The sequence below is a fragment of the Nanorana parkeri genome, unplaced genomic scaffold, assembly GCF_000935625.1.
Source record: "Nanorana parkeri isolate BGI_ZX_2015 unplaced genomic scaffold, ASM93562v1 scaffold78, whole genome shotgun sequence".
Lineage (NCBI taxonomy): Eukaryota > Metazoa > Chordata > Amphibia > Anura > Dicroglossidae > Nanorana > Nanorana parkeri.
The window spans coordinates 896244-965303 of record NW_017306346.1 but is presented as its reverse complement, the minus strand read 5'-3'; the positions used below and the strand labels follow the sequence as shown (position 1 = coordinate 965303).

The window sequence follows — 69060 nt, the reverse complement described above, 5'->3', positions numbered from 1 at the left end:
ACACTAAACCCCCCCCCCCCCCGAAAAATTTTATTTTGCTGAGTCCGATTCCAATCTGATTCTGTGCAGGAATTTGTAAATAGAAATGTAATGGAATAAAATAAGTGCCTTTCAAGATGTGCTGCCACATTTCCTGCATTTGTATTTTACACCTTGTATGTAACAGTTTTTTTAGAAATACATCACATGTAGACTGCTCCCACAACAGCAACTTGCTGCATTTGCATCTTTATGCCAAATGCAGCCCGAGGACAACCATCAACACACAGCCTGCAATTACTTCTTATTATAAATGTAAGCTACAAAGCGTACAATTGTAAATGCTAGCTGTATGCAGGTACTGAGGCATGTCTAGAATGTTCAGCTGTCTTTTATAATGCATATGCAGAGAAATAGCTATGCATAAGGACCCATATATAGTGTCATCCAATTAATTGACCATGTTAGGCATAAACATTAATTCTTTCTTGAACACTGAATACATCAGGAATATGATGTGGCTAAAAAATAACATAGCAGTGTGAAAACTGATATAGGAAATGGATGAAATTTCACGGGCTGTGGTAGGTCTTGACACTTTGCATATGATGAGCATTGCACATTACACTACTTTATTAAATATACATGTTCAGTATTGGTTATGTGCCCAGTGTTTTGTGACACTAGATGGTGCTGTTTGCATTTAAAAACCTAGTTCTTCACTTTGCCCTAGTTTATTGCCTCTAAATTCTTACCGTAGTAATTTATTTATAATAAAATAATGAACAATAATATTGAAACACACATATACATTATTTCGGAATACGATTTAAGTAAAATTGTAGACTGAAATCTATCTGTGGTTCTTTCCTAATTCTAAAAGCAAACATTTGAATATAACAATGTTGGCCTTTAAGCAAATGGAATGACAAAGAAACAGACATATCACAATTGCAGATATATTCTGATGTTGTTACTACTGATTACATGATTTTTTTTCAGTCAGTTATTAACTGCCCCATGAATGTATTATCTGCAAGTCACAACCATCACTTCTGAGATACAAGAGGGAGGAACACAGTGATAGGTCAGTTAAACCCATCTCTGTAGTTATATAAGAGCAGTATACAATATATGCAATTCATAGTAAGATCAAAACAACTAGGTCTTACAACATTCTTAATTGAAAAAAAAAAGATCAGGGTCAACAGCTAAAAACAGTGCTAAAACAAATATAGAATTCCATCAATTATATTTGAGCAAGCTTCCATAGCATTTGTGAACAGGCTCCACAACAGGCAAAAAAAGAAGCTACCACATCAACCTGTAGTACCATAAAGCACCCACAGGTACCTACACACCACGTCAATTCTCATATTCAGCCCCTGAATATGGTGTTTCCTAAATCCTTGGGTGCACTAGTGTGCAAATATCAAGGTAGCCTGGTCCCACACCTTCCCACCTTTTAAATCTGTCTACTGGTCCACTACTGTAATAGATGGCCTCACTAGCCTATCTTGGTCAATAATTGTATACTCGTGCTCCCTGGGAGCCCTGAGTCTGATTTGGAAAACTAACTTGATATGTAGGTGCCTGGAGGTTCCTGACACATGGCACTGCTGGCAGGTGAGCTACGTCGTCATTTTTGGATCACTTTAAAGGAGAACTATGAGGTGAGTGCTTTTCACTCACCTCATAGTTCTAGCCGACCTGTGACAATGAGACTGTCACAGGTCGGCTCAGTAGATCGGGAAGTGAGTGAACACATACCGGTGTTCGCTCACTTCTCGATCCTGTCACGGCTCTCTGCCAGCGCTGACTGGCAGAACGGACGGGGGAGGGGCGGGTACAGCTGGCTCTGCCTCTAGTTAGGCAGAGCCAGCTGTCACTCACGCAGCTGGGCGGATCTCGACATCGATGTTGGGATCCGCTCCGGCTGCGCCGTCTCAGTATACCGCGAGCTGTACATACAAAATCCCACTTCACAAACATATTCAACACACAACAATTATTAGGCTTCTGATACTGAACTGCAATCCCCCACTAAACAATCACTGGCCTAACATCTTAAAGTTCTCTCACATCTCATGTCCCTCATACTTAGCTGAATTTGCACAATCCCTCTCATCTGGATGTCTAAATTTCCATCTGGGTGATATTCCTTTACATCCTTACTGGTTATCAATGGGCACAGAAATAGTAATTAAACTCTGACACAGCATTTAAACCCTATACATCATAATATACGATATATTATGTAAATATAAATGAATATATAAATGTAAAATATATTATTAATATAAAAATCACATTAAAAGTATTAAAAAATTGAGCTAGAGTAAGTACTACATTTGACTTGGTATCAGTCTCTTGTAATTTCCTGCACAGCAGAACTGGGAGGGGGAGGGTCAGTACTCTGAGCCAATAAAGCTCTTCTGCATGAGCATTTGCTCATAGAGAACATGCAAATGAAAGGAGAGGAGGGAGATAATCTCATCAATCTGCTGCCTTGTCACAGGCTTGGGGCAGGTAGGTGATCAAGATGTATTGTTAAAGCGCAAAGGAGACATATAAGGTCACCCACCTGGCTTTGGAAAAACAATATAGTCTAAACTCTGGCTTGACAATATTTCACAACCTTTAGTATGTAAAACAATTCCCATACATATATTTCAGTTGTGTATTTTAGCTACTTGCATCTAGTTCTGCTTTTAAAAGGTTTCATTTGACACTAAGCTCACGTAAATTCAATTTGTAGACCAACTACACACAAAAAAGTTTTGTATAATTTTGGATAAAGTAGAGAATAGTTAGAATCTCAGTTACAGAGGTTACATTCTGTATACCCTATATTAAAAATAAAAATGCCTTTTGTTTTTTTGCAAGTCTTTAAGCGGAACTAAACTCTACAGTGAAGATTTGCTATGTTTTAGGAAAATGTTTGAAATATTAATTGTGCCTAATCAACACCCTGAAAAATGTAAAAAGAAATTCTGCAATTTCTCCTGGAAAAAAAAAAAACAGTGCACATCCTGGGCACTCCTTTGCCTACAGCCACATAATTGTACTGTATATCTACAGTGTTACATATCAGGCACTGCTGCCTCTGACTGCTAGTCTCAGGAGATCTGGAGTGGAATTCAGTGATGTCACTAGTGTGGTGTTCACTCTTTTTGCTGGGGGCTCTGATATGAGGAAACAAAAACCCTGCCTCTACCATGATGGCTGCTTCCACATTGAAACAGTGCAGAACAAGGCATGGAAAGTCAGTAATGGGGAAAAGATCACAGGCAGTACTGGTGACTTGACTGTTACCCTCTGCCTGTCTTTTTTGGGAACAGCTTCCAGAGTTAATTGCCTCTTTAGTAATTCATGAACATCAAAATCTGTTTATAATCTTTATGGATTAAGTTTCACAACAAGGATAGTGTAGGGAATGGTTGGCTTTTATTGCTATCTATGTCCTCCCTGGAGAGATATTGAAAGTCTAGATATACACTATATTGCCAAAAGTATTGGGACGCCCCTCCAAATCATTGAATTCAGGTGTTCCGTGAAATTTCCTTGCTACTAAATATTCCATGGTCAACTGTTAGTGGTATTATAACAAAGTGGAAGCAACTGGGAACAACAGCAACTCAGCCACCAAGTGATAGGCCACGTAAAATGACAGAGCGGGGTCAGCGCATGCTGAAGCGCACAGTGTGCAGAAGTCGCCAACTGTCAATAGCCACAGACCTCTGAACTTCGTGTGGCCTTCAGATTGGCACAACAACAGTGCTTAGAGAGCTTCATGGAATGGGTTTCCATGGCCGAGCAGCTGCATCCAAGCCTTACATCACCAAGTGCAATGCAAAGTGTCGGATGTAAAGCACACCGCCACTGGACTCTGGAGAAGTGGAGACGTGTTCTCTGGAGTAAGCTTCTATGTCTAGCAATCCGATGGGCGTGCCTGGGTTTGGTGATTGCCAGGAGAACAGTACTTGTCTGACTGCATTGTGCCAAGTATAAAGTTTGGTGGAGGGGAGATTATGGTGTGGGGTTGTTTTTCAGGGGTTGGGCTTGGCCCCTTAGTTCCATGCTGCCAACTTTGTGGGAACAGTTTGGGGATGGCCCCTTCCTGTTCCAACATGACTACGCACCAGTGCACAAAGCAAGGTCCATAAAGACATGGATGAGCGAGTTTGGGAGGGAGGAACTTGACTGGCCTGCACAGAGTCCTGACCTCAACCCGATAGAACACCTTTGGGATGAATTACAGGGGAGACTGGGAGCCACTGGATGATTGTGGGAATGCCAAAACTCCCAAGCTGAAAATGGATTGGTAAGCAAGCTTCTCTTTGTTAAATATATTGCAGTGTTAACTCGCTAATCCCCTCTCCTCCTTAGCTCTATCACCAAAAGTCCACAACATTTTGTGGCACCTGCAGGAGAGGCACCTGTGCTTATATGTTAATCGCTAATGTTTTTTTGCTAATATAGGACCGTTTTCATTATCAAGTAGAACACAAACAATGGGTTCCAATCTGCCCCCTTCAGTCACCAGAATAAATCTTGATAAATGATTGATTGCATCAACTTTGATGTTTTAATCAGGTTGGTCCATTTTTTTTATCAAGGCAGAGATTTATGAACTTTTGGAAATATACATGGTGTTTGTGTGTGAACATCCAACATACTTCTCACATCATAGTTCTATTAAACTCATATAAAAATGTGGTTCAAAACATGAAAGATATATTTCATAAATGGATATGTTTTCCAGGTTTAAAATCACATTTTATATGTGAGTATAATAATACTTTATTTATCTTGCTATCCTTGGATATGCAAGGTTTATGTGTAGTGCACCCATATGTGTTGTCATTGGTAAGTATTTGAGCGCAGCTCATATGATGATGCCTTTGCAATCTAATTGGTCGTTGTGAATTATAGGCAGCTTCATTCGGTGGAGGCTCCACACTGAAAATAAGAGGAAAATAAGAGAAACATTTGAGAAATGGTTGAAGGAAACAGAGCAACACATTCAATAAGTGGAATCACAGTATTGGCATTAGAACAAATAACAAATGTAACATAACAGTTCATGTTCCCTTATCATCTGCACTAAGCTTCTAAATTGTAGCTCCGAAATCCTCTGGAAGCTGAGCATGCTGTGGTGGATCAGAGGTGTCTTTACATGGTATGAGAGCAGCATGTGAACAGCATGTAACAGGACATCCTCCCAGGGCCGGTGCAAGGATTTTTGCCAACTCAGGCGAAGGTGCATTTTGCCGCCCATAAGCCCCCCCCCCTCACAGCTGCTAAAGATTTTGTCTGCTCCAGTTTTGATAAATTACCCTCACTGTACAGCCACACACACGCACGCACGCACACACGCAAACATACACACACACACCACTCCAAGATCCCCATACAGCATACATTATATCTGTGCTCCATTAAGCTTTAGCCTCCCTGGCGGTATGATTATGTCAGGAATTTTGGGCCAAAAGCGGTACCATTTTTTTGCATGGAAATTTGGTGTTATGTATTGTAGGCCTGCAATTCTTAGTAATTACTTACTTAAACCTGACCAAGCAAGACTTTAGTAGACATCCCAGAAGTGAGTTTGAAACACAAAATCATGAATTATAATCTAATAAATAATATAATTTTATTCAATAATGTAATCAAAATAATGAAATTTGTCAAACAAAGAAAATTCAATAAACATCCTGAGTGTGATAAATTTTGAAACATGGGACTGCACAAAGTCCGACGTCACAATCAGGACAATGGAACCTGGTTTCTTTTCGGACTTTCTTTCCATTGCCATCTCTCTTTGAGCAGCAAACTACGCACATCCTGGTAGGTGCTGCCTTTTTTGCGGTTGGCGGAATATAAAGTGACTCCATAAAGTGACGACCAGTCAGGCGTTCTGGATTGACAACGTCAACAGCACGACGTCCAGGTCTGTTCACAGCTACTGATGGCGTCTGGGGGTTGAGAAAAATCCGCTCAGCCACCTTCCAGATAAAGTCAGAATGAACAAGAGGCTTGTCAATCTTTGCTCTGTGCAGGATATATGCATTCCAAAGGCATTTTCCAGAAGATGCCTGAAGATCTTTTTATAATATTTTTTTTGTTGTTTGCGCATAGCCGGATAAAATGTCATTGCCTGATCGCCTCTGTCAACACCTCCCATTGTGTTATTATAGTCTATCACGACTTGCTGCTTCAGCACATCTTTCCTGGCAGCTCCCGAGTCCCTTAACAGGTCGCCGTCGCCTCTAGGATGACGTCGCCGTTGCTCCGCCTCCTGCAGCCCTCGCTCCTTCAACATGCAGCTGAGCGGCCAGGGGAACCAGGGGCGGGGGCACTTATGTCACTCACTGACGTAGCCAAGGACGAGACAGACTGAGATTGTCACTGAGACTGCACAGGTCAGCGCCGCTGCGGCCGGCGGGGACTCGTCCTTCAGCAAGGGGAGTAAGAGGGAGGTTTGCCCAATACCCCTGGATTGATCCCTGTTGTAGCTTGGGCTGTTTGGTGAAAGAACATTCTTGAGGAAACAGCAAGCCAGGAGTGCTGAGGTGATACGGAAGTGATATGTTTGCTGAGATGTACGTGGTATTTGTAAGATGGCAATACTGCCTATGTTCTGCTGCTTTTATGTGTAGGATACCCCACTGACAGAATTTTTACTTACACATGTTTGACTTGCCCCCACACATGGTAACACTCATTATATGCATTGGTGCACTCTGGTTCCTTCATTGTGAATAACACACCAGTGCACCTTAAGAAACACATGTGCACTGCAACAAACCACAGCACAGCACAAAGCACAGTGTCCTGTGCATTGCGCATTAACATAAGAGATGTAACACAGCTATGGCAACCCGTTAATAGTTTATATAGCTGCGTAAATTATAAGGTGCTATATGAAAACTAGCTTTGTATATAATTGGAAGAAGTTTTAGAGCAATGTGAATCTCCTTTAATTCCTGTCTTATGAAACCTTGACTGTGCTTTTTCCACACTTGCACATTTCCATTGGGCATACTGTTATCCTTTCTTTGACACATAGAAAATATTGCCCAAAGGTTAAAATGTGTTGGGCTTTGCAATTTTACAATAGCTCGTACAGTGTACGTGGCCAGTCATATAGGCACAAAGTGACAAGACGTACACTGTACGTCTCCCGTCACGAAGGGGTTAAGACACTTAAAGAGGGACTGGACGCTGGAAGCTATGCCGAAAAAAGGCAGGCAGAAGGCAGCCTGTCCCCTCCCCTATTTTTGGGTCACGCCTTAATGACCAAGGAAACATGTGGGTCCCGAGGTTACACAGGTTGAGAACCACTGCTTTAGCCATTGACCTTGGCATGAGCTCAGGAGGCTTTTACATTACCTTCTTTCTATCGTCCAATCTCAGTTGACTTCACACTTCTGTCCCTGACAACCATCATTAACTTAATCTACATTGATATCCACCCAGACTTTTTGTATATGCTCCTGGAATACATGGGACATTTCTAACGCTTTGCTTGATAAAATTATCTGAAATGTATAAGGCGAAGCAAACTTGGACAGCACTAAAGATGGCGGTCTCTGGACAGTGAAGGCCTTGATATTTAGTACTTCTCTCAACACTTTTCCCAGATGCCAGGAATATAAAAAATAATAAAAGCTCTGAATAACACTGACCTGTAATTTTCAGTGTCTCTTTTTATCCAGAAGTTATTTATCTCATTGTCTTCACAGAAGACTCCTCTTCATCCAGCAACAAGTCTCTTTTATTGTCACTCAAGGCAGGCTTTCAGTCATAGAATAGAACCTCGGCTATATTCCACTGTGGGGCAAAAAGTATTTAAGCACTCCATACATTTATCCCTATACAGGGTCATTCTTATAATGAGGCAGCCTGGGGCTGTTGCCTCAGGCAGCATCGCTTTGGGCCGCGTAGGGAAGAGGGTGGGTGGCAGGCAGAGAGGCATGGCTGCTCTGCTGCACAATGTTTACAGTGTGCCTGCAGTCCCCAGCTCTTAGAAACACAATACGCTCTTGCAGCAGCTCGGCGGGACACGCATCCCCCCACACACTGCCTCAGGCAGCAAAAAGGCTAGGGACACCCCTGTCCTTAAAAATATATTGAAGAAAAAGATGGCAGGTGCAAGAGGGAGCGCCTAGGTGATTGCCAGGAAAATCTTGAAATGAACGCTATCCACATGTATTGCAACAGTAGTACCGTAGTCACAACCATGACATCTCAGAGTGTGTGACAGCAACTGATTAAAGAAGTCTGGGCATAAATTGTATTAACCCTTGCAGTGGGGCTATCCCTGCACTGCAAAGGTTAACTGCTCATTTTCAACTAGGTTCCCCAAAAAAAGTTATACTCACCCGATCCTGGAAGCTGGCCGGCTGTCACAGTGCTCCCTACTGCCTCTCTCCTCCTCCGCTGCAATGATGGTCTTTCCCTCTTGGGGGGGGGGGGGGGAGGCAGGGGGAAGGGGCGGGGCTTTTTTTAAGGGACTGGTCTAAGATCCAGCTAAGTATAACTTTTTTTTATCCTAGATGAACCCTTGCAGTGCAGGGGTAGTCCCACTGCAAGGGTTAATAACATTTGTGCCCAGAGACTTTTTTTTTAAAGAATGTTTGTTTTTCTTCCACCTTACTGTACCAAAGAAAGCCGCATTCATGAAGTGCTTCTTGGCTAGGAAAGGATTTTCATTCAAAACCCAATATATTGAATGAAGGGCTTTTTTTGTATGTGAGGCACCTCTAAAGGATATCTTTAGAGAACAAAAGAACAAAAAACAATATATTGCAGCTTATCAGTTTAACAGAAAAGAAAACATTCGTTTTCTTTTTTCAGGCAAGAACATTTTTACCAAGTGCTCCAAATATCTGATAATCTTGCCAGAAATGCAGTGTCCATGTCCCTTTCTGTGAGCTGAGACAAGCATCTCCCTTACAAGCTATCCTCTATAAACCACCATTTCCCCTGCCACCCATGTAATGGGGATGAAGAGAGGAAAACCTCTCTATAGTCCAGATCAGGAGAGCAGCCTGGGTGACAACAAGGGCTCCTGATCTTGATAAAGTGGAGGATTGAGCATAGCCACCAAAGCACAAGTAGTTTATTATTCACAGATTTACCCGGTAAAATAAAGGAAAACAAAGAGAAATAAAACAGAAAAGACTGGTAAGCTGCAATATGTTCAAATTTATTTTTGGGTTTAGATACACGTTAGATACAAAAATGCCATGTGGCTCTGATTTGTAGTTTGCCTTACTGCGTCCTGTAAAGTTTAGCATTTTCCTTGCTCCCAGTTCTGCCTATATTTGCACCTGATTTTTTTTTTTTTACCTCTCCACTTCAGGTGTGCTTTTAGATACATTTTAAGAATGCTTAGAAGGTCCCTTCTCAATCTACCTAACTGAGATAATACAGGTCATTGGACCAGAAATGCTGCAGGCACTATTATTTATAATGCATGCTCATGAAGTGCATTTGGTTGGAATAACTCCAGTTTAACATGGGCATCACTTGTCTGTGCTGAAAATGCACAAAAAGAAGTCTGGTGGGAATAAGCCGTTAAGTCCTCATCTCAGTTTGTAGGTATACGGTACTTATTTTAAATCAGTTGATTTGCATCAGAAAAATGTGAACATCATTGCTGCTACCATATGTACTCTGGATTCTCTGATGTAATCTTTAGCTATTCTATTTGATTGTCCCTTTTTATGAGGCTATAATGGCTTTTACAGAGGTAGAGGTAAAATTAAAAAATTATCATATTTTTTGGGTTTCAAAAGGCTTAGAATTGTTAGAATTTTTTTTACAAGTTTAAAAAAAATGTTTTATAATACCCTGTGGGTGATCATTAATATTTATGGCACATTTTAATTAAAAATGTCTGTTCTAATATAGCAAACAGTTTTCACAACAGAGCATTCTCTCATTAAAAATAGTTACAACATATCTGGGTAAAAAAGCAAACGACGAGACAGTATGAAAATTGTGACATATTTCAGATTACAAGAGTTTATGATTTGTGCAACTGTTATATATATATATATATATCTATATATCTATATAGATATATATCTATATAGATATATATCTCATACTCGCCCAAATGCTCCGATACCTAGCACGAGTACTTCCTGTATCAGGAAGATTTCCTGATTGGCCAGGAAACGGCTCCATGCTCTCTCGTCACTTGTGATGAGAGATCATGGAGCTGACTTCCCGGCCAATCAGGAAGCCGGGAAGCGTGCAATGACGCAGCACGCCCGGCATTCTGATTGGCCGGGAAACCGGTGCCATGCTCCCTCGTCATCTAATGCATCGTAATATTAAGAAAGTGACCTTAAAGCATTCGTTTGTATGGCTTTAGAAAAAATGTGACCTGTCCCTTTAAGAAAAAGTATCGGTAATTGGTATCGGCGAGCACTTGATCAAAAGTATCGGTACTCGTATTCTGTCTTAAAAAAGTGGTATCGGTTCATCCCTAATTTTAATAAATATAATTGCATTTATAGCAGCGGTACAGTATTTTACAATGTTAGCATTGGTTAATGCTTAGAGTTTAGGTGATACCGTTTGGCGAAATTAAATGATTATGGTTTATCTGTGAGTGATTACAGAGGTCTGCAGCAGCCCTCACTATCACATCCAGATAGCCAGGCATCGATGCTGCTCACAGAAATTCTTTCCTTCGCCGGAGCTCAGAACTGTCAGAGCTCCGGCCGAAGGAAGCCGGAACTGACAGGAGCTGCTCTGCGGTCTGCATCTGACACAGACACAGATGCAGACCGTGGAGCTTCTCCCGCAAGTCAGGTACGCGGTCTGCGAACGTGTGCCTGACATGTCAGCTGGCTGTGGGCCCAAATTTCCACTCGCCCTCACCTTATTTTTACTCGCAAAATGCGAGCAGGCGAGGGGAAATTTTAAGCCCTGCTGTAGCCTATGGAAGGGATCTAAGGCATCCTGAAATAACTTAAAGTGACACAAAAAAGTTAAATCTCAGAAATTCATATTAACTATAATTGTATCTTATTTGTGTATCACTCTGTAGATCTTCACATCATCTCTGGATTGGTGCTGACACTGTCCTTCCTTCTGGAGGGTGGCTACTTTTCTCCCCATGGTCCCTGTGTGTGTTGTAAAGTAGTCACCACTCCAAGCTCATTCCCGTGATGGACTACAATTTCATATTCAGTTTACTAATTTGTATCGAGATTGTAGTCCATCACAGGGGTGAGCTTGGATCTACAGCTAAGTGATTCACGAATAAAATACATTTTTATTAATAGTTAACGTTCTTGAATGAATTTTTAAGATTTAATTGCTGAGTTTTGTGTCACTTTAACTTAGCCAACAAAGGGTATCACTTAAACTCCAATGTGTCTAAATTTGTTTTACAAATACTTTAACACAAATGGATTTTCTGCTGAAAATGAAAATCTTTGAGGTCTCTCCTCTAAGGAGTAGTAAGGAGTAGCTCTAAATATTTTGAATAGCTGCAGCTTGTATTCTCCTGACACCCAGGTTGCTGGAAAAAAAGTATGTTGTTGGTTACTGTTTACCATCGCTTTAACTACCAGTGACTATTATCAGAAGGCATTTATCTCGATAACAGTTGATCGTATGACTAGTGGCCTGAGTGAGTGGAGGAGACTTTCAATTTCCTTGTATTGTAAAGGAAATCAAGACCCACAGTTACCTAAAGGGGAAACTTTTACATATTTGCTTAGATGAAACAACCTCTTACAATTTAATGTGATAAAACAAAACAAAACAAATTAAAGCTGTGTAACACATAGGTCAGTTGTAGTGCCTCTTCCACCTGTCCTCTGTTGGTCCCTGTGGCAACATCTTCCTGGATAATGTTGTCAAGAGACTGACCTCACCCTTCTGTGGAAACATACAATCAACGGTTGGTTCTGGCAAACTCACTTGGTTATGAAAGTCTTCTATCACCTACACGTATAACTGCTCTTGTGTTACCAACTAATGTCTTGTGGCAGCGTGACATTAGTTTCTCTAAAGAGGACACCTAATGAGTCTCACAAAATGTATAGCAGCTCTGTTAAAGGGCAAGTGAGGTGCTGTTATCAAATATGATTGGCAGGCCAAATGGCCCTAGCATGGTGAAAGAATAAACATTCAAAGGAAAAGAAGCAAAGACCAAAATGTATTAGTGCAGTTCCAGGGAACAAGTAAAAGCAATCAGTCAGCTACTAATGCTATTCAGCAAACAATGCAGGGGAGGAGTCTACATGATGGCGCCATCACGCAAGTCTTTGGAAGCTTCCGGGCAGAGAAGTGAATGGTAGCATACGAACAGTAATGAGCTATCACTGACCGGAGAGTACTGTACGCAAACTGGGGATTTTATATTCAGCACTGCCTACTGAGTTTTATTGTAAGTGTTTAAAGAATTTATTTTCAAAGCCTTATAAAGATTTGACATTATGTGGAATCTATCTTTCCTCTTTGGGAGGGTAAAACAAACTCTGATTTATTGAGCAACTGTGCAATCTTTTATACAGAAAGTGATCAGATAAAACTATAATCCCATCACATCCGCCTTCCACTCCCTGGACATTCTGTCTGCACAATACCACAGGGCTCCATCTGCTAAAGAGCTCCAGACAGCCGTAGCAGTAGCCTGGCCAGAATGTCATTGTCCTGAGCTCCTTCAGAGTACAAAGGGAGATTCAGAGTACAAAGGGAGAGGGGGTGGGGTGCTGACAGTCTTTTCATAAACAGGGTTACCCAGCATAACACACTTAAACATAACCCAACACCAATACACATTTAACTCATAAACTGATGACCATGTCGTCATAGTTGTCTGGAACAGAGGAAGATCTGGATCCTCAGGGATTATATATATATATATATAGAGCGCTTTCAGACCATTTACTAGTGGTCTAAAGATTCTGGTGGCACCTAAATAAAGGCACCTGGGATTAACACTGTAAAGCACTTTAATGGTTAGAGTGAAGCACAAGATTCACTAAACATAGGATTGAAAGATTTTTAAAAGGACATTTAATTTTGATGCATAAGAAGTGACTTTTAGACTGCTTAATGTGGAACATATCACACTGTGGAACATATCACATGGTGGATGCATTGATGGAGTTGTGCACTTTGATATTTATATTGGTTGTTTTACTTGGGGAGTTTATGCGGTAAGGAGTCATGATATATGCACTTTAGTTTTATATAAGTATTTATTTCATATGTAATTTTAAATAGTGTGGTGTATTCTGGTTTAACTGCAGCTATTCTATAGAAAAGAAAGCTCAATAGGTTTACCCTAATCTAAGTTCCTTGTAGTCCCTGCAGCTAGGTCTAATGCAACTCAGCAAATGGTTACTGAGGGTCTACTTCCATATATCTGTATTTACCTTTTAACTTTAATTTCCTCTTTCTTACAGCTTTTGTAATACCAATCGCATTCATGGGGGGGGGGGAAATTACTGTGCAAGAAGGGGATGGAGAACACAAAGGAAGGAATTTTCAACATAAGTTCTGTTGAATTAACTAAAGATGAGGAAAAAGTATTAAGTTTGGCCTTAAAATCTGCGCCAATTAACAACCTAAATAAATTTGAAACCTACATTGACATACAGAAATTCATTAGAAAACTTAACATTAAAAAGTATTACGCATCCCTACCTAATGTACCTACCACCAACCCTACTCCCACTATTAAAAAATATATTAAAACACCTGTAAAAAATTATCGTTTTTTAATCCGAAATCAACCAGTAATCATTTTATTGAAGTTTTTAAAAATCTAATAGAAGAGGACATCAAAGCATTAGATTATAATACGGTTCAGAATAAGGCCTATACTAATAAAGGGCTCGATGAATTAGAAACAAGGAAAGGAATTGTGATCAGACCCGCCGATAAAGGGGGGGGGAGTAGTAGTAATGGACAAATCCTACTACGAGAACGAAATGATTAATATACTAAATACCCCTGGCACTTACAAAAAACTAAATAAGAACCCAACACAGAGTTGTAAGAAAGAATTAGGATTACTGATCAATGCTGCTTACAAAAAATCCATTCTATCAAAAAAAGAAAAAGAATGTCTGGTTCCCTCGGTTAGCCATATGCCCATTATTTATTTCCTCCCAAAAGTTCACAAAAATATTACACTTCCTCCATGTCGCCCCATTGTAAGCGGAATTGATTCCTTAACGGCAAGATTGGGCCAATATATAGATTACCATCTTCAGCCACTAGTAGTACAAACTAGGGCTTTTTAAAAGATACCAAGGATATTTTGAATATCCTAAAATATTTTAAAACAGAAGAGAACAGAAGAGAACATCATAATGGCGACCATAGATGTAAATTCGCTCTATACTGTTATACCACATCAAGGTGGCTTAAAAGCTGTAGAATGGGCTTTTGGAACATTCGCTAATTATGAAGACGAACAAAAAGACTTCATTTTCGAAAGTCTACAGTTCGCAATGACAAACGATTTTTTTCTGGTATAAGGGTGAACATTATCTCCAGGAAAAAAATGTTGCCATGGGCGCCAAATTTGCACCTAGCTTGGCAAATTTATATATGTCAATTTGGGAGGAAGAACATATTTTTAAGAAAGAGATAAAAAAGATTAAGTTATGGAAAAGATTAAGCGATGATATTGTGGTGTTGTGGGAAGGCAGTGCACAATCCCTACAATCATTCATCGATGATCTCAACGTTAATGATTTCAACCTCTCTTTTACTAGCCATATTAGCGATCGAAATATAACATTCCTTGATCTTAACATAATAAAAGATGGAGGAAGTTTTTATACCAGTACCTTCTTTAAACCTACAGATCATAATAGCTATATTCTGTTGTCCAGCTGTCATCATCCAGTCTGGCTTAAAGGAATCCCAAAAGGGCAACTGACTAGAATTAAAAGAAATTGCTCCAAAGATGAAGATTTCCACAAACAGACTAACATGCTAATGAGAAAGTTTAGAGAAAATGGATACAAAGAGGAGGAACTAAAAACAGTACTAGGAATTGTATCAAAGAAAGATAGACTGGATATATTAAAAACTATACAAAAACCTAAAGATCAACGACAAGTAGCCTTCATAACAAACTACTCAGCCCAGTACAAATTAGTAGAACATATTTTTAAAAACCATTGGCATATCCTTAAAAGAGATAGGATACTGGGTCCAATCCTGCCAAGTAAACATAGAATGCTATATAAACGAGCCCCAACCCTTAAATCAAAACTTGCTATTAATGTGCTGGATCCCCCTAAACCAGATTACCATTTTTAAGGGTGTTGCTTTTTATCCCTGTTTGTGAATAGACCCCATAGTCTCTCTAGACATTTTAGATTGTTTCACAATAGAGACCCTAAACTTTTAAAAGTAATAGAGATAGATAAAGTTGTTAGCCACTGGAGGGGCACCAATTTAACGAGGAAAATATCACAAAACGAGTCCAAATGGATTTACACATTAAATACCATGAACCCCAGTTGACTAAACATTGATTTCGATTTATTGTTTCCTCAGCAATGACTAAAATACAATATCAAAATCCCCAATAGATAATACCAAAAATCGTTTTTTTATTTTAAAAAGATAAATTGTAAAGATAAATTATCACTAATTCTATTAATACATTTTAAATACCGGTAGTTCATATGGTGCCATGTATTAAAATTGAATTGATCGCCTTTGATATATATATTAAGTGTAACAGTTTTTAATATAACATTTTAAAATTATTTGTATAACAGTAACCAATGAATTATTGCATACATCTAAGAGTTTATTGTTGCTGGATGGATTGATTTTATCATGAGATATTGGATGTCGGAATACTAATTGACACTAATTGATCCATCTGTGATATGCTATATAAGTAAGGTTTTGGTATGAGAATTCAGACCTGCATGCTCCCCTGAGGACGTCTTTGATGACGAAACGCGTAGTGGCGGGTCTTTTTCATACTAAAACCTGATATTTGCCGGACCGGTCGGACTTGTTTTACTGCTTTTGGATTTTAAAATTACGATTTTAAATTACGAATAAACTACCTTTGGAATGACTACACTATGAAGGATTTTTCTTTCCTTGCATGAGAGAAACGGGTGCTTTGTATCTGGAGAACCGACGGCAGAGAAGGTGCCGGTAATTAACACCGGACCAATCTACTTCAGTCAAATACAACGTGTGGGGCTGTCCGTTACAGTCCGAAACCAGGGGTGAGTATTCACTCTTAGGGGATATGTATTGACCTCAATATACTCCTCAGAATAAAGTGTATTACCGAATACTGGAAATAAGTCGCTACACACATCTTTTCACTTGGATCGGATTGAATTGACACAGAGACTTTCTTTGTTTGTTTCAAAAGACTTTCTTTATTGGGATTTTTTCACAATTAATCCACAGAAACTATACAATTTTCATTCATTTATTTACATAATTTTACAAAGTCACTTCACTTATAGTTTTTTATGAAACACTAGAATTAAATATGTATTCATTCACTTTGATTCATACAGGATTAACTTCCTTTGTTCACGAAAAGGAATTTTTGTCATTTATGATTGATTTTGCAGCACGTTTGGTATATGTGAAAATCAGCCTTATGTACTTTTATTGTTTGTTTAAAATTAGCACTGTTGAGTTTTTAATATTTCACTCTTTTCTATTGACCAATGGATACATTTTCCCCAGTATATAAATACCGTTCAGAAAATTGAATACTGATTTTATACCATCCTAACGTAGATATTAGTATATTTCAAAGAAATGTCTTGTCTCCTGCATAGGGATATGAAAGTCAGCATATTTCAGGTCACAGTTTTGCTATAGGCGACAATGTTTGCCTGTCTACATTCTGTTTAGCAATATCCATTACTGAAGGTCATTGTATGGCAGCTAAGCTAAAATTGCTAAAACATAGTTTAACTTTGCCACACATGACCTCTTCACTATAGAGCCTGTGTCCTATGTCCTAGTATAGTAACATCTACCTCTTATATAAATGTTTTATTAGGAATACATGTTTTTACAACTTTTATAGAAATAGCTATATTATATTTTACATTTTTTTCCTTCAGTTTAAAATCATAGATCTAAGGTAGCCAATAAAGTACATCTGCTCAACACCCCAGCATTGTGCTGACTGCTAATTTTGCCTTCTAACATGGGTAAGTCACCATTTGTAATCTTTGATACATGTCCCGTAGTAATCTGTATAATTGATGAATTTAACAAACTGCATGCTATGAAGTTTGACAACCAAGTAATAGCCATGAAAACCAGAAGTTGGCACTATTAACCAATCAATTTATAAATAATACAATTATCTTTACTTTACTAATCTTTTGGTTTGCAAATGCTATTAAAGTTTAGGTTTAATTATGTCTTTACTACAGTCACTACACTACAATTGCATGTTTAGGCGTAGTACAGAAATTTTACTAATCCTGTTTTTTTAAAATAATTTCATTTATGCCAAGATCTGAAACTTGAACCTTCTGATGCTAATTTTTATTGCACTGAAGCACATTATAGGGCCCAGTGATGACAACAGCAGTGTATGAAAACACACAATTGTTTATAACACTTGTAAAAATATGTGAAAACATGCACAGAAAGATGTGAATCAATCCTTAAGGAAACCATGTCATGAGATAAACATTGATCGACTCAAGCAGTACTGAAACCAGAGAGTCAACAACAGCCAGGCATCTAACAATTTCAAAAGAAGGTCTGCAATGGCAACCCCCGTATTTCTCTCATTACATTGAAGTGTACCCGAAGCGCAAACAGTTTTCTAGTTGTGGATAGTGTGTGATAGCATTAGAACCCCTCTCAGGTTTTTATTGCTGAATAGCGAAGCAGATACTTACTGGTTAGGTATAAAATATAGGGAGACATTCTATTTAAAGGAGAACTTTGAGGTGAGTGATTTACACTCATCCTCATAGTTAGAGCCAATGTGTGACATTGAAACTGTCGACTGCAGGGATTCCCCCCCTCCCCTCCCCGATCCTCCAGTGCTGACTGGAGGAACGGATGTGGGGAAGGGGCAGGCACAGCTGGATCTGCCTCTACATAGGCAGAGCTCGCTGTCAATCAGCCAGATGGGTGGATCTCAACAGCAGTGTCGGAATCCGTCACGGCAGTGGCGCTCTCAGTATTGCCTGCTATACTCTGAGCTTTGGGTCATGGGAGGAGGTTAGTATATAACCTCCCGTGACCCTAAAGAGAACTATGGAATAAAAAGGTTACCCCATAGTTCTCTTTTAAACAACTCATCAAAGGGTGACAGCCATAAGTCAGTTCTTATTTTGATAAACTGAGGGTGCAGGAAGGAAAGAGCCAGACAAAATTTGTAAAGTTCAGAAGTGTTCTTTATTCTCATACCGTAAAAAAGCAAATGTGTTTCTGTGGATGAAAGGGTCCGCTTCATAGAGGCTTGGCAAATATTGAAAGAAAAAACACATGCTGGAATAATAAATCTGGAGTGTTTGAGAAGAGTATATAGTAGTATGACAGAACAATAGGGTTTGCCTTGGATGCTGGTTTAACTGGCTGTTAAAACTGTGTCTGGAGCAACTCTTTAGAAATACTCTAGTTTTCATAGTCCAGAACATTTTCTTTCCCTCAACATCTACCACGCCCTGATAAAGGTGAACCCTTTGAGGCCCCAAATATGTTGGCTTTGCTACTGTATAAGAGTTCCAATGAAGAACAGTTTACATACTTTGTCTGGCACTTTCCTCCCTCCACCCTCAGGTTTCTATTGTTGCCTCTGTCCAAGAGATTAACCCCTGCTATTTGTCCTGGTGACCTGACATCACTGAGAGAGAAATATAGGAGAAATATTCCAGCTGGGGCTACAATTGTGGTGACAAATGTTCAAGAGAAGAATTTCCTTCACATTAAGGGCCCTTTCACACTATATGCAGTGACTGGTGTTTTTCACCGCTAGGGAACATAAAAAGCAGTTGTTTTTAATTTGAAGCACATGTCATGCTGCAGGCATGCTGTTTTTTTCCCTCAGTGCACTGAATGGCACTGCAGGTCACCACACCACAGAACTGTCCATAATTACATAACTCATCAGCTGAAAAAAACCCAAAAGCCCATCAAGTTCAACCTATAGAGGAAAAAAAACAAAACCTCCATAAACAAAATCATATGCCCACAGTTACCCAAAGTTGACAAATAAACCCCTTATAAAGCATGGTTCAATTTTTCTCCAACGGGGAAAAAAGTCCCTCCTGATCCCTTAAGCTAACTGCATAGTCCCTGGTTCAACAATCTGTGTTTTTTTTTTACATAAATCTTTTTAATATCTGATTATATTTTATGCATTTATGAATGCGTCCATTTTTGAAAAACAATTAACTGAGCCAGCTAGAACTAGCTCCTGAGCGAGTCTATTACACATTTTTCACAGCTCTAACTGTGAAGAAGTCTTTCCGTATTAAAGGAGAACTATGGGGTAAGTGTTTTTCCCCATAGTTCTCCTAAGGGTCACAGGAGGACATAAACTAACGTCCTCCCGTGACCCAAAGCTCAGTATATTGCGAGCTACAGCTATCTAGAGGCAGAGCCAGCTGTACCCGCCCCCTCCCCAGTTCGTTCCTCCAGTCAGCGCTGGAGGATCGGAGAGGGGAGGGGGAAATCCCTGCAGGGAGCCGTGAGTGACAGTCACGGCTCTCTGCAGGCACTTGATCAAGAAGTGAGCGAGCGACGGTATGTGTTCGCTTACTTCCCGATCTATTGAGCCAACGTGTGACAGTTTTTTTGCCACACGTCGGCTAGAACTATGAGGTTGAGTGAAAATCACTCACCTCATAGTTCTCCTTTAAACCCCTTTAAGGGGAGCAAGAGTGCCCCCTTGTCCTTTGCAGTGACCTTACAGTGAATACTTTGGCACCAAGCTCACTATATGGACCATTTATGTATTTATACATGGTGATCATGTCCCCCCTTAATCACCTCTTCTCCAGAGAGAACAAATTCAGGTCAGCTAATCTTTCCTCATTGATGCGCTCCTCCATGCCTCTTATGAGTTTAATTGCCCATACACCATGTTGCTGTTCGGGGACCTGAATGTATGTGCCAAAAAAGTTAAATAAAGAAAGTAAAACTCACTGCTGCCACTCATTGGAAACTAGTCACACAGTAAAATGCAGGTAGTATGAATTAGCTCTAAATACATTTTTGTCTTGCTTCCTAGGCAGGAAATGAAGAGAATTGCTCCCCAATGGGACACGTGCAACAATAAAAATCTGAAAGGTATTTTATTCATTACCCATTACTCATTACCCACCAAAATCTTAAAAGTTGGTTTTAGATACTGTATGCAAGCTAACACTGGGCTGGGGAGAAAACCAAAAATAACCTGGAATTGTACTTTTCTTCTGAAGGTAGGTAAGTGCATTTCTCCTTCTACTTCTCATTGTTGACTTCTCATGAGAGTCAGATCTCTCATTAATGCAGTTAACAGACCTGCCCATATATTATGAGTACCAGCCTAAAAGTCCTGAGACTTTTCTACATGGTTGACTTTACGTGTCACTTTCTTAGCAGAGCACCTTATGTAAACCTTCAGAAACACATATTTTATTCACTGCTAAAAGACATTGGGGTTGGTTTACTAAAAAAAGGAGTGTTCACTTTTGCAAAGCAACTAAAGTGAAGCTGCAACCACTTTTCTTATTCAATATTTTATGTTATATTTTATTACTTTGACAGGTTACAAACATGTTGAATGTTCCAAATTACATTCAAGAAATGTAATCACAATGATATAGAGTGGGTGTATAGCCTAAACAGGCAGTTATTGAGGCATGTGTACAAACATTGTCACGTATGGCTGACACACGGTAAGAGGTAACAAGAGGTTACACCCGGTATAAAGTGATAACATTAGAAGGAAAGGAAGAGGGGTCGGGGAAAATAAAATTTAAGGGGGATAGGTTGGAAGGAGGGGTGGGCACCCGTTAGATGTGGGCCACATTGTACCTTGGACAGCCAGGTGAACACATGGCTCTTAAATGTACATGAAATGACAGTCAAAACTGTGGGTAGCAGCAATGCCATGAATACCACATTGGAAAATGTCAAGTGGAGTATGGATTTGACTGGCAAAATGTAAAAAATTGGAGAGCCTTTACCAATCGCCTGCGTAGAACGTGTCTTATCAAAATAAATTGATGCCAGTGAAGCTCCAATCTCTTGAATCATCCAATCCTGTACAAAGCAAAATCATATTTATGTTTTATGTTTCATTAGTTTTTATCACTCACAAGCAGGTTCCTTCTAATCCTTTTGTATGGTATTGTATTGTGACTGTACTGTCAACCCACATGTTGTAAAGCGCTGCGCAAACTGTTGGTGCTACATTAATCCTGTATAATAATAAATCATAATAATTACATTTTCCAAATACAAAACAGAAAAGACTTTGCATATGGAATTGTAAAAGTGGTGACATTCTTCAAGTAGGTAGTGCGTGGCTTGCTGAAGTACATGGTATTACAACTGATTCTGTCAATCTCCATGATATGGCTCTTCAGTTATGAAGAACAAGAATGTAGAAATTAATAGGAACACAAAGACAAACTAACCAATAAATGTAGAAAGCCAGGAAGGGTGTGGGGGGGGGGAAAGGGGGGATTCTAATAATTATATATGGTTTTTATTAGAGATGTTCAGATACCAATTCCCGTACTCGGTACAAGTACAAGTACTGATACTTTTCCAGCTCCAGGACTAGACTAGAGAGACATTCAAAAGTTAGGAGGCAGCTGTCATTTCTAGGGAGCATACAGAGCTCCTGGGATTTGTGCATCCCCATTTTAATGTATTATTATTTTTTTATAAATATAAGTGATGCACCGATACTATTTTCCAAGTACAAGTAATGATACTTGCCCAAGTACTCACAAACACAATTACTGATACATTTTTGTTTATTGTCATGTGACAGTTTTTCTAAAACAATACAGACTAATGATTTCAGGACAGTGGTGGAGCGCCAGAGCCTGGTCCCAGCTGCAACCGCTGCAACCCTGGTAGTTCTCATGAAAATGCCAAGCGTCGGTACTGGTATCTGAAGTGGTATCTGGACATACCTAGTAATTATTTCCTCTGCACATTATTGTGAATTCACAGTGAACACTTTTGTTAAACAAGTATATACATATATACAGTATGTCATTGTGCAAGCACATACAGGTTACGCAGTCTTTTATGCAACTCTTTGCTCAATAGATGCAATTTGTGTACGGTGTTGCACTATGTGCGTTTGCTTTATTTACACAGACATACAGTACCTATGGAGTACTGATAAGAATTAGTCAGTAGCTGTTAAAAAGGTGATGTAAATTGAATTGCACTGTCTGTAGCCCACCAGTATTTACATAACCTTTACTTAACAGTGCAAGCATAGTTTCTTCTGGCACAGAAATAATCTCAGTTCATGTGATCTGCGATACAGCCTATGCAACTGATCAGCACATTATGCTTTCAGCCAATCATAATGCAGGCTTTAGTATCACACCCTTTTTCCACCCTCCCTGGCAATCTGCCCAGAGTCTTAACTAGCATAGCAAAGATGTACATAGTCTGGCATAGTGTACGATGACATTGGCTACACACAGCTAATAAAGACTGATTTATATTAACTTTACATCACTCATTAGAAAGAATGTAGTTTCTATGGCTTGGAAACTTGGGAGCAATTCAAAGTTTATGATTACAGTTATGACAGCTGTGTATATATATATATGTATATATATATATGTATATATATGTGTATATATATATATCTATATATATATATATATCCACTGTGCACCAAATAGGAGCGTAACTAGAAATCACAGAGCCCCATTGCAAAATGTTGTATGGGGCCATGTGATTTCTACTTACGCCCACCTGATATGCCAAACAGTCCACCTGAGAGTGACCCTGCAGAGCCCACCAGCCCACCATAGACTCTCTATGGTGGGATCTGCAGGGTCTCAGGTGGGCTGGTCAAACCCTCTTACCTGTCTGCCCCAGTTCGCCTTCCGCCTCCTCCATAGTCGCTGGTGGTCCGCACCTCCTCCGCCGCTGTGCGCCGCCTCCTCCATCGTCGGGCCATGAGGATGAACGTGCCACTGCACAGATCACTAACAGGTTGATCCGAACAGCGGTGTGTTCCTCCTCACAGCTGCCAGTGACAACCAGCAGCCTGAGATGGCATCAGGGGGATGTCCTGGCCGGGTCCCCTGTCCCCCAAGCCCATTAGCGGCCGCCTGGGTCGCTATGGCGATTGTTCTGTCACTGGCACCAAATGCCTTTGCAAACCCAGTTATGGCCTTGTAAAAATAGAGGTGAATTTATCCCTTTACTATACAGAGAGGTGAGGGAGGAACCCAACAGACTCAACCCACTACAGGCTGCCTGCAGAAAACTACAGGAGGGGGGCAGAGACAAGACCACACAGCCTGCACAAGGAGAGAGAGCAGCAGTGACCGGTCTTTATTACAGATAAAAATAAAAAAAAATTCCTACTAGAATACTGCACAGATCTGGAAGAAATATGCAAAGCTCATCAAAATCCAAGTGACAATGCACAAGCCTCCTTTATTTGGAAAATATTGACTTATTCTGGTTTAATCAAAGATCTGACAAATGTTAAAACATTTCTTGGTTCTGAAAAAAAAAAAAAGTGTTTTTTATGTTCAATGTGGCCCCATTGTAGAACTTTTCCCTCACATTATGTCTTAGATTTATTTATCTGCGTTACATCCCACAGGCACCCCACAAGCATTTAACCCTTACTATCATGGGGGGGCACCTTAATGTTCTTATTAAAGGGCAAACTCTGGCCCTGCAGCTGTGGTGAAACCATAAATCCCACCGTGCATCTGTCTCTGGGAGTCATGCCTGTGACTGTGAGAATCTTGTAATGCCTCATGGGATTTGTAGTTCCACAACAGCTGGAGGGCCAGAGTTTGCCCACCCCTGTCTATGGAAACTGCTAGTTCAAACAGGCATTAAAACAGGCATTAAAAGTAGCTTGTTCAGATGCATACAGCATTTAGTTTTGTGTGCATCGGTACACAGCAGAATACAAATCTATATGCCCATTCAGACAGCTGCACCTAGGAGCACAAAAAAAAAAGACACAGCTGTGTTCGGGGCCATACATTTCAGTGTTATTTACGATGTACAGATGTACACATTTGTGCTGACTTCTATATGCAGACATCATACAACATACATGCATCCTATACTCACACTGCAAGGGTTAAGTGCTAGTTTTGGTCTTAAGAAGAACATAATAACTTTATCCTCACCTGATCTTCTGTACTGTCTTGCTCGTAGACCTGTCCCTGGAGCCTCTCTTCCCCTCCACTGCAGAGGACTAAGGTCCCTGAGTCATCACATCTAATACAGTGTGTATTGGACATGAGGATGCCAAGGGACACACCATTGCTGTGGTGGTGGAGGGAGTATAACGTTGTTATTCCCCCCCCCCCGCGCTACAACGCTTAAAGGCGAACTATGGGGTTAAGGCTTTTCCCCATAGTTCTCCTTAGGGTAACGGGAGGACACAAACAAGCGTCCTCCCATCACCCGAGGCTCAGTATAGCTCGCTGTACGCTGCTGCTCGCGGTATACTGAGACGCTGCAGCTGAAGCAGATCCCGACAATTATGTATGGATCCGGCCAGCTGCGTGACTGACATCTGGCTCTGCCTATCTAGAGGCAGAGCCAGCTGTACCCGCCCCCTCCCCGTCTGTTCCGCCAGTCAGCACTGGCGGATTGGAGCGGGGAGGGGCGAATCCAGCCCCTCACCTGTCACGGCAGAGAGCCGTGACAGGATCGAGACGTGAGCGAACGCTGGTATGTGTTCGCTCACTTCTCGATCTACTGAGCCGACCTGTGACAGTCTCATTGTCACAGGTCGGCTAGAGTAAAAAGCACTCACCTCATAGTTCTCCTTTAAGATTATTTTTCCCTGAAATTCTGCTTTAATGCCTATGCAAAGGCCAAAGTTTTTAGTTTCGTTTTGGAGAATAAGAAAGGGTTAAAGTGACACAAAACTCAGGAATTAAATCTTAAAAATGCATTCAAGTATCCTAATTACTAATACAAATGTATCTTATTTGTGTATCACTCGACTGTAGATCCTCAAATCATCTCTGAATTGGTGCTACTTTTGTTCCCCATGGCCACTGTGTTTGTTGTAAAGTATCCACCACTCCAAGCTCACTCCTGTGATAGACTACAATCTCATGTTTAGTTTACTCATTTGTATTGAAATTGTAATCCATCATGGCAGTGAGCTTGGAAGGACCATGGGGAACAAAGGTAGCCACCCTACGGAAGGAAGGGCAGTGTCAGCACCTACTCATAGATGATTTGAGGGTCTACGATCAAGTGATACACAAACCAGTAAAATTTTTCTTAATAGGTATGGCACTTGAATGCATTTTTAAGAGGTTAGTGTCTCTTTAAAACCCCTATCTGTTTTGTTTCTGCTGTGTGTGTACTGCCAGGAGCATTTATCTTTACTTCCTGTCCTAGAGGCACAACAGAAAATGAAAGGAAATCTTACCAGAGTGAGGGTATGTCTCCACCAAACATTTGTCACAAGAACATTTATCATAATTTGGTGATTTCCCCTGAACACACTCTGGTGACAACTAACATTTTGGATTTTCCCTCACTTTCTGACTTAGTAACAATGGCCACCAGGTAAAATAGGCCGGGGTAATCTTCCCATTGGCTACACAGAGAACACACACTTTCATTTTGTATTATATGTTATCACCTTTTACATTATTTATGTCATGTTTCTATTTATGTTATGTTATTTTATGTCATTACAAACTGGAGAAAAATATTACATTGCTGCATTATGATGTTGTATGATGATGTTATAAAATGCTTGTAAAAATATTTACAGATTTTTTAATGTTGCTGATGCCAGGTTACAGGTTAATTTCTTCTTCAGGATGGTGCCATTGAGCATGACCATTCATTTTCTTGGGCCAAAGGGTTTATTATTCAGCATTCGTTCACTTGCTTTTATTGATGAGTAAATGCGTGTTGCTTAAAAATAATCAAATTGGTGACTCTGGGGTAATGGGATGGTCACCCCATGCTGTGTGATTATGGCAGCAATGGTTTCCCATCTAACTTTGTCAAATCAATTTTCAATAAAAGATTGTAAGCTTGTGTCTGTGACCTCCTTTATGCTGGCCATACACATGGTAAGTTGGTTGAGGCAATTAGAACCAATTCTAACTGGTTTTTATTTTATAGAAGAATGCAACATACCTCCACCAATATCTATCAACATGGTTACATGAATGAATGTGTTGGTGGTAGGTTGCCTTTATCTGTTAAGAAAATTGGCATGCTCATTGCCAGCACTAGAGTGTTACAGTGACAGACATCGACATGGTGGATGTCAAAGGTGATGCTGATAAAAGGTCTGTGCATCCAAGGTCAACTTGCCCAAAAACTGACATGGCACACCTTTACTGAGACACCTGTGGCTGTGCTGTGTGCGCTTGAAGTCACAGTGCCGATGCGCCAATGCCAGCACATCACACTGCTTTTTTTTGTTAGAACTTTACTGAAATGTCACATGTAACATTACATTATGTTCTATGGGCACAGCATGGTGCAATCTGGTTGTACCATATAGCGGACTGTGGAACTGAAAAAAAGTACTTCATGCATTGCAGTGGTGTGAACTGTGACAAGGTAAATTGCCTTGTCCTGCATCAGGGCTGCAATGGACTTTTTTTTCCAGTGCAGCCCCAATGCAAGACAAAGCAATTTACTTATGCATTTGGTGTGAATCATCCCTCGATGGCTTATTGTATTTTCTGGGTTTTACTAAATGGGCAGCGCTAATCTACAAAATTTAAGTTAAATGTGTGAACCAATCATATTCAAAAGCTACTAGCACAACTGCAAACAGCGCTAGTTGTGCTAGTGAAAATATTTAAATCAAACAGTGTATATACGTCAATTTTGACATATATGGAAAAATCTATTAAAAAACAAACAATATTTTCAGAAATGATTTGCTTCTGTGAACAAAGGGTTAACCCCGTGTATTCAAGTGAACAATATATGTTTGAATATTATTTATAGTGTTTCATATAGAACTATATGTAATGTGACTTTGTGATCAAATATGTTAAATACAAAATTTGTGACTTTGTGATCAAATATGTTAAATAAAAAATTTGTGACTTTGTGATCAAATATGTTAAATAAAAATGTATGAATTCAGTGAATATTCAATAAAGGAAATATTTTTTAAACGAATAAAAAAGTCTCTGTGTTAATTCAATCCGTTTTGAAGTGAAAAAGATGTATATAACGACTTTTTTTCTTTAAGTGTTGGGTGATATACACTTTGTTCTGGGGAGTGTATTGGAATCAATACCTGTCCCCTAAGAGTAGGCACTCACCCCTGGTCTCCAACTGTAACAGACAGTCTCACTAGTACCCTGTTTCCCCGAAAATAAGACCTACCCCGAAATTAAGACCTAGTACCATTTTTGGGAATTGCTAAAATATAAGACCTACCCCGAAAATAAGACCTAGTTGTGACCATTCCCAGGGCCGGCGGTGGCATAAGGGGGAACTTGAAGAGGGGCGGGAGAGAATCAGCGGTGCCAACTAAACCAACGCTAGAGGAAGCGAGGCATTATGCTTTAACTGTTATTAAATTGTTGTTAAATGTTAGCTATTATTCTTTTAACATCTTATGGTGAAGACTCGTGGAGCGCAGCATTTTTGGAATTGTGTTACTACAGGCAACGGCTTGCTTTTTGCCTGCATCTGGGCATGCAATCGTGGTTGGAAGACTGGTTTTGGAATGCAAGTGGGGTTTGCTGTGGATTATAAATATGACCGAGCAAACTCAAAATCACTGAACTCCTTGGCCGATGAATTATGTAATAACCTAATGAGACAAGAAAAATGCCTGTCTGGGTCATAGAGTATTTGGAATATATAAATAAAAAGAATAGAAAATGTATTACATGTAAGGAAGGGTCTCGATATCTGAATATCCATAAATTGTGAAATCCGCTTATCAGCCTGATTATAGGGAGACTGGATCATAAGCAACTTTGGCTTGTAATATCCAAATGTTTGGCACTCCCCGTTTTTGCCTTGTACAGGGAACAGACAAATCTGTCACTGAATGAGCTAAATGTGTGTCTGCAACAAAATGGGATTTACAACATTAGGTTTTCCCCTGTTCCACCAAACAGATAACCAAAAGCAAAGAATGAATTTGTAAATTATTTTTTTTTAAAAACAAGCCGTAGACCGTGTAGGCAACATCAAGGTAGACTCATAACACATGCACAGGTCAAGGCAGAAGGTGTTTATGCAGAGTTGTAACATAGTAAGTAAGAAAACAAATCTTCAGCACAGACACCAACTCACCACCACCCAAAACCAAAACGGTAAACTGTTTACAGACTAACTTATAGCTAAAAAAAAGAGGTCTTTTGTTATGGTGCCAAGAACACCGCACAGCTAAGGTTTCCATGAACCGAGGTCAGATCAGCATAAGACTGTGGTGGAGGCAGAACGTGTTAAACATTTCTACAATTAGTGAGCCTTTATTTAAAAAAAAAAAGCAGTTACACGTGGAATAATGTAAGTGTGCAAGATTATTACAGGCCTCAAAATCTTTGTTTAATTGGGTAACAAACATATATTTGATAATAACATTTTCATGGGTTGGTTTTGGCCTCACAGGAGTATATTTAATAATGTAAGAAATGGAGGAGGAGAGAATGCAAAATATTTCATAAGATTTGAAAAGGTTTTATAATACAAATACACCCATGATATATCTGACTGGAACCCCAGATTGAGCTGTAGAGAAGGAGAGGGAGACAGAGGGGAGTGTTTTGTATTCATAAGCAATATATTTTATCTAGTTGACCCTAGATAAAAGTACCTTTAAAACTTCTTTTAGCCATAATTAATAGACGTACGGACCCATTATATATATCCCTTTAAGAACGTATTGTATTGCATTTGGTGATTTCTTTGGTAAAGATTGGTTATTGTCAGTCATATGAGTCATGCGATAGAGAGAGAGAGCGTGTCTGGCCATGCAAGTAAGCATGGTTGACATGTTATTGACTAATAAATACCTTTTTAATTTGATCTGTGGTATTGCATGCTCTTCTCTTTTATTCATGCTTTTATTAGGCTTTCAAGGACTACTCTTTCCTTCTTATGTTGCTGTAGATCAGAAAGCACTAATGTATATCAGTGTAGCCTCTAAAGTTAAGCTATTTCCTGAGGCAAGGGAATTATTTTATGCTTTCTTTTTCTTCTGGAAGCAATGGAGATGAGCTTCCCCCTTGACAGATTTGTCTGTGATCTATAACATTGCAAGACCTCTAGTTTTTACGTGTACATTGTTTTGCAAGAAATACTCCTCTAGAGGGGCTAGGCTTTCTTGCCTATATGGTGGCAAGATAATAAAGACTCAATAAACATCTGTAAATGAGAGAACGCCAGTTAGATGTAATTCAAATTAAACGATGACATTGGAGCAAGAATGTAATTAGCATTGCTTTGCTATAAAGGCCAAGTCTGATTTGAAAAAATATCATCTAGACAGAAGAAGCATTTATGAGGATATACATATGGTGACTAGGTTCAGGGCACACAGAGTAGAGAATATTACCATGCCAGCTCAGAAGGAATGGCTCTCACTGGCATCCAGGGACTAGGTGTGTCTTAACGTTGCCAGACCCATTGCAAGTACAGATGGATTTGTGTGGCAGGGCAACTCCTAGTTTGCAACCCATAGCATTGCCTAGCAGAACAACCACTAATGGAAAGGCATGGCCAGACAAAGCTCCAGTAAAACAACAGACAGGAACAGACAGACATAGCCAGGAGTACCAGGATACCAGGATACACATACAAACATACACATGCAGAAGTCAAAGGCAATACAGACTGACAAATAATGTCAACAACGGAAGCCAATGCAGATAGACAATCAGGACCATTAGCAGAGACCAATAAAGGTCAGATCAGATAGAGCCACAACAGGCAGAGCTGAAGGCCTAGAATCAGTGCACTCTATATGGTGTATATGGTCTATATAGTTTGTCTTTATAGAGGAAAACACATAGATGAAAAAAAATGAAACACAGGTGTAAGAGGGCAGAAACTCACACTAACAGAACAGCATTGACAAGGAATACACAACTGATCTGACACGTTCAAAGAGAAAAATGCACCTCATGAGTGACATTGGTGTGGCAATGTGTTGCAGCTGTAGTTAAAAAAAAGTGTTCGCAATGTTGAGTGCAAAAAAAACAGAGATATAGCTAAAAATAGTATAAGAATGCCTGTACCTTATCCTTGTGGAACAAATTACCATGTATTACTCATTACAATATATTTGCAGAATCTGGAGTTAAAGTTGTTTTTGTACTTTGTATTAAATCTGTTCATAAAATATAGTATTTTAATATTGAGGAGGATATGGTAATTAAGTATAAAAATAATTACTGCTGATAAATAGATATCTGTCAAGACAAATCTTGAAAGCTGAACTTTTGAGCTCCAATCCTTTGGCAGGTAAAACATCTGTGTAATCTGTGTATTTAGCGTTTCGCCTTCAATTTCAAAATCAATAGCTAATAGCAACCTATGTTCATTAGACAAAACTGCATGACTTACTCAAGCCTTGCAGTATGTGTAAATAAAGGTGGCCATACACTTTACAACCCTCGCAAGACTTTTGTCTTGCGAGGGTTGTAAAGTACTTCAAAAAACGTACGATCTGCCCATCTTCGACAGGCAGATCGTACTTGCGATCAACGCAAGCCCGCCCCTCTGAGGGGCGGGCTTCCGATGACTGCAAACGGGCAGTGTGCACGTGCGCACACCGGACGTTCGGCAGTTGTCGAACAAGCAGGCCACTTACTGGCCGAGAATCGTACGATTCCCGGCGGGTTTTCCAGCCTGCTTGTTCTACAGAAGACGTGCGACCGTACAGTAGAAACGGTTGCACGCCTTCCATACACTGCACGATTATCGTACGATCGCGGGATTTCCCGTGATTCTCGTATGAGAATCTTGCAGTGTATGGGCACCTTTAGAGATGTTAGTTTGTTTGGTTCCTAACCAATGCACCCTTGCCATATTTCTCTTCCTCTACAACTCACTTACTTTTTTTCCTACTCTACGGTCATATCAAGATCTATCAGGACTTAAAGTTAGGATTTACCTTCATTCTCTCAGTGATGGTATCAATGGTATTGTGCATTTGAAGCCTCATCATAGTGCTTTAAGGCACGTGCACCTTATTCACAGGAGGAGTTGGTAGAATCTCTGCATGATAGTAATGGTATCATGAAAACGCCCCAGACCCACTTCATTGGCTGAAAAAAATTTAGCGAATTGGACTCTTGTACCTTGCGCCTGGGTATTTCTGCATTTTCTGCAAACCATGCAGTTCTTCCACTGCTAGCTATTCAGTTTGTTTGCTACAAGGTATATATTTTATTTGGCCATAGTTGAGTTTAATATAAGGGCTTATACTCATAGATATGCTGTGCTTTTCTACATCTAAGCACTTCTGAACTCCGTTTTGCTAACTTCTAGAGGTACCTGATATAGCACAAAGGGAATGAGAGAGGTGTCTAGTGGGCAGTGGTGTTAGTATGCATTGATATTAATTTCAACCATGTGAAACCTCTTTCTGTATATGGGAAATTAACTCAAGAACTCTGTGAGCTGCGGGCAGGTTGCATTATCAGAGTATTGTGAGTAAGCCATGTAGATACTTTTGTCCATAAAATCCCTTCACTACTGCATGATAAAATTAGTCCTCCATATAGGTGTAGCCATGTAGATACTTTTGTCCATACAATCACTTCACAATTGCTTGATAAAATTAGTCATCCAATGAGGTGTAGCCATGTAGATACTTTTGTCCATACAATCACTTCACTACTGCATGATAAAATCAGTCCTCCATGTAGGTGAAGCCATGTACATACTTTTGTCCATACAATCACTTCACTACTGCATGATAAAATCAGTCCTCCATGTAGGTGATTTCTACAGATTTATCTCTGCAGACATTCTTCATTCCCGTTCTTCATACCAAAGTCAAATGGTAAGCCATTACATCAAATCAAATCTTGGCAATATGAGTTGGCTCTCACAGTCAGAAAATTGCTCAATAAACTCATTACAAGAAGTATGTAATTTCGAGACTGTAGCGCTCTGATTGACAGCTGAATATAATGTTTTAGTGATGGTGTTGCTTCCAAAGAATGAGGAACAGAACAAATAATGTGCTTAATCACTGTTTCATGTGATCTAAAACTCTGCAAGGGAAACTTGAACTCTGTTTTCTCAATCTAAAATGTACATTTGCAAGTTAATGGGATGATTGAGTGGCATTGTGGAATGTTCTAGAATACAATGTATAATCTATGACATATAATTATACACATTTGTAGCATTCACGTAGATGTCAGTCATTTGAATTACACTTTACACTTATTGTTTTTTGGATAACTTGCTTCAAATCAGTGTAGGCAATATCAGATTAACATTAAAGAAAATCTGTCACAAACATGGGCAAATTAAGCTGAATATGTGATGGAAAGTTGTGCAAGTGGGCCATCATAGTGAAAATATATGCAAGTTTTTACTTTTCCTGTAAATGTCATGCTTGCCTCCACCCAACCCTCCTCCCAAACTCCTGACTGGTCAAGAAAGTGCCCTCCCTGTTGCATTATAGGACAAAGGAGTTAGAAGGGGGTAAGACCAAGCTCAACTCTTACAAGAAATGTCAATATTTGCAAATATACAATATAACCTCAGCTTCATCTGGTTCTATTGATAGTTTTTTCCCCCACTAAACTCAGGAGTTAAATTGTAAAAATACATTCAAGTACCTTAACTGTTAACACAACTGTAACTTATTTGTGTATCACTAAGATATAGATCCTCAAAACATCTCTGAATTGGTGCTGACACTGTCCTTCCTTCTGGAGGGTGGCTACTTTTGTTCCCCATAGTCCCTGTGTGTGTTGTAAAGTAGTCACCACTCCATGCTCACTTCCATGATGGACTACAATCTCATGTTTAGTTTAATAATTTGTATTGAGATTGAAGTGAGCTTGTAGCGGTGACTACTTTACAACACACACAGAGACCAAGGAAAACAAAAGTAGCCACCCTCCAGAAGGAAGGACTGTGTTGGCACCAATTCAGAGATGATTTGAGGATCTCCAGCTGAGTGATACACAAATACGATACATTTTTGTTAATAATTAAGGTACTTGAATGCATTTTTAAGACTTAACTCCTGAGTTTAGTGTCACTTTAAAGTAACCTATGCTTATACATTTTTTCAACAGAGGTGAGTTTGAGTTAGCTAGGTTTGTGACATGACTACTTTAAAGTGCAACTGAAACCAAAACTTTAATTTTTTTGTTGTGGATAGAGTGGAAGAGATTAGAACACCTATCAGGTCTTTATAACTGTCTGTGCGCCAGTTACATAGATTCACTCTCTCTATTTGTCCTGATAGCCGTTATCACTGAGAGTGGAAGTGAAAGAAAATCCAAGATTTAGTGTTGGCATCAGAACATCTATAGATGTAAAATCTTCCAATTCTAGACAGTAGTTCTGGTGACTCAGTTGACCACCAGGGGTTTCACTCTCTTTGGAGGGATTTCCTCTCACTTCCTGTTGTGGCTATCGGACAGGAAGTGAAATCTCCCCAATGATGGTAAAAAAACAAAAGCTAACAGGGGTTATAAGACTCCCTACTCTATCCAAAACTGAAAATTAAACATATGGCTTCAGTTTAAGTTGCAATGTATTTATTTATTTTTATTTGAAAAGAGCAGGTTGTGCTGAGGTATGTCAGGTCAGTTCAAAGCAAGGCTTAAGCCAGCTTTTTCAAACATGCTCCTCCTTTTTTTAAATGTGCAGCCTAATGTTATGTACTGATATTTACATTTCAACCAATTTATCAAAGGCTTACAACAAAGCTCTCATCTGAGATCATTTCCACCTCTGTCGACTCTCCCTAACTGCTGAGTTATGCCTACTGCCTTGCACAGAGCAGTGATGTGGCTGTCACAGTAAAGGCAAACGTGTCTTTGACACGCAGGCTGCCTCTGACAGCCTGGCTTCTTCTGTATTCTTTGAGCGCATAGATGAGTCTCTGGACAGACTAGACAAAGTACTTGTTTACTAATTAAAGTAGTATTGAAGATTCTAATTTTTTTCAGTAATGAAACCCGATCAAACAAATGTACATTAACCAGCAAAGTATTTATTTATACTTTTGAACAAGCACTTACAGTCATGTTTTAGAACAGCTGGCTCCAACTCTTTCAGCTCTGCTTCCCTGAACTTCCTATCCAGTACAAGATCACAAGGGGCAGAGCAGTTTCCAGCATCTGTCTATCTATTAGCTTGGAGGAAGGAGGAGCAGGGGGAGCGTTGCTGTGTCTGTGTGTTTGTGGAGACACATACAGCTTACTAGCACACACAAGGGTGCCTGCATAGGACTCTGGGAACTCAAGGGAAATGAGCCACCCTAAAACAGGAAGTCAGGGCCAGTGCTCAGGGGACCCTCTGATTCATAAGGTAGCAACAACTTTTAAACATCATGGAGCAGCATCTGTTGTAAGTGATCTCATCAGCATTTGAATTAGCTTAAAAACCTTCTGACTTTAATATCACTTTAACAATTGAAGAGTTGTTTATAAGCTGCATGGCTCATATTTGCCAGCAGTTTTCCCTGTGTTACACAAGCATAAGGCAGATTGATCAGCTTCCAAATATTATATATTTATATTATATTATATATCCACTACACAGGGTATCCCCCCTTCAGTCTATCATGAATGCAGCTGCTAGACTCACCCACCTGACCAACAGCTCAGTGTCTGCAACCCCCCTCTGCCAATCCCTACACTGGCTTCCACTCGCCCAGAGGATACAATTTAAAACAGTCACTTATAAAGCCATCCACCACTCTGCCCCCTGCTATATCTCCAACCTAGTCTCAAAGTATCACCCTAACTGTCCACTCCGCTCATACCAAGACCTCCTGCTTTCCAGCTCCCTTATCAACTCCTCCCATACTCGCCTCCAAAACGTCTCTAGAGTATCTCCCTTCCTCTGGAACTCTTTACTCCAACCTGTCCGTCTATCTCCAACCTTGACTGCCTTTAGGCGTTCCCTAAAGACTCATCTCTTCAGGGAAGCCTATACCACCTCAACCTAACCGCTCAACCATCACATTTTCAAACAATTCATCCCCACACAGCTACCTCCTCATGTATCACTTCTCCCTCCCTTTTAGATTGTAAGCCCTCAGGGGCAGGGCCCTCCTTTCCATCTTGTCTTGAATTGTATTGTGATTGTAATGTCTTCCTTATATTGTAAAGCGCTGCACAAACTGTTGGCGCTATATAAATCCTATATAATAATATTAATAATAATAATGTGTGTGTAATGGGGTAGCACACCTCAGTAAGGAATATACACACTGTGGGGAATTAACAAAAGGAAATGCACCAGTTTTTTGGTGAATATATTGGTGCATCATCCCTGCACCAAATTGTAATGTTATTAGACAAGATCTGCCAAATCATGTTAAAAATGCTATGAGACAGTTTCTATAAATGTCCGATCCTGTGCACCAAAAATGTATTGCATGCACCAATGTTCTTATTTAAACCTAGTTCTAAAATATATCTCATTACCAGAGTAGTGTAAACGTTCCAGTGAAGAGTGGCAGCAGCGATGACCAGCACTGCATTGAGCAGAGGAAAGGGCGATGTGTATTGACAACCAGCAGGGAACAGCAATGCAGGCAGGAGAGTAGAAGAAAATGTAAGATGATTCCAGGGAAAGATTACCTCAGATTTGTTCCAGAATTTGTCACAGGAAGCACTAATTAAGCAGACATATAGAAACTGGCAAGTTTTTCGGCATGCGCCCATCTTTGTTAACCCCCCACAATGTGTTTTTCCACTGAGAAAGGCAAAGTGGTTGATTTGCTAGAGGCAAATAGGCCGTTCCCTTTACAAGATAATTTTCCCTTGGCTTAGTGAATAAGGTGAAGCTTTGCTGATTCCATTATCCAAATTATGTGCAAGCAAACGTACTATTTTGTATTTTTATTTTCCTTGCATGTGATTGGAAGTTCTTTGCAAAGTGAATTTTCACCACAATCACTAAGCTAAGAGAACATTCCCTTGCAAAGTGAACAGCCTATTTGCCTTACGTAAATCAATCCCAACGTGTGGACTACAGCCCATCTGAAATTGACCTGATTTGAGAGTTAAAGGATATTTAAACCCTCCCCTTTTTTGCATATATCTACTGCTAGGAAGCAGTAGATATATGCAAAAAGTTAAAAAAAGAAAAAAAAACCCCACTCAAACAGCAGTTTAGACTCACGTGTGTTCCGTGCGTGGTCCCGTGCGAAAATGAGACATTTCTCGAGCGGCCGCAAAGGATTTTGGGGCGGGCGCATGCGCAGTTCTCATTTTTGGCCGGGACGTGACGAGGGAAGCAAGGTAAGTCTATGGACGCGTGCACCCGCATGCAGACACCGCTGGATCGGAGGGACAGAGCAGTCAGCGCTGGATCGGAGAGCCGCCGCACCGCTGGAGAGAAGGCTGAAAACATCAGGAAAGAAGAGGAAGATCGGAAAAAGAGACATAATTTAAGGTTAGCGCTAACATTAACATGGGGGGGGAGGGAATTTTTTTTTTGCCTTTAATGTCACTTTAAAACTGTAAAATACAGAAATGCATGCCAGAACCGTGACCAGGAAGCTGTGGTAGCTATTTTGCAGCCCAGGTTTTGGGAATCCAGTGTGATATTGAAGGTCATTTAAGAATATGAGCAGGCACTTGGAGGTGGCTTTTCGTGGGATCAGGAGCTGCCTTGAGAGTTTAAAAATGCCCTGCAGGTTCCCCTTGAGGTAGAACAATTATGTCTCATCTTGCTGTTGCATGTATTCTGAGTATCAGTAACAACACTGTTCAGCGAATTCAATCTTTAGGACGCATATAATGACCTTGTTTCAAACATTCCAGTCATGGTCACACTCACAGAGGTTACTCCAAGTCATTTGTATCCTCGTTAAAGCATTTGCAGCCCATAAAGTACATAAAAGGCAATTACATACATTCAAGCAATATATGTTCATAATTCTCATATATTTGTGTACTGTGTACTTCACCCATATCCTATGAACAAAAGAAGACTAACTTCCCGCACCAAAGGTGCTAAAGGTAAAACTGCCCTTCATTCTGTGTTTTGTTTAGTTCCTTTTACATGTATTTCCCTTACACACTTTATTCCTAGCTCCATGAGGTTTTCATTGTCCACTCTGGCCTCCTGTCACTGTTCCTACTACATCTTCCAGTCTCTGATCACTGTTCCCTCACACCTCTACACACTCTGGGATTTTGGCAGTATACTCACTACACACTCCAGTGTCCTATCAATACCCTACCCCAATCACACCATTCATTCTCCCACCACAGGCAGTGAGGCTGCATGTAGATGAGGATCCCAAGATCCTCAACATTGCCAGTCACTTCCCGTTTTCCCAGGTGCAACATTTCAGGATCGCAGCAACTACTTTTTAGTCTTGATTTCCAGTGCTTTAAGATGGGCAGGGACAACACCACTGTGGGATGTGAGCATGATAGTGCCAGGAGAGGAATATAGAGGAGCTATAGGACAGTTGAACTGAGTGCTGTAAGGCATTTACACCGTCATTACTAGATGACAGAGGGTTCTTGAACTGCTCCTGTTGATTTGTCCAAGGCAGCTTCCTTTCCTGCCCACCTGTAGTACAAGCCAATCTATGGTTGAGTACTCTGATATTTTGGGATCAACTATACGTACTTTCATCTTTATTGAAATAATATCTGTTTAACCAGCTCAGGAACAGCAAGCTTACACAAGGGAATATAAAGGCTGAATAATTAAACGTGCATTTCTTATTATATTACTATGCTGATTACAAGTCAGCATCAACTTGGACAGGTTTTAATGTTAGTCACAAAACACATGTAAAAGGGAGAATAATCGGCTCCAAAATAGTTCCAGTGGTCTTTGCATTAAATACATTGAAGCTCTAATTCAGAAACTACTGTAGTGGCTTCTGAAGTAGATCACTCTATGTTTGTGTGACGAGAGGAGAATGGCATTAAAACTATGCTGAGCTGATTATAGAAAACTAGTGCAGGACAAGGAAAGAGTTTCAATGACTTTCTATTAGGTGAACCAAAACAATCTTGTTGTTATACAATATACAGGCAAATAAAATAATTATGATATAATGATTATTATGACCAGAACATTAATTCTACACTAGAGGGTATGTTGTTACCTGTAGTACACAGAGGCTTTTCATGTATTTTTGCAAAGCTGCATACCAAAAGGTTTTTATATTTACTGGCAGAATTTCATCATGAAATAATTGTGTAAAGCTTGGTATACCAAGTCCAGTAACCCATAGCAACAACACGTCAGTGCTTTCATTACTTTCAACTGATGAAAAGTGAAATCTGTAAAGCAGGTCTATGGTTTAAAGCACCTTGTAGTTTCCTGTTATATGAACTTAGAACTGAATCACTCATATAATACATTTGTTTAACATATTTTCATTGATGTTGTATTTAGATTGGAAGTTTTTGACATAACACTTATATTTATTCCACGTGTATGTTATATTACTTCAATAAGTGTTTAGCACCCTTGCAGTACTCCAGTCCTGGATTTGCTTCCGATCATGGACTCTATCTGCATTGTCTTTCTATTTTCTGAGCTTTTTGGAAGAAGAGAAATGCAAAGTCTCATCTGCCAAAACATGACTGCTTCTCACCTCCAGCAGTTTTTTATTTCTTGTGTACACTGTATGGCACATGCTAGTGGAGCGAGGTGCTGAGGACCATGTAACATCTGGTCGTATGTGCAGGAGGTAAATCATCAGAGGCAGTCCAATGAACAAAAAGAACAACGGGGGGCCCCAAAGAAGCAGCAGAGTAGATGGCAACACCCATAAATGGAACAGTGACTGGCAGCCTAGATTGGTCTGTGCTTGAGGAAGGCACACTTGTAAGGTAAGTAGGTAAGTGTGCCATAATGTGCCAGTATGCTGTTCATAGCATAGCTTTAACTGTGGGTAATATGGTCTTCTCACCATTTATAACTAGCCATAGAATATGTGTATGACTTTTGTAGGGAAATAAAATCCAGGGACATATTTCAATAACCTTAGATTGTAAGTTCCTTGATTGATACAGTAGTGATGTATACATGAATAAAATAATATTACCACATTGTTCTGTGATGTTGGAGTATTAAAATGCCCTTAGTGAATGTATTTTGAAAGAGATGTGTTGCTCAAGCTGTGCACTGGAATGTTCTATTCTAAGTGCATCAGCAGATTAGTTATTACAAGTGAAGTCCCTTGCAATCTTTCACATTGATGCTATTTTTTACACTTTGAAACCCTGGGAACCTCCTTTTGGTGGGATGGTTTATGATTTGCATATCTCTCATAACATAAGGAGACTTCTGACTGCCAATAGCAATTCAGGACTCCTCCTGCCTGTGTGAGACCTTTCCATTCCATTCAGCTGCTAGAACATTAATCAAACTTTTTAGGTCGTATAGTTCTTCAAAAGAGAGATAAAAAGCATTATTGTTTTAGTGCAGACAAAAGTTTTTTTTATGAAAAACATGAGAAGTGGAGAAGTCCTTGCACTGTTTGTATGGATGCACTGTCTGCTGACTTGCTACAAAGTCATAGCTGCTACTGAGCCAACCACTACAAGTAAGTTTGTTTCTTTAGTAAGTGTTGTCTGTTTCGTCTTTCTTTCATTTCAAAAGCCTAGCAGCTCTTTCCTACTGTAATCCAATGAGGCATGTTACAGATCTTGTTTCATTCATATACTCAAGCTGAGCCGTTTAAATGAAATGTGTTGTATGTTTTACAAACCGTTTCTGAAGTTTTTGAAGCTGTATATACTAGATCTATATTTAGATCTGCATGCTATTTACTAATTTGTATGATGGAATCCATAGAGCTAACAGAACATCTTTGGAGATATTTTAAATGTTCCACCACATGCTTCTAAAATCACAGAATGTACTTGAATTCTTGGCACACGCATGCTTGCTTATGTGCCTTGAGAAGAAAACTTTTTTGAGCTCATAATAGGAGGAATGTATTTTATATCCCTTTGAAGTTAGCACCAGATATTGTAACAGGCTAAAAGGTATGTAATTGAAAGTATATATTGTATTCATTCTGATATGACCTGAAACCAAGTATTTATAATTGTTTAATGCAAAGGACACTGTTGTGCAGTAACCAATAGCAACCGGTCATCATCCATTTCTTATAGTCGGATTTAGGGAGATTTTTCTCTTTAGTTGTATTGCTTTTCTAATTTAAACATCTCATTGAACATATTTATTTTGCATTTCACTTTCCTGGGCATTATGAAGTTGAAAAAAAAAATCTGTTTGGGATGTAGATGAGTGCAGAGATTTAATTGGGACTCAAAAGGTCACAATGCAAAATACCTGTGTATTTAGCTTCCCATGGAAGCAGCCATGCACTGAATTGGTGCAAGCTAGTGCCAAAGGTATGACGTGTAAACAGGTTAAGATCCACTTCCCCCAGAATTTAACTGCAGAGAGTGGCTTCTTCCATCAGAGCCAGTTCACAAAGATGTGTTGTTTTAGGACAGATTCCCTTTATACAGCCGTTAAATTCACAGGCATAATCACAAGGAAAGTGTTAGGTATGGTTTCACTTCCCTAAGGAATTTTTGGCAAAGTTCCAGCTAAAATAAAAAATAAAAAAAAAGGTACTTGAATTGTCTATGAGAATGTCAATGAAATTCTTTAACTCTGTTTAGAAACAAATGTTGCAGATTTTAGGAATAATTCTCTCACATGGCATACATGTGAGGTATACTTGTGTTTCAAAACATAAACTCTCCTCTAACAGCGTTGTTAAATAATATTCCTCAAATGCTGCTTTTGGTTTAAATGTTTAAAATGTAAGTGTTTCCTTATAGAAGCCAAATGTGTCTGTACAATAAACAAACATTAGGTATGTATATTTACAGCACTGGTGATAAAACGTTTAAAAATTAGGTGATGAAGTGGTAATTCTGAGGTTGATTTACTAAAGACAAAAAGGCTGTTCACGTTGCAAGATAATTTTCCCTTAGTTTAGTAGATGAGCTGAAAATTAACTTTGCAAAGAATACCAAAGAACAATAAAAAAAAAAAAAACCCACAAGATTTTTGCTTGCACGTGATTGGATGATGGGAGTCAGCAGAGCTTCACCACATTCTCTAAGCTAAAGGAAAATTCTCTTAAAATGTTAACAGCCTGTTTGCCCTTAGTAAATCAGCTCCTCTGTTTTACTCCAAAAGGCACAATTTGTAACTTCAGTAGTCATATTTGTATTTGAACTGCTACAGTTTCCACACTTTAAATCTAATTTAATAAGCTGCAGTTTTTTTTCTTCATTTTCCAAGCAATAAAGGCTAATTTCTACGATAATCCCTCTTATGGCTGCAACATAGGGAACACAGTGGGGTTTTGGGAGGACCGAATGGTTTGAATGACAAGCATAAATATGTGACCGATGGTTACCTTTCCACAGCTCATTCTTCAAAAGCGTCTAACCTAATACAAGGTCATTGTAACTCCACCCGGCCTCACACCCCCTTTTCTGACTGGCTGATTGGCTCATTGAGAACAGCATGAGTAGGCTAGTCCGAAAATCTCTCAACGATCACAGCTCTTGGCAACTATTGTCATATTTACAGCCCTTTCAAAGCTGTTCACTCCCTCTGCAGCCTGGGGAATGTTTATATTCTTTTGTCAGCTTGTGCACATTCATACTTCCCAACCCACACATATATGTAGGAGTACAGCTTTTGTAAATATTACTTTTAAAGTCCATTTAAAACAAGGAAAACTGTTGTTGCTGTAACTATTCCATGCCACACATTATAAAAATATTATGCTACACACAGACTAACAGGGCTATTCACAAAAGGGTGAAGAGTTTGGAGAAGGCAGGAGAAGTGAACAATCTAGGACAACATAGCTGAACTGGAAAGTGAGCTGAATTGGAGAATTTCTCCACATCAGCTATTTTGTCCTAGATTGTTCTCCTGTCTATATGCTTAATGGTATTCGTATAATGTTCTGTGAAGTGCATTAGTTAGCATTCAGCTGTTTACCTTTTCCTTTGGACGGGCATGACGTCATTATGATGTCAATTAACCATGATTGGTAAGTTATGTTATCCGTTGGTCTATATAATGTGGTGTGATCTTGAACACTATGTGAGGACTCTGTGTCCTCAATTTCTTTTTCTATTTTAAAAGAGAAAAATCATGGGGCTGTTTAGACCCCTAATATTTCCCCGAAGTCCCCCAAACAGTAAAAAAATTGTTTTTAATTAATAAAAAATAATAGTTACATAGTATTTGAGGTTGAAAAAAAGACACCGGTCCATCAAATTCAACCTTTGTGCGACTGTGTGTGATGTGCATGTGTATGTGTGTACACAAGTCCCTGTGTGATCTTGTTTTTAAGAGTACCTGTACCCCTCTATGTTACGGTCTCTGAGGAAGGTATCTAAATGCTTTTTGAATGATTCAATACTCTCAGCTGATACCACTGCTTGCGACAGGGAGTTTCAGACTTTAACCGCTCTAACTGAAAAAAAAACCCTTGTGGTTAAATCTTTTCTCCACCAATTTTAGGTGGTGGCCTCTAGTCTTTGTAGTGGAGTTTACTGTAAATAGTTTATTGCCATCACCACTAAACATTTAGAACACCAAAATCATGTCCCCTCCTAATCGCCTCACTTCTAGCATTAAATTTAGTTACATTGTCTTATAGCTTAGGTCCTCTAGCCCCTTAATTAGTTGTGTTGGCCTTCTCTGGACTCTCTCTCAAGCTCAAAGAAATCCTTTCTGTGGATTGGTGACCAAAACTGGACCGCATACTCCAGATGAGGCCAAACAAGTGATCTATAAAGTGGCAAAATGATTACTTTATCTCTACAATACATTCCCTTTTTAATACAAGACAGTACTCTGCTAGCTTTGTTTGCTGCAGCCTGGCATTGCAAGCTATTATTCAATTATCTACTTAGAATATTGGGCAATTCAAGCAAATGCAGGTTTAGTGGATTGGCATGAACCAACTGCCGTTTAGTAACCCACCACCATGTGATTCTTTGAAGAGACATTTTGGACAGATTACAGGAGCATGAAAGGTAAATCATCAACTAATGGGTGGCCTGATTCTGTTTGATCTATCTGATAAATAAACTATATATTGACAAGTACATATCCACAATTTTAAATATTGACTTATTATTACATTTAAGAAAATGTTTGGTGAATTGGATTAAATACAGATTACCAGGCCTAAAATGTAGTGCACAATTGTCTAAATATTCTTACTTTTGTTTATTTGACCGTTTATTGCATGTTTTATTAATCTCACTATGTTTTGAATAAATTAGTACTACATCTAGTCATCATCATTAGAGATAATTAAGAGAGGGGGTGGCTTGTTGTGAAGGCTTGCCAAGTTCCTACTGTAAAAGCATGACTCATAAACAGTAATGTTCTGCAACATCTACCTATTCTGTGATAATGTTATTTATCAGTGCTTAACTCAATTACCGAAAAACAATTATTGTTTAAGATTTCATGGTAAAGTATTTGGATTTTGTCTTTAAATAGAGTTACAACAGCAATTACCTGTAACAGAAAAAAAAACCGGACATGTCAGAAATGTTATTTTTTTAACTATTTTAAAATGCTAATTATATTACAATAATCTGATCTCCAGTTGGTTTAGTTTTATTATATACAGACTGTAAAATTGCACTTAATTAGCCCAAACAATCAAAATATGGCATTGTATGATCAAGTGCAAATTTCTTTCTGGCTGTTTTGTTTGTTTGAATGCATTATTTTGCACTTTATTGACAGTTATCAGCAAACTACAAAGAAGAAATACATATATAAGAGTAATTTTATGTGCCAAAGAACAGCCTTGTCATACAGAGCAGGAGGCCTGCTTTTCTCTGCTGCAACACTGCCCAGTCACATGGTGGGGAAGAGATAAGAGAGAGGAAGCATACTGATAAACTCATCACTCTGCTCTTGTAGCAGATAATAATTAGGCCCTGCCAGACAAGGCTGTGCTGTGGGCCAGAGCTGTGTAAATTTCAGATGTGGACTGACAAACTTACAAAACCTTTGGCAGTGAAAACACCTCCCTGCTGTAGGCAAAAAACGGAGGCTGCCATTGCTGACGTCTCCTGAAAATGCTAGTTGCCTGGCTAACCCGTTTGGTTTCAGCAATCTCTGACTCAAGTAGACATCTAGAGGTTTTTTTTTTTTCTACTTTTGTTGTGCTCTTGTTCCAGGTAAGAAGGAGATCAACAATAGCAACCTCCATATTTCTGCCATGACAAGTGTTCTTTAACTGCTCGTTTTTACAATTGTTGCTGATCACTTCATGTTGTTAAAGTCCAAAAGGAGAACATTTGCTTCAGTCCTTTGAGTTTTTAAAGCCCCCACATTATTATTTTATGCCCTGATGAAGGGGGAGTGTTGTTGCCCCTGAAACGCAATGGCTGTTGAATTCAATTTGCAATTTAATGATTTAAGACTCTGTGGACTTTTTCACCCGCTTGGTCTGACGCCCATTCAATATATGTTTACATTGAAATGTACTTGGCTGTATTTATTTATGCAATGTGGTTGCTTGCTATGGCTTGCTGCACTTTGTCTTTTTCACTGCTTTAATGAATAAGCTCAGAAGTGTTGCAAACGGTTGTAGTACATGAAAATATAGGTTCACTGTAACACTAGAGGTGTATGAAGGATCATGGAGAGCTCTATATTGCTCCTCTTTCTCCGTGTTTTTTTTTTTTTTTTCCTTTCAAAGTACTGTTCTACAAAAAATATCATACTGACTAAGCCAACCTATTTCTATTGAGTAGGCCATTTTCAAGAAGTTCATGTGATGAAAATGAAAGGTTCAACTTTTAATTGTTCAAGATTTTATCATCCAATCCATATCAGATAGGCAACAATCTATTAATACTACTATTACTATTACTACATAGGCAGCATGTAAAATCCAGCTCCACAGTGACTATATTTAATGGTGTATGCTTTAGTCATATGACTACTCCAATTTTTATTGTACATTCCTGCTTTTCACTTGGTTCTTGAATGGCATACATTGTTAGATTTTCACATTCACTTGTACATATTACTGGCCAAAGAACCTGGTTCCCCAACAACAGAACATGGAATCATGGCCATTATGTCTGTGGATCTCCTGGTGTATGACTGATTTCGTAGTAAAATGTCTGTCTGTTGCTGGAAAATCTATATCAATAGTCAAGTTTCTTTAAAAACTCCAATTTGTCTGCAATTAGCTGTGAAGTTCTGCTTTTCAGTTTAGACTTAACTGACAGGAGTGTAAATGCATTAAAGGAGAACTATGGGGTTAAGTCTTTTCCCCATAGTTCTCCTTAGGGTAACGGGAGGACACAAACTAGCGTCCTCCCGTCACCCTAGGCTCAGTATACCGCAAGCTGCAGCTCGCGGTATACTGAGACGCCACAGCTGAAGCGGATCCCGACAATTGTGGCGGGATCCACCCAGCTGCATGACTGGCTCTGCCTATCTAGAGGCAGAGCCAGCTGTACCCGCCCCCTCCCCCGTCCGATCCACCAGTCAGCGCTGGCGGATTGGAGCGGGGAGAGGGGAATCCAGTCCCTCCCTTGTCACGGCAGAGAGCCGTGACAGGATCGAGAGGTGAGCGAACGCCGGTATGTGTTCACTCACTTCCCGATCTACTGAGCCGACCTGTAACAGTCTCATTGTCACAGGTCGGCTAGAACTATGAGGTGAGTGAAAAGCACTCACCTCATAGTTCTCTTTTAAAGGAAAACCCCAGGAAGTATCATAAGAAAGAACTGTGTGGGGTGACTAGTAAGTGTTAATTACCTATACTTCTGTGCTATCCACTGGCGGAACTACCAGGGTTGCAGCGGTCACAATTGTGTTCTGCCTGTTGGGTTGGGGGAGCATAGAGGAAGAAGAGGGCCTGCAGCTCCCTCACCCCCCCTCCCCGGAGATAGTGCCACTCCTTTCCCGCAGCTCTGCCACCTGCAGGAGTAGAGGCGGGGGCATGTACGGGCGGCTGTGCGTGGATGGAGAGGCTGTGCCAGTGATCGTTCACCTGTTCAGCAGAATGTGCTGCAGGCATCGCCGGCAGCACATTCTGCTGTGTGGGAGAGAACAGGCACGTGATTGGGGGAGAGGCTGGTGATATTAAGCATCGCTAATTTTAATTATAATGTATTGTTGGGACTCTGACCTGTCAATAGCTGTTGGTATTCTGCCGTGCTGTACAATGATTATACAGCAATGCAGAATAGCACCAGCTATGCAGGACTACCAGTCCCAGCAACACATTATATTATTAAGTAGGGATGCACTAGTGCCATTACTCGTGAAAATGCAGATACTAAGCGGAGATACTAGCACTAAATGTATAAACTGAAGCGGCTGCCTGAGGTCCCGCGCTTGATGGGGAACTCGTCAGCCTTCCTGTTAACCACACGGTGCCTGATTATAGTGCGTTCCCATGGCAGTGAGGGGTTGGGGGGGCCCTTCATGGTTTCTTGCATGGGGGCCATGATGTTTCTAGTTACGCCTCTGGTGCTATCCTTGCTGAAACACAAAAAAACCCTAATGCCAGGACAGGGCTACCATTAGCTTCCAGACCCATAGACTTCTACTGCAGTGATTAAGTCCATTCAAATTATGTCGGGGACCAGGATCAGAATGCGCAAGGACCTGGAGCAGTCTGCATTGACACATTAAACTTAGCTCCCAATGGACCTTTCCTGTGATATTTCCTGAAGTTCTTACTCATAATTAATGTGCTTGTTACTTCTGCTAAACTAAGCCACTGGTGCTGATTCACGAAAAGAGAACACATTTCACTTTTGCTGAAGGAAATGTCTATTTGTTAACTTCCACTGAACACAATTGGGTGTTGAAAGGCAACATGGGTTTACTTCTCAAGGTGAAAAATGTAAATGGTACATAAATCACCTCTACAGAGTTTATTCTAGCACACTAACACAATGCCAGCTCAATTACAACGTATATTACAACGCCAGTATAATGTTAAAGCACTAGTTTTGTAAGGGTTTTTTGCATTCCTTGTCTTTCATTTGTGCTGCAGAAAATCAGTTCCTGAGATGTTTGTAGCTCATTAATCTTTATAGCCAGTGGAAGGATTGGTTAAATTTGTAGAAACTATCATTAACAGAAAGTTATAAAAGCAATATATCACTTGCCATAAAATGAGCAGATGACATGTTTTTGACACTTTGACTTTTTCACTGTAAATGTGATATTGTAAAGGGAGATTCAGTCTCACTGTCCCCCCCAAGTGGCTCCGAAGGTGACATTTCTCTGTTTATGAAACATCCATTCGTGCTACAAGGCAAGAAAGCTGTCCACAAAACTGCTTTCATGTTCACTCAGCTTTCACATGCTTCCTTTGGCAGCTTTTAGATAGTGTCAACAGTGCTTGATTTATGGGAACATTGCTCTCTGAGTTAAGAACAACTTGCAGTTCTTGGAAAGTTTGCCTCCAGAGAAATAGGTCTGCCAAGTCAAATGCTCACCTTCAACGCAATTATGTACAGTTCAAGCCTGATAGCAGATAGACAGGAATGTTAAATTCTCTGTAAAACAATTGCAGGCGAAGGGACCCTTTGAAAACAGCTCTATAAAGGACATGTTTACTTCTATCAAGGCTATAGCAAATATGTCATAGTTTATACTGGCTATTTATCTACGATGATGCCATTGATGCCTACATACATCATATAAATAGATCATAACCCTACACTGGAAATGCTGGTGAAGTACTGTTTATAAAAACAGACCCGTCAACTTTGCTTTAGTTATAAACAGTGGTGGAAAAGAAGGCTGAGTAGCTCTACTTAAAAAGCCAATCAGATTCCAGCTGTCACTTTTTTTAAGGCAGATTTAAAAGTCAACTAGCATCAGAATAGAGTTTACTGAGTTTTTAAAGAATTTGCCCAACTTAATCTGGTCCATTTTAGGAATTGTTCCAACTGTTCACCTATAGTTACATTCTATGGCCAACTGTATTGTCTCCTTTTTTCCTAATGTTTATAAAATAATCAGCAGTCTACTAAATCAATTCTTGCTTACTGTTTGTCTTCCACTGCCACTAAGAGGTAATTGATGACTGTGTGCCTCACTATCATTATTATGCTGTAATGGTATGTACAATCCATTGTCTGGAAGAATCTGCTCTCTTTAAGGAATTCTTAAAATTAAAGAAGATATTTTCTTTTAAAAAAAGCCTTAGTTTGGGGAATATTTATATATTTGCTAAGTAAACCTGGAGGATTGCATTTTTGTACAGTTGCCAGATTTCTTTTTCATTTGTAAAGAACTGTAAGTAGATGTAAGCAACCTGGTAGCCAACTTTCATAATCACAGCCCTGTCTAATAGTACTACTGTTGGCCATAAGTTTGACAGGTAATGCTGATTCAGTGTCATGAAAGTACATGACATGCTATGCATTCAGTATATGCCCTGCAAATAGGCTGCTGAATCAGCTTATGGAAGTTCACAGGGTTAGGAGATAAGAATGGTAACATCAATCTACGGTATTAGATGGAGAAATTAACTTTGGTTGTGCAATAGGTCGAAAGGTTTATCTGAGCATTAAACGTCTACTAGTAAGATAAATTACAATATTGTAACTTGCAAAAAAATTGCAACATACATATATATTGTCTACATTGATCATAAAAGAGCAGTTATTATGGCTTAACTGCATAAGAGTGCGAACAATGAAAATAATCTTTTTAGGAGCTACACCAATCCATAGCACACTTCTCATTTGTGGTGGGCATTAAAATATTTGCCAGAACCCACAATGGCCAAATGTTTTCCAAATCAGCCAATGCAAGTGAGGTCATTTGGCAGTAATACAACATATAAGATCTGAAATGTGTGTGCTCAGACAACTATCTAAACAAAAATTGGTGAAGTAAAACTTTGTGGACCCTAATGTTGGGACTTGTCTCCTGAGCTGTTCAAAATAAAACATTTCCTTGTACTGGACAAAAGTTCTGCCTATTCATGGTTGGATCTATATACACCAGTCTATATACATTACGTGAATACATGGTCGGATCTATATACATTACGTGAATACATGGTCGGATCTATATACATTACGTGAATCATGTTATTTCTGGGTGGAAATGTAAACTTAGATGGCAAACAAAGAACTTCTATGTTGGGAGAGCTTTTGCACGCATAACATAAGGTAATTACTCAGGATGTCCTGTCAAACATATAGAATTCATAAGAAATTGTGCCTGCCTCAGGCTAAAACTGTGAATCAAACATTCTTATTGTCCAAGAGTTAGTAAAACATTAACGAAAAAACATTATAAAAAATGATGTAGGATGTTATATTGTGTGCTTGCATTAGACAGGGAAGAGGTAGATCATTACTGCCTCATCACTTTCTCACAATTTATTGCTACATACCGATTCCGTTTGAAGTTTAGGTAATTTGAAACAAATGACTGGTTTAGTAAACTATTAACTGCGAAGCTTTGTATCATCATTTCCTAGTTAGTAAAGCTGGACAAACACCAGTAGAATTTTGTTTGAAAAGAAATTGGCTTTTTTAATTTTTCGACCATAGTCAAATCGATTTTGACCATAGTGAAACAAAAAATGGAAGGAGAAGGATGGAATTTTTCAGGAACAATTGAAATTCTAACACTGAATGTGGTTTTTGTTTGAGAAACTCCATTCATTTCCAGTGTATCCATTGCAGTGTAATCAGAGTAAGCATATTCAGTATAGGAAAGAAGCCTGTACAACTGTGCAAGCCTCAAGGTAAATCTGTGGTTCAGCTTTAATCATATATGTTTCAAGTGCCAAATACAGATAACAACTGACAAGTACACAGATACATGTTTTAATGTTAGACCTAGTAGCACATATTCACCATTTTACTTTAATTTACAGCAGCAAATTTATTTGGGGGGAAAACTGATTTCAAAGATATTGAAAGCAAATTTGCACTGCGCACTCCAGATGAGCCGGATGAAGATACCTGCTACCTTATCCCTGGGCAGGAACAGTCTATTACAGAATGTAATTTCAACCAAACAAGCAAAACATTTGTGGTTATACATGGATGGACGGTAAGGGAATCTGCTCGTAGATTATAGAAAGTGTAAAATCTGTACTTCTGTCCATGCAACCAGCGTTGGAAAGTGACAGCCATTTACCAGAAACTCCATGTAACTCATTGGAATTGATTTACTAACCTTATAAACACACCACGAACAAGTATACACCTCTGTAGTGTGTTCCCTCCCAGCATTATCTATTGGTGGAATCTAGACACCTTTGTAGTGTCTACAGACCCAGCAGGTGTGTTGTGCAAAGCCCTGCATGAATTGCAAGGTGATGTTGTGTAAATTAGCTCTACATTGTGTTGCTTGCGTTGATGAATGCAGGAATGTAAATGCATGAGCTAACCATTTTTGTCTAAACTGTGAAGCAGCATTATATATGCATCATGTGCATGATTTTTCCATATATGGCATTTGTGGAAATATGCTTTTAGAGACTTTTTGGTTGATAAATACGTTTTGCTGTGTAAAAATCACACGCACCTAGTGCGTGCGTGTGTTTAGGTTAGTAAATCACCCCCATTGTGTTGCTCAGCTCCTCCATGCTATCTATGTAAGTGCAAAGCCTGACTCGGAAACGCTTCCTATGTGCTCTGATGCTTTCAAAAATGTAGCACAAGGAGGGTTATGCGACACCATGAGTTACATAGTGTCACAGGCAAATGGACGTTAGTTTCCCATGCTCATTGCTAGACAACTGAAGTACAGACAAATGTCAAACATGGTGCTATGCATTGATCAAGGTACATGCGTTATATGGCTATTAAATGTTTATAGCATAAATCTAGGGGGAATGTCTACTTTAATCAACCAGATTATTATAGTCATTCTTGTCATGAAAAGAATCTTTCTTATACTTTCTATTTTTGCTTCAACAAACTTCTTTCTGTGTGCTTTCAATTATCTTATTCCCTTTCAATTTATCGTCCTATTACTTCCTCCTTGCTTTAACCACTGTCATATTTATGAATGTGAGGGCCATAAAACTTTTGAAGTTAAAAGAATGTTCCTATACAACTCCTCAGTTTTTTTTTTTAATTTGATAAAGTTCTCTATTGTCATATCATTAAATAATATACATCTGTGCAAAAAAAAAAAAATACGCGCGTGCGCACACCGGCCCGTGCGGCATTGATCTTACGATCATGCTAAAAACCAGCCGAAAATCGTACGATTCTCGGCTGGTCTTCTAGCATGCTCCTTAGACAAAAGACGTGCGACCGTACAGTAAAAACGGTTGCACGCCTTCCATACACTTTGCAATTATCGTACGATCGCGGGATTTCCCGCGATTATCGTGCGATAATCGCACAGTGTATGGGCACCTTAACAGAGATCTTGATTGTGGACCAGTATCTTACAACATTATACTATCAGCAGAGGAAGTCAAGGGCAGTAAAACAAGGGCAATAAAACACCAAAACTAATATGGTTGTTAAGTGTATAAATAGTATAATAATGTAATGCCTGCGGTAAACTTGTTTATAGAGGATGACACCTCCTGCCAGACTTCATTCCTTCTTCTCAGAGGCTCCATGGCTTCTGTGGAGATTGCCTTAGATTTTGCATAAAGTTAGCTTTAGCATGAACACAGGCAGGCATCTCCTCAAGACGTACTGGTGGAGAGACATCTGCCATTTCTGAGGAATTGGACCAAAAGAAACAAAAAAAAAAACTGTATATATTTTATTTATATTTTGCCTGATGTATTATTTGTTTATTAATATGTATGCCTGCATTTTTAAGTTACGTTCTTTCTTTTTAGGTAACTGGAATGTATGAGAGTTGGGTTCCTAAGTTAGTAGATGCCCTGTATAAAAGAGAGCCGGAATCAAATGTGATTGTGGTAGACTGGCTATCTCGAGCACAGCAGCACTATCCAGTTTCAGCTGGATACACACAACTGGTGGGACAGGATGTTGCAAGTTTTATTGACTGGATAGAAGTAAGTACAGATCAGCAGACCTTGAGAAAATCTAAAGGGTGTAAAAAGAAAGTGTTACCCCCATGTGCTCTGTGGGGTCTATTCTCAAAGCAGCCGAAGGATCTAGCCATAGTTTCGGCTGATCCTTCGACTAGCTTTGGCCCCAGGACCCCTTTGGTTCAGTAGTAAACTAGCATTGCACCCACCCTCTGCTGCAGTTCTCCATCAGGTCCACTACTGATTGACAGCAGCAGAGGGCGGGTACAATAGCTTGTTTGCTATTGGCTATTGCAAATTGAAATAGCCAATAGGAATCTAGCAATGCATTCCTATGGCGTGTCAGAATAAAGGAAAAAAAAAAGAAAAAGCAGTGTTTCTCTCCTTGGCGGCTGGGAGAGGGAGACTCCCAAAGCGCCCGGGAGAGTTTTTTTCCCTTTTTTTTGGATGGCAGCAGAACTGCCGCCCAATAGAAAACAGTTGGGCGGAGCTAGCTGTCACTGCTAGCTCCGCACAATCGTTTTCTATTTATTTTTCCTTCTTTTTCAACTCTTTTTCTGTTCTGCTAGGTACCACATATGCTGTTCGGCATCTATAAGAATAGACAGAACATCAGCGAGTAGCCTGCTGGAGGTTCGGCTTAGCCGATCCAGATGTTGGTTCGGCTGAGTTGAACTCCTTCTGCACTTGGGGTGGATGCTCAGCATGTTCGGCCGACCCGAAGCCACCCGATGTACGGCTGATTTCAGCCAATATATGGCTGAAATCAGCCGTACCAGCCTGAGGTGAATAGCCGAACAGCGTTCGGCTCACTTCGCTTTAGGTCGGTCATTCACTCGGCTGCCTACGGCAGCTTAGTGAATAGACCCCCTATGTGTATTGTCATGTATTGTTCAATATTCCAAAAACAAAAACAAAAGACAGCTGTTTAGTCTGATACCTGTTAGAAGGTGTACTTTTACTCTTTTAATGATGTCTTTTGGATGTCTTCTATTGGTGTCTTTTATCAAAATCTAGCCATTGTAAAATTTTAATAAAATTAATAAAAAAATTAAATAAATAAAAAAATAACAAAGGGCCACAGAGGGAGTAACTTTAACAAATTAACTTCATTGTTTATTGTTGTTGTTCACCCATGCTTTAATGCAAACAAATGCTTTAGGGGGAAAAAAGAAGCATTATTTTCATGATTATTTATTTTATTATAAAGATTTCTTAAAATGTATACGTTTAGTATGTTATCTAGGTTATATTAATCAACTCAACTTCAATATCATTTATAGGAAAAGCTCAACTACCCTGTGGACAACATTCACATTTTGGGATACAGTCTTGGTGCTCATGCAGCAGGTGTCGCTGGGAGTCTCACAAACAATAAAGTTAATAGGATAACAGGTGAGATAAATGAAAATGGTTGCATAGGTGAAACACAGGCGTAAAGGGTCAGTCCACCCAGAACTAATATATTAGCTGTTGGTGAAACTTCGGGCTGAGCATCTTATATGTCTTGGATACTCCTACAGTGACATCTCCCTGCCATAATTCTCAACTCTGTTCTTGTCCTTCTGGGAGTTCTGGGTGTTCACAATGACACTTCCCCCATTGCATTCTCCATAATCTAAAAAAAGAAAAAGAAAAGGGAGAGTGGGAATCTCATAATGGTCCCAATAAGTGTAAACTAAGTGGTTTGTATGAATTGGTAGCAATTATAAGTCTTTTTAAAACATGGTTTTTAACCATATGGTGTCAAACAACAAAATCGGTATTGCTCAGGGTAAAGGATTGGTTTAGAAAGGATATGGCCGGTATATTTTTTCAAACCTCGGTTTGTCTGCTAGATAAAGTCTTATCATTTGAGGAAGCTGAACCCCCCCAGGAAAAAAAATTATCTACGGCCCTGCATAATGGTCACATCAGATGTGCAGACCCAGGAACATGCAGATATTTATCTAATAAAGTAACTAAGAAAGATTTTTTAAAAATGGAGAATCTACCAAAACTGAAATATCAATTTTGGGTTCACTGACTAATCAAAAAAGCTTTACAGTAATTTGAATGAATTCATCCATATACAACACACTTCTAATTAAAACAAATCAATCTTACTTTAGTATGTCTAGCAGTGATAAGTGGATCCAATGTCCCAACATTCCCAACATTCAAAATCGCGCTCATGTGCAGTATGCCCTTTAGTCTAAATATGAAACCACCTTAAGGCTGGGCACACACCTTACAACCATCGCAAGACTTTTGTCTTACGATGGTTGTAAGGTAATTAAAGAAACGTACGATCTGCCTATCTTGGACAGGCAGATCGTACTTGCGATGATCGCAAGCCGCGCCCCCCTGAGGGGCGGGCTTCCGATGACCGCAATGCCGAATGGGCAGTGTGCGCTTGCGCACACCGGCCCGTCCGGCTCTTATCTTACGAACATGCTACACACCCGCGGAAAAACGGACGATTCTCGGCGGGTTTTCGAACATGTTCCTAAGATAAAAGTCGTTCGACCTTACAGTAGTAGAGCAAAACAAATGACAAACACACTCAACAATTCGTGAAAAATTAATAACTAAATGTGCCGAGCTACAACAATGATCAGATATAAAGAGTAAAAAAAACAAAAAAAAACAGTGACTCAAACAAATGTCAGTGAAAAAAATCAAATCAGGTGTAAAGTCTTTAAATCTTCATAAATCCGCAAAAAAATTCCAAATATAGCAATATTGATGAATATTACTTGTTCCTTCACCAAATGCACCACACCAGATATAGGGGTGCTCACCTTATTGAATGACCCCAGCAAAAGGGTCAAATCAGGCAATTCCCTTTTTAACCAGGGGAGGGGGCCCTCAGTTCCAATCGCTCACAGATGTCCTCCAATGGTTACAGTCGTAGAGGTCGCACGGCTTCCACACACCTTACGATAATCGTACGATCGCGGGATTTCCCGCGACTATCGTACGATTATCGCAAGGTGTGTGGGGACCTTTAGATAGGAAAGCAATAGCCTCCAATCTTTATTGATCTATAGGCCTCCTCAGTATAAGGTGTCAATGCCAGGATCGTGTTGACCGAAAAAAGAAAGCAAACACCATAGCGCGTACCATCTAAACAGAGTATGATTTATTAAAAGAAAATTACTCACATAAAAGCAGTGGTAACATAGCATGGACTCTCTCTTAAAAGTATGTGCAAGAGTTACAAATGACTGCGGTCTTCTGCAGAAAATGTGAAAGCCGCACATGCTGGTTTGTGAGTGTGCCATGACACCTTTCTACTGTCTTACAGTAGTAGAGGTCGCACGGCTTCCACACACCTTACGATAATCGTACGATTGCCCACTGCTGCAGTTCTCCATCAGGTCCCCACTAATGATTGACAGCAGCAGAGGGCGGGTACAATAGCTAGTTTTCTATTTGCTATTGCAAATTGAAATAGCAAATAGGAATCTAGCAATGCATTCCTATGGTGAAATTATTTTTTTTTTGATGGCAGCAGAACCGCCGGCCAATAGAAAACAGTTGGGCGGAGCTAGCTGTCACTGCTAGCTCCGCACAATCGTTTTCTATTTATTTTTTTCTACTTTTTTTAACTATTTTTCTGTTCTGCTCAGTCCCACAGAGGGAGCGAGCAGAACAGCCGAGCCGAATGCTCAATCATTCAGCTATTCACTCACTGCTGTTCGCCATCTATAAGAATAGACCGAACAGCAGTGAGTAGCCTGCCGGAGGTTCGGCTTAGCCGATCCTGATGTTGGATCGGCTGAGTCGAACACCTTCTGCACTTCGGGTCAGACGAACATGCTGAGCATGTTCGGCCGACCCAAAGCCAAGCGAAGCCACCCGATGTACGGCTGATTTCAGCCGATATGCGGTTGAAATCAGCCGTACCAGCCTGAAGTGAATAGCCGAACAGCGTTTTGCTCACTTCGCTTCAGGCCGGTCATACGGCAGCTTGGTGAATAGACCCCTAGGTTTAGTTTAGCTTTAAGTCAAAGTTTTTTAAATACCTGTTTTTTTTAAGGGTTTTTTTGTCATTTTAATTTATAATCCTTATGATATCTCATTGATTTTTTCCACAATGTGATACATTTGAATTAGACATATTGTTCTCTGAATTGGAAAACTGCAGTACATATATATACTGTATGTCAACAAATAGTTATCCATTTATGTTTTGCTCTCCTGATGTATGCATTTCTTGTGAGTAGGCATCTTTTTTGAATATGATCTGCTGATTTAGTTAAAAATACCATTGCCGTTGGAATGTTGACAGTTTACGGGTCATCATACTGCCAGTCTGACATTGTCTTTCTATGCAGGTTTAGATCCAGCTGGGCCGAGTTTCGAATTTGCTGAGACATCCGTCATTTTATCTCCTGATGATGCAGATTTTGTGGATGTGGTGCATACATACAGTGTGGGTTCTCCAGACCACAGTATAGGCATCCAAAGGCCTGTTGGACATATTGACATTTATCCTAATGGTGGGAGCTATCAGCCAGGATGCAATGTTGGAGATACACTTTGGCTAATGGCAACAAAAGGTCTACGAGGCATCGTAGGTAAGGAGATATATATATATATGTGTGTGTATGTATGTGTTTCATACTAATCATCATCACCAAAACCTATCCAAAATAAACAGCAGGGATTCCCTCAACACACTTGTAGCCTTGATGGAAGATTCCGCTCTATTTTTTTGCGTTCAGCCTACTGGTTGAACTAGAAAAATAGAGCAGTGTATGACCAGCCTTAAGGTGGCCATACACTTTACAATCCTCGCAAGACTTTTGTCTTGCAAGGGTTGTAAAGTACTTTAAAAAACTTACGATCTGCCTATCTTGGACAGGCAGATGTTACTTGAGATCATCGCAAGCCCGCCCCCAAGGGGCGGGCTTTCGATGACTGCAATGATGGGCGGGCTTCCGATGACTGCAAACGGGCAGCGTGCGCGTGCGCACACTGGCCCGTTCGGCAGTTGTCGAACAAGCAGACCACTAACCCGCCGAGAATCGTACAATTCTCGGCGAGTTTTCAAGCCTGCTTGTTCGACGGAAGACGTGCGACCGTACAGTAGAAACGGTTACACGCCTTCCATACACTGCACGATTATCGTACGATCGCGGGATTTCCTGCGATTCTCGTATGAGAATCGTGTAGTGTATGGGCACCTTTACTCAGCATGAAACACCTCAGAGTGATCAGTGTCCTTATGTAACATTGCAGAGTCAATAAAGATTTTAAGTGCAGGTGTGGTTGGTTTGTCTGGTCCCCTTTGTTAAATGTAATTTCTAAGGATTTCTGCACTTAGGACTGACAACTCTTTTTGAATAAGCCAGTAGAGTCCAATTGATAGTTGATCTGTCTGCATGAATGCTATTTACACAGTTTACCTGCCCACTTGTAAAATGTCTAAATGTTATAAACTTCTAAACATATGTTACTCTTCATCAAGTGCCAAGAACTACAAAGTATCCTGCCAAGTGTCAGTTGACCTAATGTTTATTTTAACAGTACAAGGACACATCACATTGTCAATGTACACAATCAATGTAATTACATAGTTTAAAATTCAGCATTCATTCTTCTATATAAAAGCTGGGTATACACTAGTAGATTTTTTTTACAGATTCCTCTATCTATGCTAAACAGCATTTATGGAGGAATCCGCTGCCGCGTCTGTCATATTTTGACATTCTCACTGTCAAAACACCTGGATAGCGCCTGCATCTGATTGGATGCAGACACTAATTAAGCGGCAATTTTACAAACGGCTCCTTTGGTTTTACGTTTGAAGGGTGTCGGACAGAAGCCAGCAAACAGGGCTACCCACTTAAATAATTTTGGCAAGTCCATCAAGAACCGGTTGAAATTCGCTCAGTTCATAGCCAGCTTAAAATGTTACAGCCAAACTGCTGCTTGTTTGTTATTAATAATTTGGGATGTAAGTATAACTTTACATAGTATTTGGGGTTGAATAAAGACATACGTCCATCAAGTCCAACCCATATAAAAACTTTGTTTCCTTATTTTCTCATAGACATTGACCAGATTGTGAAGTGTTCCCATGAACGGTCCATCCACCTCTTCATTGACTCTCTTCTTAATGAAGAGAAGCCAAACATGGCCTTTCGCTGCAATTCAAAGGAAGCCTTCGATAAAGGACTTTGTCTAAGCTGCAGAAAAAATCGCTGTAATACACTTGGTTACAAAGTCAATAAGATACGTGGGAAAAGAAGTACCAAGATGTTCATGAAAACTAGCGCTCAGATGCCTTTTAAAGGTATAGTGCCACCTTTCATAAATTATGATAAAGCTTACGTACCTCAAGCTTTTGAAAGCAATGCATTTAAAATGAATTACTGTATATATGCTTAGTTTTTACTAGTGCTTTTGGTACCTAAAATCCTGAATAATCATACCGCCAGGGAGGTTAAATAAAAAAAAACAATATTAAAACAAATAGTGATGCGTAGGCTAGGAGTGTTTAATTGAGCAAACCTTTTCAGAGAAAATGTATTTCTTAGGAAGTTGATGATAATTAAGGGCTAGCTTAGTAAAATGTTTTTTGCTTTGTACCCATGCCTAGGGCATAATGAATAAATAATAATAAAATAACTATACCCGGCTATTAGGAAAAGAATCCACTACTATCTACGTTGATTAAAACATAATTTTGCACTTTAAAGGGGGCATTTCAGCATAGAACAATGGAAGTGGCTGCTAACTTGCTGCTGAAGATACATCCTTTGGAGCAGTGAACCTTTTTCTTGTTTTATTACTTAATGAAGTGATTAACTGAAGGAGTGCAGTTTTCATACAGCCAGGTGCTCTTTAAACACCCAGTCATTTCCAGAGGAATTTAAATTCACAGAATTGTCTTTGCACATGATTGAATGAGTGTATACAGCCTCATCAAGCAATCAAAGCCTCATCAAGTATTCCTATACTAAATCAATCCCAATGAGGCACTGACTGAGAACAAGCATGGAAACTGTTAAAGTAAAGTGACATGCATACTCTTCCCAGAGCATTGCCTTGCTAGGCAATGAAGCAAGGATAGAGATGACAGGCCTGGGGATTGCACCTTTGAAAACTAAGCTGGTAATGGCAGCTCCTATATTACTATCCTTACATGTACACATTAAAGCAGAGTTAAAGTAAACAGGATGAAAGCGGGTTCTTAGTGGGCCCTCCTCCCATGCTGGCAGGTCAAAGCACTTATTTACAGCTCCATCACCCACCACTGCCATCTTCTCTGCTTCTTCTGGGTCCTGTGTCACTTTTCATTGGCCTTCAAGGGGCCACTGATGATATAACTCCTGCACATGCGCACAGGAGTTTGCATTGCCACTGGCAACCAGATCCATTCTGTGCATTTTACAGAATGAGCAGGGACTATACATTGTGCAGTACATGTGCCTTGCAGCGTATTCACATTGCTACCGTGTTTCCCCGAAAATAAGACGTTGTCTTATATTTTTTTGGGCTCAAAAAACACACTAGGTCTTATTTTCGGGGTAGGTCTTATTTTTTTTAATGTATAACAATCCAAAGTTAATGCAAATCCAAATTAAATAATCCAAAATGTCAAAGTTAAGAATAGGGTGATCAGGACAATCAGGGGTGCCGTAGCTTTCCAAGAACAATTTGGTAACCAGAATGAGCGAAACGCACTTTCACTATCGATTCCTCACAGGCGGAGTGCATTTGGTATCACTCCGCCTGTGACAGGAGTCGGCACTATAGAGGAAACATCTTATGCCGCTCTGCTCCCTGCGCTGCTGCCTCGGTTCCTCTAGCGCTGGCTTCGTTGGCACCGCTGATTCTCTCCCGCTGCTCTTCAAGTTCCCCCTTATGCCACCACCGGCCCTGGGAATGGTCACAACTAGGTCTTATTTTCGGGGTAGGTCTTATATTTTAGCAATTCCCCAAAATAGTACTAGGTCTTATTTTCGGAGTAGGTCTTATTTTCGGAGAAACAGGGTAGGGGAAAGAGGAAAAAGTGTTTTTTGGCAGGAGAGACTGTGTCTTAGTTCCAATTTACTGCAATTAGCTAGGACATTTATGTAAGTTTTTTTGAATTTTAAAAGTCAGTGTTGTTTAGGAAATGTATAGTGACATTATCAGACTTTTCCTTTTAAAACTGTTAAACGGTTTCATTGACATGTATCTTCTTGTTGTATGTTTAGTGTTCCACTATCAAGTGAAAGTCCATTTCTTTGCAAAGAAGAACCTTACTGTCACCAAGCAACCTTTTCTGGTCTCCTTGTATGGTACTAAGGGAGAAAGTGAAAACAGGCCACTCCAAATGTAAGTGTGGGATGCTATTTTGTTTTTTCTCAGAGCTCTGTTTGCAGATGTTATTTGCCGTACATATTAGAACTGTCAGTTTCTCAGTGACATAATTACACTGTGTGATTTCTATGTATTATTCTATTCATTCTCTATGGGAGAAACGGTAGTCAATATTTACTAATAATAAGAAACTACTTCACAGAGAATTCTCCAAGGAACACTGAGAATTTCCTGCAGTAAAATATGTATTGCCCTTTTTAACAGGTGTTTGAACATTTAAAGGTCCTCCTTTACAAAGGAGCATGTGAACTGAAAAGGCTTCCCACTAACACTCAGATATTGATAAAAGTATACTGTTCTTATTTTTTTAAAATACATAATTTTGTATCATTATATTTTTTCTAAACAATGTAATTTAATCAAACCATTACTAAAGACAACATTTTGTATGTCTTCTGATATTGAAGCATTCAGTATATCCAGATCAAACAAGTATTAGTAAAAAACAAAATATATAAGATCTCTATATTATGAAATAAATGCTAGTTAAAAAGAAGTTGAAGTTAAAACAAAGCATTTAATTTATTTTACACTTTAAATACTAGTGAAAAAATACCTCTCAAACTCACATAACTAGTCTACTAATAGAATAGTTCAGAGATCTACTGTTTAGGATTTTTTTGATGCCTTGACATACACTTTGGGGTCATGTGTGCTCTGCAAATGTTCATTTTGTGCACATAATGGCAAAAAAGAATGTTCTTATTATATTTTCTTTTCCTTATTTCCTATGCTCTTTGGTTCCACCTAGTGGCCATTATGTAGTTTTACATTACAATACATTTAACCGTAAAAGAAAATATATCAAGAACGATTGTTTTTCCCATTACTTGCACAAAATGAACATGCAGGGCCATTCGCCAATTGTTTAAAAATAGTCATGTTAGCTGACATGACTATTTTTGTACAATGATATCGAAACTCCTTCTGCACTTCGGGTCGGCCGAACATGCTGAGCATGTTCAGCCAACCCGAAGCCATGCGAAGCAAGCCGATATACGGCTGAAATCAGCCGTACATGCCTGAAGTGAATAGTTGAACAGTGTTCGGCTCACTTCACTTGGGGTCGGTTGTTCACTCGGCTGCCCTCGTCAACTTAGTGAATAGACCCCATAGTTTAACTAAGAACTCAGAGTGCAACCAAGTAGAAAGCACACTAAGGTAAAGTGAGAAAGAGCAGTCTTAGTCAGGAGATATTGCATTTGTGAAATGTGCTTACACTGTGTGTTAATTTAATTGAAGTTTTGCAAAAGGGAATGCCTTCATGCCAGCCCATAGATGTTACATTGTCTTTTTAATGAACATAGCTGTTTTGCACTGCAGGCATTCACCAATATATGATGTGAGTCATGTATATCTTCATGTAGTGAGTGAAGGTTTGCAGTAAAAAATAGGTAAGCACACTATAAAGGAAAGGCTGTTGTATGGGCAGGGAATAAAAGGCAGATACGTTATAGAGTAAAGTGGTCTAAAATCAAATTAACCAAGAGTTTGTGTACAATGTCACCTGTCCATTAAATGTCAACATTTTTTGGCACAGAAACATCTATATCTGTATCTAAAAAAAGAGAGAGAAGTATGCAATTAAGAGGTTGAGTTTATCTGGGTTAGTGACATTGAAGGTAATCTATTGGTGTCTTGGTAAATCATATATATACCAATACCAATCAATCACATAGGGGAGGACTCTAGAGAAGAATAAACAATGTAAGGGGCACTGCAGACACTGAAGCCATAACATGGAGGATATCTGACACTATTATTATCAGAAAGCAAAATCAAGGGATTAGAAAATCTCTTTGAGTTGGTGGGTGGCCATTATGTGAACACTGCTTCACTAAAATATATTTATGGGGATGGTAGCGTAATTGGTAATAGCATATAATGGTAATCAGTAAGTATCCAGTCTAGGGTATCAAAATGGTCACAAACAGTCCTGCAAATAAGTATGTTTGCATCCTGTTACTCAACCTATTAATTTATATAGTGAGCACAAGAATTCTAACAACTGATTTTGACTCTTATAGAGCTGAAATGTCTACAAACAAAACCTATTCATATTTGATCTACACTGAACTGGATGTAGGAGAGCTGCTAATGCTGAAAGTTAGATGGGATAAGGAGTCATTCTTCAGCTTGTCAGACTGGTTTACAACATACGCATTCGACATTCAGAAGATCAGGATAAAGTCTGGAGAGTTACAGAAAAAGTAGGTGTTAATTGCCCCTGTAGAAGCATATGCTACAATAATTGATTTGGTAAAAAATGTCTTAGAAGCCCTTTCTGTTGGGTCTTGTCACAGCTTATATAATATTGCTACCATTTTCTGGAGCTTATACCATAAGATCAATGTAATTCAACACATTTTATAGTGATCAAGCAATGTCATTTACAGTACCACTGTTACCTGTTCATGCAACAATGAATAGAAGAAAGATGTCTATTCATGAGTAGCAATCAGTTAGGTATGAGCTTTTGAAATCTTAATGCATGTATGCTCAATACACCTAATGTTAAGTTGCTAAAGGTTTACTGCCTCTTTTGGTATCATTGGGTTAAAAGGTAGGTGCAGTTTAAAAACTGAACTTCAGGTAAATGGCTAAACACTCAGATGAAATACATGATTTGTAATTCTGTAATTTAAACACCTCTGCCAGACAGCACAGCCAGGTTAGGGACCTCACATTACTCTGCTGCAGTTAAGTAATGCAGCTTGAACTCCTGTACTCTCCCCACCATCTTTAAATTGTGGTTTTATATCTGGCTTTTAAATAAAACTCCTTATCCCACCACTTTTTTTACCCTCTTCATTAAAATGTTAAGATGAAACACTACAGTTCCAGCGGAAAGGCAATTTTACTACTGTGGCCATTTTAGCCTATAGATGAGGTCAGCAGGCCATGACCACCATAGATCTGAATTTAAAGTGTATACATACATTTTACATTTGCATGACAAGAGCAAGGTACTTTATTTACCCATAATAGTTCCTACTGTGTTGCCATTTGATATGTCCAGCTAGAATTACAAATGTCTAATTTTACAAACCACAAGTTATTCCTTATATGACTATTTGCACAAAACAGGAAATGTGAGGTCTGGGAACTCAGTCCAATGCCAAACAAAATGTTTTTTTTCTGGGACCACTGGTATTTGGAAACTTGTAATTAGTTAATCAGTTATGCCTGCTTGCTTAATATATGCATGTTTGTATGTGTTTTAGGTTAATATTTTGTCCTGAGCATGGGATGTTTGCCACTATTACAAGAGGAAAAGGCCCAGTGGTATTTGTGAGATGTAATGAACACTCCAGTGTGAAGAAACATGAATGGTAGGTTAAAAAAAAATATTTAAAAATATATATAATATACATAATACAAACATAAAACATTATCAGCTCTCCAGCTAAACTAGACTATAAAAACGTACACTTAGGCTAGGTTCAGATATCGGCAATCCCGGGCCTGGGGCCGCGCTATCGTCTCCGATTGCACACAGCGATTGCTGCGCAGCCCCATTGATTTCAATGGGGTTACATCCGCAGGACAATTGCTAAAAAAAGGTACATGTACCTCTTTTTGCGACACGCACCGCTCGTTTTTTTGAACCGAGATCATGTGCGCTTCCCACCGCGATACTGCCCGTCGCGACTGGGGTGCCATTAGAAAATAATGGCACCGCCAGCACGATCAGTGGTGGTGGGCGATTCCGTGACCGAGCAACCATCTGCGCGGTTTTGTGCATGATTGCCGTGCCGTCACGGATCGCCATAGTGTGAACCTAACCTTACAAGAGCCCCATCCAACCCTTTGTAAGCAAACATTTATCTAGTTGTTTCTCACATTTGGTCAATACGGCAGTGTGATTTGTGAGATATAATAGCATCAAATGTTGCCATTATTTTTCAGATGCCATGTTATGAAAATATTTTTTACCTGCGGGTGACACTGCAGGTAAAATCTGAATTTTTACTCTATTTAGTAAAACAAGAATAGCATTGACTGTCCATGGTTCTATACAAAGGATTCACCAGAAGGGATTACATTTTATTTCACACTGAAGAACACAATTAACTGATTTAATCCTTATACAACAGCACACTTATTTTCATGTCATTTCTTTACAGATGTGAGCAAAATCTCTGCACTTTAAAACTCATATTGATTGACGTTCTTGAAGCTCTGAAGAACAAGAACATCTTTGGTTTCTACTCTGTCCAGTTTATCTTCAAATTATGTTTGCAGACATTTCATAGTAGACAAAAGTAAACAGATGGGAAACAAAAGACCACCTTCTTGATAGCACGAATGTAAAATGAAAGTCACATTATTCTGTACAAGCCATTTCCATTCCAAGGAATGCAAGCTGTCTGTGAACTGTGTTTATGTATTTTTAAATAGATTTTAGACAACCAAAATGTATTATTGAATAGTACATGCTCATTCCATGCTGTTTATGCACTGGAGTTTAAATAACAAACCAAACTTGAAATGCAGTTGATGCGCTATAGGAGTTACTAATAACATTTACAAATTAGTGCCGTATCAACTTCACATTTTGTAATTTACAAATGTTATACAGCAAATAATTAGCTATTATTTCCAATGGAAAAACATTAGTTATGAGAAAATTTGCAACCATGTAGAACCTCTGTCCTTTTTATTGCTGTCTGTCCCTGCTGTACAATAAATCTTCTCACTTCATATTCTGTTTGACACCTGGGACCTGAAAGTGATAGGAAATCTTCCTAATAGGTGCACAAAAGGCAACCAAAAGAGAGGGTCTACTTTTTCCCCACTCTTTTCTACTCCCATTGGGGAGATTTCACCATTCTGACACCTGCCAAATATTACAAGAATTGAGAGAAAATATCCCTATTTGTGACAAAACCAGCAGTAAAATGATGACAAAGGTTCTAACTCATCCCGTCTCTATGCAAAACAAAAATTAAAAGGGGGTTTTGGAGCATAAACCTCCCTGAAAGGTTAATAGTATCTCCTTTTACGAATCAACTGTACTTTAATTTAAGAATTACTTGAAGCCACATTGGTATTTAACGAGATCCGTTTCATTTCCCTTTGGATGTTCTGTGCTAGCAACTGATAAATATGGGGCAGAGCCACAACAAATTGTGTACCATAAAATAAACAAGTGTTGTGCTAAATATGTTTGTTTATGTACCACTTTTTTAAATGGATTTGTTAAAAAGGATATCAATTACAATGTTTTATTTTATCTTCATGAAGCTTTATTTATTGACACATGCAAAAAGCAGTATTATGCCTTAAATTAAAGCAGCTAATCACAGGTTAACTTCTATTAAGCGGCACTACTCAAAGCTTAAGATTGTTAGCATTGAAGTAAAGCACATTACTTGCTTTTTACAGTTATTAAATAAAGCTGAAATAGTGCCTCGCGCACTTTCCTCATCATAATGTATATGTTACTATAACCATTTTATTTTACATTCATCTACAAAACCTGTACAAGGTTTTAGTATTGTTTTATTTTGGCAGTAATCTATACTGTTACATATTTATTTGGAAAACATTTAAAGGAATTTGAGAACATAGTTTAATGCTTTAAAATCTTAATCAAAAATATATAATTTAATAACAATATAAAAAAAGACAAAAAAAGGAGTATTGCATCTGCATGCTATTGACTAAAGACAATTAACCCCTGACTAGATATGTATAAAATGTTTAATATAAAATTATAAACTTGACATTTTGGATCAAAATATAGGTTTGCACATTTAAATGTTTTTATATTTACATAAATAAAGGAACTTTATAAATAACAAATAAATGTATGACACAAAGAAATTACCTTTCTCTAAATGACTGTTAAGAAAGAATATGAAGGAGCTGAAACATTTTTAATATTTATATTTTTTTATGTATATGTTTTAGAAGACTACCAACATTTTTTTTTAAATTCATACTGACTTACATTTCAACAAATGTATGACAGCATCTGTTATATGTTTTGAGTTGTATGAAAAGAGTGTTGCTAAATGCATGCTTAAAGGACCAGGAATGCATTGTTAAGAATCTAGGAACATAACCAAAGAGCCGTGCCATAGAGGTAATCATGTGCATGTAGTTCACACTGCTTTCCACTAAAATAATGTCTGTAAGGAAAGATTGTGTGAGCCAGATGTCAATGACTGTTAGCAATATGATTTATCGCTTAATATACATGTAGGCTTTATTAACACCTACATGTTCAACAATGGTAACACACCTTTTTATTAATGTACATGTATTAATGGTAGCCCATTGACTTTAAATGGGCCCCATAATAAAAAAAAGGTACCTGCGCTATTTTTGGCCAACATAGCACATCACAACACAGAGTAAATTATGATCTGTGTGTTGAGTTCGAACATTAACAATGTATTTGTACATTTGTGTACCATATACTGTGCTTTCTGATGTGTAAGCATAGGTGTGACTAGAACCTAAAACCTAAACACACATACAAAAAGCAAATTCTATGAATTAGGTACAAATTCTAGGCAAACTGTCATAAAATAATCATGTGGCAAACAATACGGGTGATTATGCTGTATTACATAGTAAAATTAATGAAAGCAGATATATTTACATATCTGCTGTCATCTCATCTTCAGCCTTTAAAACAAGCACATGCATGCATTTTTCTGGTGTAAAAGATATATTATTTATTGCACTTGATTGGGCACTTAAAGTAAATGCAGCTTTAGTTGGGTAGATAAACCATTAACTCCTTTAGTAAATAACCTTCACTGGAAAAAAAATAAAAACTGCACAGATATAAGAGTTGCTTCACTTATTTACAACCATTTCTATTGTACTGAATTTGTATTGTATGTGAATATAAAAATGTTTTACTATGCTCTGGAGTCAATATAATACATTTATAATTTATGGTGTTTGCTGCTTGCACTGGGGCATAATTCCATTTTGCTTCTAATGACAGTAAAATATTAGATTGTATTTGTAGTCCTAATACTTAAAGCGCAACACTAGGAAGTAGGTTTTCTTGCACACTGGTCCAACTTTGCTCAATGTAAGTATGCATACCTGATATCCGGAGGATCACCTGAAAATTACTGTAGTAGTCTTTGCTACATACAGTGATAGCTGCAATCTTCTGGCTGTGGCATTAGCAGCTTCCCCATTGTAAACTGAATACAAAGAGTTGCTTTCTGAGCACCACCGCCATTCACAGAGCACCTTTTATTTTATAAGTGAATACAAAATATTCTCTGTATGGTTGAGTTGGAGATTGTGATGTCATCTGCTTCTCCTCTCCATCTCGCCTAAACAGACAATGCCTTGTATTCATTGAAAAAAATACAAGGCACTCTGTGAATGGTGGTGGTGCTCAGAGAGGGAATTCTTGTTCTTAGGGAAGCCATCAGAGCTGCAGCCAGAAGAGATCAGCTATCACTGTATTTAGTGCAGACTACTACAATGATTTCTAGGATCCCCAGCTGCCATCTCGATATCAGATATGCATTCTTACTCTCAGCCAAACTGGACCAATGTAGGTTTGTAAGAAACGCACATCCTGGAGTTTCTGCTTTGAATATATAACCCAGAAATCATTCAGCAAACAATACTTTGGGATCCATTTGACTAATAACTGCTTGTTGCATTTTTGTAGGTGTGCAGTGATCCACAGCAACCAATCACTGGTCCTCAAAGGCCTAGCTATACTAAACTGATTTCTGATTGGTTGCCTTACGTCATAGATGGCTGATCTTTGTGCTATGCTTTGTAATGTCAGGTCTTCAAAAACATACATTAGTATGCTGAATCAAAACGTTAAGGGAAACATTTTGGTCAACATAGAATATAAATTATGAGATTCCAACTAAACATTAAAGATTGGTGATTTGATAGACTCATTTGTCAAATAAGATAATGGTTATTCTTGTATTTCTACAATAGTCTTCATAATATTCTACTTGTTCCAGTACTTATCTTTTACTTACATGGTTTAGTAGAAAATCATGGATTAATGTTCTGTTGTTTTATTAATGTATATAGTCTCTTATACTTAGAGTTGCATCAAACATACCTGTTGCATCAAACATCTGTTGAATTTTATACATATATCATGCATTAGGTGCTATAACATCACTCGTAATACTCTATATGTAATAATTTATTTGGTTATATATAAAGAAGCTTCTTGGTGTGTGTAAGAAACAGTAAATGTATGAGAAATGTGTAAAAGCATCGTACATTGTACCACTTTATAAGACTGTTACATAACAAACATATTACAGATACACCATTTATTCACTGTTTATATATGTAAATTATACTTTGTACATATATAT

The 69060-nt window shown here is 39.1% G+C and overlaps 1 protein-coding gene across 2 annotated transcripts; it reads left to right on the top strand.

Moving 5' to 3' along the window:
* Positions 1-39709: 39709 nt before the first annotated feature.
* Positions 39710-65257, top strand: LPL (lipoprotein lipase). 2 transcript variants are annotated; one of them, XM_018576837.1, is made up of 10 exons: positions 39710-39916; positions 50267-50445; positions 52205-52384; positions 53644-53755; positions 56683-56916; positions 58404-58646; positions 60556-60676; positions 62749-62931; positions 63946-64053; positions 64849-65257. In XM_018576837.1, coding segments are annotated over exons 1-10 (1464 nt in total). In that variant the 5' UTR covers positions 39710-39813; the 3' UTR covers positions 64850-65257. The 2 variants fall into 2 exon arrangements, with proteins under 2 accessions (XP_018432339.1, XP_018432338.1); XM_018576836.1 differs by having other exon boundaries at positions 56683-56925.
* The last annotated feature ends 3803 nt before the right edge of the window (positions 65258-69060 follow it).

What these genes read in the sequence shown, in the direction of transcription:
- LPL (XM_018576836.1), top strand. Translation starts at nt 39,814, where the DNA reads ATGAAAAACATGAGAAGTGGAGAAGTCCTTGCACTGTTTGTATGGATG. An exon ending in GTTTTATTGACTGGATAGAA is followed by an intron (nt 52,385 to 53,643) that starts GTAAGTACAGAT and finishes TATCATTTATAG; the next exon opens with GAAAAGCTCAACTACCCTGT. An exon ending in GAAAACAGGCCACTCCAAAT is followed by an intron (nt 60,677 to 62,748) that starts GTAAGTGTGGGA and finishes TGACTCTTATAG; the next exon opens with AGCTGAAATGTCTACAAACA.